Source organism: Lycium barbarum, chromosome 3 (assembly GCF_019175385.1).
Source record: "Lycium barbarum isolate Lr01 chromosome 3, ASM1917538v2, whole genome shotgun sequence".
Classification (NCBI taxonomy): Eukaryota; Viridiplantae; Streptophyta; class Magnoliopsida; order Solanales; family Solanaceae; genus Lycium; species Lycium barbarum.
This window is the reverse complement of record NC_083339.1, coordinates 91,399,260-91,471,348: the sequence shown is the minus strand read 5'-3', so window position 1 is coordinate 91,471,348 and position 72,089 is coordinate 91,399,260. Positions and strand designations below refer to the sequence as shown.

Here is a 72,089-nt window from a genome sequence, read left to right as displayed (position 1 = left end):
CAATATCAATAACGGGAGATTCATACCTTGTTCTTACTAGAATAGCAATATCTTCAATATTCACCTTGAATCCAAGCCAAGATCCACCGCAATATGATACTATAATCACAACTACATTCTATCTAAACCTAAATCCCAAGATTTCACTTGATTTGAGCTATAATTTTATAGGCGGAAGTTAGAAGAATGTTCCAGAGGGTTGGGAAGAGTTGTGAGGGCTGAATGGATGAAAATAAGGGGTAACCCCCCTTTTTATATTATTTTAGAGTCGGTTTACACAGACCTAATTTTTGCTCTTCGCGCTTGCGCCACCTTGGGCGCGTTCGTGAAGATTTTCCCAGTTGCTTCCTTGCGCGTTCGCGCCACCCCCAGGTGCATTCATGCAGGGTTAATCCCTGCTCTAGTAGTCCGTCTTAAAATGCTCATAACGTTTGATTCCGATGTCGGATCGACGCGCGATTTGTTGCGTTGGAAACTAGACTTCTTGTACTTTAATTTAGGATTTTGTTTTACTTCAAAACTCCTGATATACTAGGAGCTATTCCTTTCTCAAGTTGGACCAAAATTATCGTACGACACCTTGCCCATCCTTTCTCCAATATTCCAAACACTTAATTTCCTTAATTCACTTGTCCTCCAATCCTTCCATCACCTATTACATGAACTTAAACCCTCATAGCCATAAGATAGACGCATATAATATCATATACCATAGAAATAACTCCACTGTTTACAATTGAACAACTAACGCCTAACGAATCTCAACCTACAAAACTACGGGGTGTAACACTGCCCATGAAGGAACAAGTCAAGTAAGGAAGTTTAGGAAGGCCATGCTCTCCAATAATTATGAAAATTTTAGGATGAATCCAGGAGAGACAATTGCTGAGATCTTCACTCAATACATCTCCATCGTGAATGAGTTAACCTCACTTGGAAAGGTCATCTCCAATGAGGATTCAGTAGACAAAATCTTGCAAACCCTGCCAAAATCCTTCAAGATGAAAGTCACAGCCATCAGGGAAGAAAAAGACATGGAGGAGATGTCTATAGATGAACTAGTGGGATTTCTAAAGACCGATGAGATGGACATGGAGAATGCTAGAATATAAAAAGCAAGTTCAGAAAGATCTTTAGCGCTCAAAGACACAGATAAAGAGGATAAAGATGGCATGGCCCTGATTACAAGAAACTTCAAGAAGTTCCTAAAACGAAAAAAATCAATGGATAAAAGGTAATACTTTTGAGGGAACGAGATATATTGATAAAGCCCAAATAGGTGGATGTTTCAATGGTGAAAAAACTGATCACATAATCAAAGACAGTCCATTATGAGAAGTTGAATGGAAAATAGATAGGGCAAAAAAGGGGAAGAAAGAGCAGGCGGGCAAGAACAAGGAAACCTCAAAATTGATAGTAGCTTCCTAGGGTTCAGATGATGACTCTGATGGAGCGATTGATCACACTGCTCTCATAGCTGCTGATCGTTCAGAATCAGACACAAAGGAGGACATCAAGGTAATCACTTACGGAATCAAAGATAAGTTAGATCAAATCTCAAAAGAAGAACTGATAAGCACCCTAATTGATGAATAACAAGAGACGAGCACCAAAAGAGTTGAGCTACAGGGTAAATTTACAAGCTTACAGGATCAGCTATTGAATTGCGAAGTAATTGAAAGAGAGAATTCACTATTGAAAGAACAGGTTGTTCAACTTGGTTCATCAGTCCTGGCTCTTCAATCCGAAGTTATTAAGCTGACCATAAAACCAAGAGAGTGGGTTGAGTATTAAGCCACGAGAGGTTGAGGTTGAATTGCAAAGAGTAAAAAAGGAACTACATCTGGAGAAGGAAATATCAAGAGACCTCAGAGCAAAGTTGCTTAGACCTGAGCATGATCTTGAATAGGCAGACCATTGGACTCAAGCTTCTTAATTGCTCTTAAGTCTCACTAGTCAAACGCATAAATATAACTACTGGACTAGGATTTGACAGAACTGCCAAACAAGAATTGTCAGAAGAAGAATTGTGCACTCTGTGTGGGAAGTTGGGACATTACAAGATTAAGTGTCTAGTGAACATAAGCTACAAGGAGAGGAATCTGAAGATTGCAACTATAAGCCCCAAGCCAATCAAGAATGGTGCAACTGGTGTTGGAAACAGGTTCACTTGGGCTCTTCCTGAATGGACAAAGAAAGAGATGATCCATCTGATGGTCAAAAGAAAAGGATCTAAGCTTGCCTGGGTACCTAAAACTAACCCCTGAATGTTTTATAAGTTAGAGGACATAAGAGCAAGCTATAATGACCTATGAATAGTGTTTGTTCAAGTCGAAAATGGAAACATAAAATTAATTATGCTCACTCTAAGAATAAGGAAAAGAAGGATGTTGCAAAAGAAATTTCATTCAGTCCACTTACACAAGAAGGCTATCAGACTGGGGGAACCTTGGATGAAATAAGAAGATGAACCCTGTTCACCACTGAAAAACCGACAAAATATTCTAAAAAGGACTTCAAGTGAAAATCATGAAGAAAACACCTTCTATGAAGAAAGAATACTGCTCAAAGTTAGGGGGAACATCTTATGTAAGCCAATATGGAACCAACAAGGAACAAGCTTCCAATGATGAGATTATGTGAAAAAGCAAAAGTTGTAATAAGGGAGAAAGAAATTTTTCATAAGAGAAGAATGGAGGATCAACAAATTGCTATTACCCATGTGTCCATCAAAAAGGTTCATGAACCTGTTCCTCAAAATAAAGGAAATGCTCAGCTAGAACAAGCCTTGTCCCCTCCTGAGATTAAGGGCTAAAATTCAGGATCACAAAGGAAGCAAAACCAGAGGGCATATTCTTGGTAAAGGCAAAAACATGTGGTCAGGTTTTGTACCATGCTTAGCATTTATTACAACCAAAAACTAAGGATTCTAGCATGTTCATTCCTTGGGAAATAGAAATAAATGTCAATACTACTAGATTTTCAGCTTAGCAGGTAGATTAATCCCAGTGGCTGACTAAATTAAAGAGGTCTTCCTAAATGGCTTATACAAGAAAGAATTATGTTGATGTTGAGAATGATTAAAGTTGCACATAGGTTCCTCAAAATTTGGCTTGGAAGGTTGTCTCAGGCTATGTGATTCTTCAACTAATCAAAATATTTTACTCAGTCTTGAAAATTTGGTTGTATGTCCTATACCATAATAGGTTCATGATCTTTTTAAAGTTTAACATTATGACTGTCATAGAAGCATACCTAAAACCAAAGATTGCATATGGTTAGCAAATGATTCAGGTATGTATTATTTCTCTACTGTCAATTATATGCTCAGATCATGAAACAACAACCTGTTCTCCATATCCTAGTCTAGTCTAGTCGTCATTAAGAGTGTATTGAGAAGAGAAAAGGTGATTCATGATGATAATCTTGAAAAGACACCACAATCAAATCATTATCTTCCCAAAAAGACTTCAGCTACCCTCTTCATCACTACATAAACCGGTTAGAACTCCTCTAAGTCTCATTTAGTACACTCTCTCACTAAAGAACCAAATTGAAAAAAAATGTATGATTCCTCTTGAGCATCTGATCAACCTCCTTCTTTCAAACACTCCCTTGATTTGTCAAAACCAGATTATACTCTTCACTTCACTCTTATTAACCCACTTCCCCTATCATACGGATATATACACAAACTGGAAAGGCGAAAGGAGAACGAAAATACGTTGGAGCTCATAGGAAGAGGGAATACACTAACAACCCCTAAATAAGGGAAAATATGGGGAAGATAAATAGTACAACAACTCCTAGAGAAAATAAGTTGTTTGACACTGCTAGCTCAAATCAAAAACATACAATCGGGCAATTAAAAAAAAGAGCTATGGAGAAATTCATGGAGAAGTATGAAAGGTTGATGCAGAGAAGAACCCTCCACCGTCTATCAAAGAAGAGCAGTCTGGATCTTGGTCCTCATCGGCAAAATCGATGAAAAAAATGGTGGGTTTTCTTGGGGGAAAAAGGTGGATAAAGACAGAGATTCATCCAAGAGAAGGGACTAATTCAAATGACGATTACGGGGAACTAGATTAAGAGATATCCTCCCCTTCCAACCAAAGTCATTCTGCAGCTCCCAGCTAGATTCCCCTAAGACTTAGATTGTAACCTCCACATTGGTCACATTCACTCTCAAGTGACTAGGTTCTCTATAATTTTATTCATGTATAAATCCTAGAGTCTAGTTCTAATGATCTGTTGTGTATGGTTGTACCCAGATGACTTCTACTTGTTGAATTTAATGGGGAAAAAAACTATTACATGTCATACAAATTCATGTTTTATTTATGTGACATGAATGTTTTTTTACTTAAATAAGTAAATGTTCTTTTCTTGTGTATATGTGATAGCCTCGGTGGCCATGAGTTCAATATTGATTAAAGTTTACTAGCAAAAATGTGAGTTAACTTTTTGATGATGCCAAAAGGGGGAAGATGATCACAATGTGCTTACTTGCTTTATGACTCATATGCTAACATGGGTTAATCTTAATGTAAAAACTAGGCTATGAGATGTTTGGAACAGGTTGTACATGGCGTAAAGAGCACAGAGTTTGTCATCATCAAAAAGGGAAATTTGTTGGCACAAAGCAATGTGTGAAGTTTTGATGATTGACAAAATGAACCTACAATGCAAAGAAATTAGGTCTAGATACATGTGATAATTGAAAAGGTAATTGAACAAGGCTAGACAGTTGGTTGAGATGAAGCAAAGGTTCCAGACAATGTAAAAGGCCTGAAAAAATAAGCAGCGCGGGATGGATAGAACAGGTCCATAGACAGGTTCCATTGCAAAGATGCTACCAAAGTCAGTATACACATGTCTTATATTTCAAACATGTGTGTTAATATAAAGACAAGTGCAATGACTGGATCAGAGAAAGAGCGAACCAATACATGATCTATTACAAAGACAGATACATAGCAAAGGAGATGAAGATGACTCGGTCCCAGAGTAGTTCATTGAAGAATAGAACAAGTACGTAAACATGTTCTATCATAAATGAGTCATGGGGTTTCCAAAGATCATCAGGAAGAAAGGTGAAGGTGACTAAGATGACTCAGAAGTATTTTGCTCAAGTAAAGAGAGTTGCAGACAAAGCATATGAACCAGGTTTGTAAATATGTTCCAACACTGAGCAAGAACATAATCAGAGTCACAGAGTGAGACAAGGCTGAAGACATGATTTATTCAAGCAATGAATAAATCTGAATAAAGAAGAAGAAGACAGAAACAGAGCAACACATGATCAATGAAACATGTCTTTCAACATGTTCGATCATCCAAAAGTAGGCGCAAGATAGAGTCGTGGAATGAACAAGAAGGGGATGATGAAACAGGTTTGTGAACATGTTCTATCTTAGGCAGTGAAGAGATTCAGAGGCAGGCTAACTAGGTGGATGAAATAGGTTCGTAACATGTTCCAGCGTAAGTCCTACATCAACTAGGATTTGCAGATTTATGGTAAAGACTTGGCGGTCAAGTATGCATATTTCCTTTCTATATTTGTTGGGATTAGTAAAACTTCTACATGTACAAGAAATGGACTCAACAAGGCAAGAATCCAAATACAACACAAACCCTATTACATCTCATGGGCCTACTCGAAGGGGATTTTGTGTTTGCCAACGTGTTGTGTACTCAATATTATAAATATCCAAGTCTTACCAAGAAGAAGGTTTGCACACCCATAAAGAGAGAACTCAGAATATTGAACGATGACAGAAGACATCAAGAATATTCAGAATCTAGGCGTGTATCCCTAGTACGAGAAGAAGATTGAAGAAGCTGTCAAATAGAGTTTATGTTTTACAGTTCTTAAGTCTAGATAACTTGTATTAGGTTGGGTTATCGAGTTGTATCCTTATCCGCTTTATTAGAAGCATTACAGTTAGATACAAAATGTTGTAAATTCAACTTCAAGTTAGAGGACAACTTGAAGGTTGCTTGCTAGTCAGAGGTTGATTAGTGAGATGGGAATTAGATTTAGTTTCTACATTACAGAGTTTGTAAGTTGAATTTGCAGAGGCTCACTGTTGTAAGTAGAGTTTGGGGTAAATCCTACAGAGGTGTAGGTCGTGATTTTTATATCCCTTGTAAGCTGCGTGGTTTTCACGTAGAATTCACTATGTTCTTTACTTATTTGCAATTTATATTCTACAAGACGCTAGCATAGAACATGTAGAGTAATGTGTTCCATCCCGTAGGCAAAAATTGGAGACTGCATAGGATAGGAAGTAGGTCGTGCAACCTAACAACTTTGCATAGTTTTATCTTGGTGTTTCTGACTTGCAGAGATAGGTAGCGCGGCTCCTGAGGAAATCAGGCGAGTTTCTGATCAGATTTAGTGAATTGGAAGTTCTTAAGTTAGGAAATAAAGATGTTTGACCAAAGTCAACAGTGGGGGTAAATGGATCCATGTCGAAATTTCGTCGATTCCATTAGATGCGAATGTGACTTATGACTTCGTTGATCGTTGTTTCGAATCCCGAGGGGTTCGGTTGTGATTTGGGTCATTGGTTGAGAAACTAGTTAAGGATTTGGAGTTGACTGCGGCTACATCGGGTCAAGACGACCTCTTTTCAGTGTTTTGAGTGTGCGAGTAGGTTCATAGCGTATTTTATGATTGAAATTAATATTTGGTTTGCGTCCGGGGGGTCCCGGATGAGTTTTGGGTGTTGGATCGGAATTTGGGAGACACTACTTTTTTGATGCCTGGTGTTTGGTTTCCCTCTATGCGATCGCGTATAAGGTGCCGCGACTGTGATGAGTCAGCAGTCGGGTATCACGAACGCGGTTGGGCTGATCGCAACCGCAATGAAGGGAATGGGCCAGGTCTAGGTAGTGCTTCGTGATCACGATGGTGGGCCTCACGATCACGAAGAGTAAATGACTCCTGGGCAGAATTAAATTCCAACTTCGAATTCATTATTCATAAATCAATTTTTGGGAGCTCGAATTTGGGTGATTTCAAGGGCAATTTTCAAGTTTTTGGCTCGGGGTTAAGTTTCTAATCATAATGTAAGTATTTCTCCGTGATTCCATCCTTTACTTAGATATTTCATCCATTATTTTATCTTTGAAATTGGGTTTTTTCATGGAATTGAATTTTAAGGTAAATTATCAGATTGAAGGTCGATTTGTGATCGAATTTTAATGATTTTTGAGATTCTTAACCTTTCAGCTATGGGTAAGCTGAGTTTGCCATGAAATTATAGTTTTGACCTTTGGGGCTCAGCATTGGTTTTTAGGTTGACTTTTTGGACCCGAAAGTTTAGTATAGTAATATGGGTGTCTATGGACTCGTATGATTATGTAGATTCCATATTTGAACATATTGGGCTTGTTCAAAAGCTCAAAGAAAGGTCAAGACCATGGATTGATCGTTTGGGCTTTGTAATTAAGGCAAGTTGAGACTTACTAGACTCTTTATGAATTGTTTATGTTGGTTTAATGTAACTAAGGAGAATAATAGGGAATTGGGGGTCCTGTACTCGTGAGGTGACTAGAACTTGTACGGGTACTAGTTCCATGTTGTGTGTATATTAATGACAAGGAATAATTGTGTGAAGTAGAGAATGCCAAAGCATATGAGCATTAGCAGGTAGTTGTTAAATCTACTTGTTTGATGGTGACATGGGCTTATGATAGCCATACTTTTTTAATCTTTATGATATTGCATTCATCCCTCCGCTTCTCATCTAAACAATAAGAAGAAACTACCTTTTGGCATTGACTTGATATCATGAAGTTACATGTTGTACGCATATTCATTTATACTTCATATGATATCATTGTCATGTTTATTGATGAATCGTATGGGATGGTCATTGGTGGCCTGATTGGATATGGTACTAGATGGAGTGATGATGACAATATAGCCTATCGGTTGGATACCCAATGTGATCTGGAGGATCTGGAATTTCGGGTGAGTATATGGACCTCATGAGTCCCCCATGGATCACATTAAACCTACTACAGGATGGTGTGTATACTGGTGCATATTGGCCATTGCATTGCATACCATTCTTATTTGATTGCATTTTCATTACTTGACTTATATATGGGTTCTTGGGAAGAACTGGATTTTGGTGACTTACTTGATTTATGGACTTTCTACTCTTATTTGCTTAAGTGATTATAAATCTTTGAGGGTCGGTCAACGATGTTGTTGAATACACATGTTTCCCCGTACTCACTCTACACTTGTTGCACCTTTTAGTGTGCATGTTCTATTCCGAGTTCGAGTAGTGGATGGAGTCTTTAGGGTGAGCTGCTGGTTGTTCAGCGGCACTAGACTCCATTTCCATCTTACTTTCCTGTCTTTACTTTTCAGACAATATTTGTAGTATTCAGACTTGTACTCCATATTTAGTGGCTCCTTTAATTATGACTTTCAGGTTTTAGGGAGATGTATGGCTTAGATTTCCGTATTTTATGAGTTATGAGACCATGTTTATTTCCGCTTTTATGTTATGTTGAAAGACTTTGACTTTTACTTGAGCTCGCCTACGGGTTAGGGCAGGTGCCCACACGACTATTTTGGGATTTTGGGTCATGACAGCAAGCGTGATCTCAGTTTTGGCAATATGCTCTCCGCGCTTTTCATCTGTCAGCTATACTTTAGTAAACACATATAACTTCCCATAAGAAAGTCCAAATGACGAACGGTTTGCAACGTTGGAAACTATAATCGAAAGGCTTTAATTCTATATACAACTAATTCCTTGTGTACTGATGACAAAAATTACAAGTAACTAAAATGTGAAGTTATAATTTGGTAGATTATATTGTATAAAATATTTATTATTTTGTTTTATATTATATCAACAAACAATTAACTATGCCTATAAATTAGTATGATCAAGTCCAATATAATGTCCTTATATGCAAACTATAATGTCACTTGTCTTTATGTAAATTTATTGGAAAACAAAAATATATAGTTTTCACGGTTGACAAATAAAATCCTAATTTAACATACTAATTATAAACCAAATTAAAAGCTAAAGATAGTTTAGTGTGCAATTATATTAAATAATAGAAGAATTGTGTTACACCTTGGAAAATTCCCCGTTAATGTACAGTGAATAGGCTAGCGAGGAACACGAGGTGTACGATGATTTGTATAAGTAAGAAATAGCATTTGATGATCTTAATCGAGATTCAAAGACATTTGACTAAAAGGAAGAAGTTTGGCAAAGAAAGTAAAGGATATGTTATGTGTCGGGTAGGAATTATGAGTGACAAGTCAATGATGGCATAATGATGTCTTAGAGAAGGGTGATAACGTCCCTTAGATTGGTATTGAGGTGTTAAACAAGTGTCAAGAAGGTTCCATAAGGATCGGAGATCAAACGAGTCGACGAGAACGAAAACGGAACAACTGGGCACTATACGGCCAAACATACGGACCGTATAAATTATACTGGCCGTATGTGAGGCCGTATAATTATCCAAGAGGGACACCACTCTCTGGACCAAACATACGGACACACATACGGTCCGTATAAAATGTACGGACCGTATGTTGGTCCGTATAAGTTGGTCGGAACAACTTTCAATTTAATATAAGGGACCCTTTCTCATTTCATTTCCACTCTCTACACTTCAAGAAACCTCTAGAATATTCTCCATCATTCATCCATAAGAATTCAAGGGAAAACCAAGATTAACAACACCAAATCCATGAAAACAAGTGTATGAAACCTAGCCAAAGTTTATCTACACCAAGAAAACTCAAGGTGAGAGAAATAGGGTTTTGGTGCTAGAAGAGTATTTCCATTAAAGGCTTGCTCATCCATCATCTAAGGTAAGTTTCATGAACATACCATGTTGTTTAAGGTATTGGAAGGCTAAGACACTTGAATTGTAGAAAGACAGAAAATGGGTCTTAAATGAGTGAATAGTGTCATTGTTAAATAGTGGTTGGGGTGAATCACGAATGTTGGTATGTTGTGATTGTGAATATGTTATAAATGACATTTAAACCATGGAATAAGTATTATATATGAGAAAACGCGATAATGAGCTATAACCATAAATTGTGGGGAAATTGAAGAGAAATGGTGAATTGTGGTAAATGTAGATAAATGATGATCGTCGTGTGCAATATTGTGAATGTTGATATGAACATTTGGGAATTGATATAGAACATGAGAAAAGTAGTATAAACAAAGGAAGTGCTGCCCAATTTTCTCTAGCATTAGTAAGTCCGTTCTTATAATTGTTAGCTAATGTCGATATGAATTCTCTTGAAGGTAGAACGTGTGCATTAAAGGAGAACAAGCAAGCGATAGATTAGTTAAACGACAAAGGTATGTAAGGCTAATCCCTTCCTTCAAAGGCATGAATCTTCCAAGTTTTTCCATGATTCTCCTATATGATGGAGCTTATGAGTTCGTAAATATACCAAACTACATTCGAGCATGATAATGATGATGATGAGTTAAGGTATAGAGATTCGAGAGTTCATGGTATGATGATCCGATAACGTTAATGATGTCATTATTGTTAACACTCACCTTATACACTATTTCCTTAAAGGTGAGGCAGAATACTCATAAATGTTCATAATATAATCGGGGGTTCACGACCTTACGTCACCCCGACATAGCCATAGTCGCTTTCAAAGTCTAATGTATGCTCCTAATGATAAATGTGAAATGATGCTAAGTCATGGTATGTCTATAAGGTGATCAATAATGCTAGCCTGTAATATGCCTATGTTATGTATGAAAATGCCAAGCTTTGATAAGATTATGATATGTTCATGAGATGTGTAATAATGATGGGTTATGATTGACTATATGACGATATGATTCCACCGTGCCTAAATGGTCGGGCATGTCACCGCTAAGGCGGGCTGCGTATGATTCCACCGGGCCTAATGGGCCGGGCATGTCACCGCTAAGGCGGGCTGCTACGTTTACACTGAGCCTAGAGGGCCGGGCATGATCACCACTAGTGGGCGGCATATGATGGTTACCCGGACGCGGGTTAACGATTAGGATTATGATGTTATGATATAGGTGATGTGATGACATATGTACCATGATTATGTAAAATATGATATATGTACGAAATGTATTTGCCTATGAAACTCATACAGGTTATACCTTTCTCTTATGGCGCATGATCCTTCTATTATATTTATTTCATTCCTGTCTTACATACTCAGTATAATGTTCGTACTGACGTCCATTTTATTTGAACGCTGTGTTCATGCCCACAAGTATACAGGGAGGGGAGCTTGATCCAGACTCGTAGGAGCTGATAGCTGATTGAAAGCACTTCTTAGTTCCGGTGGTGCTTGATTATTCTTTTGTGTATATTTGTATATGTTGAGCACGACGGGGTCCTGTCCCGTCCTTATGTCTAGTACTCCAGTAGAGGCTCGTAGATGCGCTGTGTGGGTGATGTGGTCTCACGAGGTTGCTGCTATGTATATATATTATTTTGATGGCCGGAGGGCTTTAGTATATAAAAGTGTTTATGTTTTCAAATGAAAGATAATTTTCTTATAATTTGGGTATGAAATTGATAAAGGAGCGTTGAATGAGTATAATAAGTAATAGAACGAGCGGTGCTCGGTGGTTAGCCCCGGGTACCCGTCGCGTGTCACGACCCGACTTGGGGCCGCGACGAGCACCCGGTGCTAGCCCACCCGAGCACCCTCTTAGCTTACTCTTATACTTACATCTAGGTGAGCCACATAATTATACATACATTTCCATTCATTCGTCAACTAGTCCCAATTGGACAACAGTACATTTATATCACCATAGGCATCTATGCCACATCAATGTACGTGGCCAACGTGGCCGACAAAATGATATACAAAACATAGGCCGACAAGGCCGGACCTGTCTAACCATATACACATGACTACGAGCCTCTAGGAAGAGTATAACACATCACATGAGCGGGACAGGACCTCGCTATGCCCATAATTATATACACAAAAGAATAAGTACCCAAAAGCTATGGCTCCGAAGGAAATGGAGCTCCGCTATGCAATCTCTGAATAAGCAGCTATGGATCAAGTCTGTCTCCCTGTGCACCTGCGGGCATGACGCAGCGTCCACAAACAAAAGGACGTCAGTACGAAGAATGTACAGAGTATGTAAAGCATGATTAACATCAATGTAGAAGCATCATAGACAATATATGAAGTGGCATAGGAGGGAAGACAATAATATCATCATCATGGCACTTACCTGCCTTTCATAGGAACTTTCCATTTCTCATGCGTATTTCATAATAGGGCTCGTATTCGTATACATAGTCTTTTCACATTCATATTCATCTTTTACTTATCAAACCAACTTCTATTTATCAAATACACCCATATTCCAAACCATCTTCAAATCAGCTTGCTATTACTATCAATATACGGCTTCTACAAAGTATGGCTGACTTCATCAAGGATATCACTATTTCAAAAATGCAATGGAACCTGGTGGTTCGGGTTGTCCGTATATGGGAAATATCATATCGTTACAATGAAGGAACTACTTCATCCATTGAATTGGTACTACAAGATGAAAAGGTAATTCATTTTGCTGCTTTGTTTGTTAAGTTGCAAATCTACATTAGTTGTTCTATTCTTCGTACAATTTCTTAATTTCTATATGTATGTATTTAACAACTTTGTTATAACCTAAAACACCTCAGCCAAATTGGTAGAGAAGTTCTTAGTTTTATGTAATTTTTTTTTTATATTTATAGTCCACTGGAGAGTGATTACCAAGTATGATGGATTATATAAAATATTTCTACATCTAATAGATATGGAATAAAATTTACTTTTTGTAGCATTTCAGTTGCAAGGTGAATAATTTCTTTAGCATATGTTAATTATTTTGCTTCTTTACTCAAAATAGGCGATCATTCGCTTGGTGTTACTAAATTCTTGAATCTCTTTAAAAAAGAAGTTGTATGTAACATCTATTTTAACGAAATAGCTAACCACATTCCGTTATCCTAAATGCCTAATCTTCATTCAAAGATTTTCCCTGTGGTTCGATATGCTGTAAAAAATACTTTTAGATGGGGGTGTTTATCTATCGCTTCAGAATGGTATTGAAAAATTTTCAGTCTAAATAATGAATTAGCCCTTGAAAGTCTAAAGACAACTAATATCATGCAAAAGAAACATATTCAGAGTAAAACAGAGATATCAAATAAATAATAATTAGAACGGGAGAATATTGAAGACAAAGTTGGGCAAAGTAATGGCAAAATCAGCCAAACTTCAACCATGAAATACACAAATATGCAAACAATGGAAGAATAAAAGTACAAAATTTGAATAACGGCCTGCGTGAATGGTGACACCCAACCGAATAAGATGAAGATTACTGAAAAGAGTAGTCTGGAATGTCTGAAGAATGTAGTACGAAAACTGAATAGCTTCTAGAATTAACACCCAGTAGTAGATTAAATTGTTGGACCTGTAGAGATGAAACAAGAGCTTTTCTGGAATGAGAGATGAAAGATGCTTCTGAGTGAATATGTAAGAATTTTTATGATATCTAATAATAAAGTTATCATTTTACCTGCACTAACTGAGCTAAATTTTTAGTTTTGTCGTTGGTCCTCCTCTTCACACATCTATATATTGGAAATTAATGTGATTTCTTTGTGGGGGGATTGGATACACGCTACCATTGGGAAGTCAGTAGTGCATAATTTCAAAACAAAAATTAATGGGCTTGGATTATGTCACATGACAAACTTTATTGTTTATCCAAATAAGGAGAAGTTCAACACGACAAAACATAGTTGAGGCTGAATTTTACTCTACCAATAACAGTGGCTGAAACAACAGATCAACTTTTCCCAATGATAATCTTTGATCTGCGACCATACGATCAATTGATAGGAAAGGTTGATGTGAACGAGACTGAATTATTCGGTAAAAATAATTTCCGCTTGAATTTCTAACTATCATCTTTTCTGCTATTTATTTTAATATCTAATAATTCTTCAGATGTGATCGGAGAAATCGTCAGTTTTGGTGAGGTACAAATGCTCAAACGAGATGGAGTTTCAAGAAAGTTTATGAATCTCGAACTAGAAGATGATGAGTAAGAATAAACACCTGTCATCTGATTATGGATGCTTTTTGTAATTACATATGCTAAAAAACTATATCTATTCGTATTTGGCAGGGGGGAACAATTTCTGCAATTGTGGAAAGTACATATCCAGATTTTTTGAGCCACTGCAGTGACATAACATACCTACAATAAAGAGGAATTCTTGCTCCTACTCTTGACATGGTTGAATCAATCAATGAACACATGGTTTGATTAAACCATAGTCAAGCAAAAACATATTTGAGTTCTGATACAATCTGCATGTCGGACGATGCTTTTACAGGTTTGGAACACGTACATACACCTGAATTCCTAAACACTATTAAGTGCTCTGTAATTCCAAATCATGCGATCACTTTGAAAGTGGGTGTCCTGGTGATGTTATTGAGAAATACAGACCAAGCTTCCGGGCTATGTAATGGAACAAGAATAGTCATCACTAGACTTGGAAATAGGTTATCGAAGCAAAAGGTTTATCCGAAAATATGGCTGGATAAAAGGTGTTCATTCCGAGAATGTTGCTGACTCCATCTGATGCAAGAATACCTTTTAAGTTCCAGCGAAGGAAATTTCCAATTAGTTGTATCTTTTGCCATGACTATTAATAAAAGTCAAGGGCAATCATTATCTCATGTTGGGTTATATTTGAAGAAATCAGTGTTCACACATGGGCAACTTTATGTTGCCCTATCCCGCGTGACAACAAGAAGGGGATTAAAGATTCCGATGTATGATGATGATGGAGAAATTTCAAATGAAGCAACAAATGTAGTGTACAAAAAAGTTTTCAGCAATTTACTTGGAGAATGAAAGAAAATCTGATCTGAAGTTTCAGCACGACTGCTACTGATGCTCCCGTCTTTATTGAACCATCTTGGAAATAAGCTTTAGAAGCAATAGTTGAAAACTTTAATTGGTATGCAAATCAGTTATCTCATCAACATTAGCTTTTTCAATTATCATTTACTTTGAGCTAATAAATTCTCATGTCAATTTTAAATATACTAACAAACAACTTACAAACATGTCTAACCTTTCACAACAGAGTTCAGGCAAAGGATGTTGAGGTTTACAAGAAAAAATTGCTCTGTTGATGGAGGTGGAATAAGAGAAAACAAAGGACTTTCTGGTAAAATTGATATACAATCAACTTCCGCTTGATTTTGGTTTTGTCACACATTTAAATCTGATGATAGATTTGTGAATTGACACCTTATGACTTTTACTTATTCCTGCATTTCACATATGAATACAGGAGCAAGGTGTGGATCGGCAAAAGCAGTGGTCTGTAGGATTATGACAAGTTAAAGAAGCAGAAGTGGCATCTATTCGCTCAATTCTTCTCGCCCATCCTTCTGAAGGTTAATATTTGTTTGGTACTTCTCTACTGTTCGCAATATCCATTCAAAGGCGTCTAATTGTGATGCAGTTGAATGCCAAGTTACGTCTACTCTAAGTTGATTAGTATGCCAAAAATATGTGAGCCTATTGTTTTGTTATGCTATCTACATGTATCTTGGAGACTTATTAGGATATATTTTAATTCTGAAGTTCTGTTTAAACTTTAACAGCTTCTTATCATAGAATGATATTAGTTATTCTTTGTCAGTTCTCCATTTGTTTCTCTGTTTTTCTTATCCTTTCTTGTAGGGACATTTTCTAATGACAATTGTTTTTCAGGTTATTCTAAAAATCAAAGTAGAAGTTCAAATTTTTACCTGAATTAAGGCCCTTATAAAGAGGACTAACGAGATTAGACATCAGCTGGAGTGAAATGCTTTACTTTGATTCTGTTTGTGTCCCTCTTTGTAAGGTAAGTCATCTATATTCTAAAAAAATTCAATTTGCTTCCAAATAAAGGAAGAGATAATGGATTTATTTGTTGAGAATGAATAAATGAACAAAAATTCATTCTGTATACCTTTCTTGAAAGCATTACTAGGTACTCACAGCCTTATGTTGTAATGTATTGCTTCTAGATTTACAATTAGCGAGCAAAGCAATTATACCACATTGAGTGCATGCATCTCGTACTTTGAATTTATTGCTGTAATAAAGAAGAAGATACTAAGATTCAACAGTCACGTTAACATGAAAAGATGTGCAATGCGATTAATACTTATTTGAAGTTTAAATAGCCAGGTTGAGATATTCTGTAGGGCGATTGTGCTTGATTTTCTGGTGTTAACAACTGTTATATGGTTCAATCTATTCTGTTATGTTATCACAAGGCATCATCAATAGTAGTAGATGAAGACCTAAAACTAGCTACGCCCCTTTCAAAGAACAGTAATGGAATCTCTTTTCGTTGGTTGGATCCTTTGCACGACCATTGGTGGGTGGATCACTGCTGTGGAGACTTGTATATATGTCTAATGGACATGTTTAACTTTCTGATTAATCAAATCTTATTCTGTCATCTTAGGTTCTAATCTGATCGTTGAAGACTTATTCGAAGGGCATCCCATCAGTCAAGGAAAGCTAAAAAGAACTTCTTAGTCATACCCCATCGCAGGTTTTTACTGGGGCTTTGTTGGGTATTGTGGTTGCTTGGATGTATTGTCAGGGTTGTTTAATTGCAATATGATCAGCTTACATAGGTAAACTTTCCAATAACTAGGAGTCATTCATTATAACTGTACAAGAAGCACCATCTTTTTGTATGAACGATTGATGCTTATGTTCATTCCCAAGTAAAAGGCAAAAAAAAAAAAAAATTCAGCAGTCAATTCAATTTGTTATCTTTCTGAATTTGTACTCTGGCTTATGCTCAAGCTTTTCAGGATTTAGTGATCTGCTATGGCATTATCTTAAGTATTAGAATCACATATTTGAGAGATGTGCCATTTGAATGATAGACTTCGCATTTAACAGTAATTATTATAAGTGCATTGATATTTTATCAGTTTCAAGGAGTTAAGATTTAGAACTGAGTAACAACTTGAAGGACTTCATGTTATTTTGTCTAAATTGTTTCTCCGTGCAACGCGCGGGTACGTATACTAGTATATTTAAAAAGCAAAGTAAAAGTATGTAAAAGAAATATTTTAAGGAAACAAAAAACTTCCAGCCACTAAACACGCCAGTTGCCTTCCCCTCACGACCCACACCCCCCCCCCCCCCACACACACACCAAACTTTTCCATCCTCTTCCCAAAAACAAAAACCAGGCTCTCTTGTTAGCTTTAGTGAATTTAGACCTCACCCTTAGACTTTCTTCTCCATTTCTTTAGTACAAGATTTGATATTTAGAAATATCCACTTGTTGGGTATAATGCTTGATTTTACAGTATGCACATTGAAAAGATAAAAAATTTATTTGTATAATCATATCTTATTGGAGTTGATTTCTCAGAAGGTCACTTAATTATCGCAATTGTAACACAAAAGTCACTTAACTTAGTTCTGTAACTGGAAAGTCACTCAACTTTCTTCTTTGTAACACAAAAGTCACTTAACTTTGTTTTGTAACTGGAAAATCACTCAAGTTTAATATTTGTAAAACAAAAGTTATTCAACTCATTTTAGTCAACTTTTGCTGACATGACATTTTTGAAAAAGTTAAATCCTTATTTAATATAAACTCACCCATTTTTACCATTTAGTGACCCGCCTCAGTAACCTGACCCGCTATCCAATGAATTTAGTGTAGGATTTGATGAGGATGTCTGAGAACTGATCAGTAGTATAAATTTTGTAAAGCAGAGGATTAATATAGTACTAATTTTGAACAAAATCACTACTTTCTGGCTCCTGCATTAACTAAGTGAATTGAAATGTTGATTATCGATGAGCATTTACTTTCCCCGCAATCACTACCAACTTCTTATGGTATTCTTTGTAAAATTCAAGCTGCTTCCTCAAGGGAATTGTATTCTGAATACATCATAGATGAAAAGAAGAATAAAGGTACAACTAGACTCAGTCGATTTACGTAATATTTTGTGAATAGAATGTATAAATTAATTTCCTTGAAGAACTGTTACTACTTGTAAATAGCTTAGCAATAGTCATAGTAACTAGATGAACTTGAGGAAAAATTTTAACCCCTGAGTAGGGAGGAGAATCCAGTCACGTTACCAGTAAAAAATTACTAGTAAAATTTCAGTCCTTAGTGCTTTGTTATAAAAATTTGGATAGCGGGTCTGTTTAGTGGGGCGGATCACTAAATGGTAAAAATGGGTGGGCTTATATTAAATAAGGATTTAACTTTTTAAAAATTGCCACGTCATCAAATGTTGACTAAAATGAGTTGAATGACTTTTGTGTTATAAATATGAAAGTTGAGTGACTTTTAAGTTACAAAACAAAGTTAAGTGACTTTTGTGTTACAGAGATGAAAGTTGAGTGACTTTCCAGTTACAAAATAAAGTTGAGTGACTTTCCAGTTACAAAATAAAGTTGAGTGACTTTCCAGTTACAAAATAAAGTTAAGCGACTTTTGTGTTACAATTACAATAGTTGAGTGAACTTTTGAGAAATAAACTCTATCTTACTGGGTTTTCTTCTATAAAATTACAAGAAGAATCTGAAGATATCTGAAGGGGGAGTAAGCAGAAATAATGAGACCCACATGGAATAATTTTTTGAAATGTTAAAATTTAACTACATACGTGAAGAAACTTGAGTAAAAAGAAAAAGAAAGAAATCATAAGTTAAGCCCGACAAATTTTACTTAGTTAAAGTGTCTGTTTGGTCACTAATTAAATTTTGAAGTGTCTAAGTATAAGGGACTATCTAGATAATTTGGCCAAAAATATATGCAGCGGCTACAATAAATTTCCCTTTCACCCAATCGTATTGCTTCACTTTTAAGTTTTAACTGTAATGACAAGAATACCCCTAAGTAGGCATGTTGATCTGCTAATTGCCACTTATTTATCGTCCAATCATATTGCTTCATGTTACCTGTGACCCTGGTACCACCAAAAACTTAAGTAGGCATGTTGAGTGCTGCCTGCTTATTGACATTTATTTATTGCTTCATTATAATATATTGCTTCATTATAATATATTGCTTCATTATAACCGTAATGATTAGAATACACAAAAAAACAAGCGGACGTGTTAATTTGCTACGTGCTTATTGCCATTTATTAATATTAATTATATTATAATTATATACTCTCATTGTTTCAATTTATTAATCTGTACTAAAAAGAATATCACTATTCTATATTAAGAAATAATTTCATTTTATAAAATGATTTACAATTACACAAAGAATTATGTTTAATCTTAAATTTTAAAAGTTTACTTTATTTTTTAAATTCCGTATCTAATCAAAAGGTGCTTAGAATATAACATTTGACCAATTTTTTTTAACACAAGCATCTAAAAATTTCTGGAAGTGGTATGGGCACGTTGTTCATTCTTGGAAGCGCATAGGTCGTATTTGTAAAAATTCTTAAATCAGAGAGAAACTATATAAATAAAAAAGGCAATTTGAGTAAATGAGCGGAAGATTTTGAGTCTTTATTGGGTCTCCCCATTAATCAAACCTTCTCACCCTTTGGCTGCTATACCAGGTGAGTTCCGCCTTAATTCTTCCTTTTTATTTGCAAATTTTTTTATATAAAGATGTTTACAAAAATTTGCATATTTGTGACTATGATTCTCGAGTTTGTAAGACCAGTCACACCTCTGCTGTGTGCTTTCTTTCGACTGCAAGTTAATCGAGGACTTTATTTGTTTCTAGTTGTCACCCAATTTCTCAAATTAAAACCTTTGTTTCCTTATTAGCAGTGCTAGTAGGTGATTTGTGGTTATATATTTGATACTAATTGGCATCAAGTATGGCCCTTTATGATTCTTTTAAAGCTGAGTTATTCATGCATCATCTTGTGATTGCTTCACTTCACATTTCATTTTTTGTGTAATTTTCTTTAATGAAAAGGGGAATAGTGTGTGATTACGGGATTGCATAAATTCCTTAATTAAACTCTTGCGAAGATGATGAGGAAAATCGCAATTACCTATTACCATTACTATGTTGGGCACTCTCTTATGCAACTTCCAGTGCTGATTGCTTTTGGTCATAGATTGGTCTGTGATGCTTGAAAATTGAGACTGTCTCTTATATTACAGTATATACTCAACCCTGGAAGTAACTAATTTGTTTGATTTCTGTCTTTTCATTCCTAACGAATGAAAAGGATTCATGTACCGCTAACAGCACTCATTTGTCAGTTGTGCAGGAGCTTAATGATCAAGAACTTCGATAGAAATGAATCAACTCTCAAATGCCTTTTCATTGCTGAATTTGGATGTTGCAGATAACCAGGATGAGACCCAAATTGAGATTACTAATGGGGATACTGACAGAGTAAAAGGAAAAGGTTAGAAAGAAGCATGTTGTTGTATTCATATATATAAATAAATATGCGGCTAATCCTCAATGTTCTTTTTTGAAACCCTAACATATAGCTTCTGTTTGCAAGAAATGACGATTTGTGAACTATGCAGGTAAAGAGAATGGGACAGATGGCAGCCCAGGAGAGATGAAAGTGCTTGAACATGAAAAAGGGGATCAGAAGCTAGAATCAGTTGGTGGAGAGTGCAAATTGCCGCTTGTATGGATTGATCTTGAGATGACCGGTAATCATTAGGTCATGATGTTTTTGAAATGTGCTGGGTCCTTAAACCTTATGCATTGAACCACAATCATTCTTATTGCTTTTTCTCGCTATGTTATCCATCATAAAGTCATGTATATGCTGCTGTGGAATGATATGTGCTGTCTGTCCCTTTAAGGTTTTAGAGTGTCCTCGAATGGCATGTTGGCAGTCCAATTATATTGATTGACTTTTGCACCCAAGGGTGTGGCTTAGTGGTCAATAAAGTGAGTTAAGAGCCATGAGATCTTAGGTTCAATTTCTAGCGGAGGCAAAATCACTAGGTGATTTCTTTCCATTTGTCCAAGCCCTGGTGGACAGAGTCACCCAGTACCTATGCTGGTGGGAGGTAGCAGGTACCTCGTGGAATTAGCCGAGGTGCGCGCAAGCTGGCCCGCACACCATAGTTATAAAAAAAAAAATTATATTGATGGACTTTTCTCAATAGGCTGATGCCACCAGAGTCCTCTTATGATAGTGCTTTTAGGGTACTGTTGATTTTTATCCTTCCATGGGCTGTGTATCGTTATGCTACGAAGGCCTCCTCCACATACCTCATTAGCAAACCCATCTTCCCATTTATTGATTTAAATAAGTCTTTAAGCTTCTTTCTATCTTGTTTCTAGATGTTGTTTTAAATTCTGAGTGTCGAAAAACAGTCGAAAAACAACTATTTGATTCCTCATGCTGACAGTCAGAGATTCATCTTTCATCCCATCCTCCAGGTTTGTAATCATCCAGCTATTGCCTCCTTTCCCCGTTCTGCACTTTGGTGTCCAGCAGTACTTTACTGTGGTGGTTATCTGGAAACGTCTCTAGGTTTCTTCCTACTCTGACCAAAATCCTCATATTCTAGTACAAGTGACTTCCAAAAGAAATTTAGAAGGTCGAAGAACTAGATTGTGCTAACATACACATTTCCAGATATACCTTCCATTCTTTCTATATGCATGTTGAATTTCCCTTTATAATCAGTTCCTACTATTTAAGCCAAGATGTCTTGAATAAAAGTCCTCCATCAGTCATCTATGGTCATCCTTCCTTAACTAAAATGGCTATGAGCCAAAATCGCTATATGTACAAGCAGATAGTTTTGAAATTTCTTACTTTTATGTATAATGTTATGCTTAAAGGATAAGAACCATAGGTAGCTTATTGTCTATGTCTATATGTAATTAGTTTGATGTAGAGTGCCAAATTTCTGGGTTTATTTTGAAGTATAGAAAGTGGAAGTTCTGCTGGATTGATAACTCTATGGGGCTATTAGATTCTTTTAATCTATACACTGGCTTCACATTTCTTTAGGTGCTCTTGTTCAATCCCAAAATTTACTAGCTAAACTGACTAAATTTTAAATTCAAAAAGAAACTTCTGCTGTTCAAAAAAAAAAAAAAAAAAAAAAAAGAGGGAACTTCTGATGCTCACTTGATTCTCCCCCCTAATTCTAACTCACCGTTGAGGCTAGTACATCCCCTAGTCTTGCTTTGCACTATGTGTTACTCTGTTGCTCTTAACCAATTGTTATATATTCCTTTTTTTTGGGGGTGGGGTGGGTGAAGATTGTTAACTGTTATAGCGAAATCGTCCATAAAATTGTACCCACTGTTAGATGTTCCTTTTCATCATTTTCTTGGGAAAACGGATGTATAGACTGGAAAAGAGAAAGAAAAGAAAAAATCATTCCAACCAATCATAGTGTTTTTCCTAGAATAGACCGGGTCCTCCAACCATTTCCAAAGAGAAAGATAATCTCAACCACTAAATTATCATTATCCTTCTATCAGTGGATATTACAAGCTTACTTAACGCGAAGAGGCTGATAATAATTGCCTTAAAAGCAAGAACGTACTATAGGATGAGATGTCCACAGTTTCAGAGTAGCCAATAAAATTGATTGGGAGAAGCTGTGGGAAGGAAATAAGCTACAGAACTGTGTAATACACATATACTGCTCTAGAAAACTTTTGCATATGGTCTATCCGAATGCACCAAGGAAAACAATATTGAAATATCTCCATGAAAAGCATACCATGACTTTGTTTTGTTTCCACTGTAGGTTTGAATATTGAAGTTGATAGGATATTGGAGATTGCTTGTATAGTTACAAATGGAAATTTGACGAAATCAATTGAGGTATTGTTAGCCATCCCTTTTTATATTTTCATACATAGCTATTCCGACTTTTCTTGTATGTTATTAACGCCATTATTTTAAGTTTTTATTTCCCCCTTTCAAAGACAATGGTTTTCTTTGCGCTTATGGTTAATTGAGTAAAAAGAAAGTACTAGTCAAATGGTACATAATACAATATTGTTTTGTGCAAGTAACTTCAATAGATATATACAGTAGCACCCAAGGGTGTAGCCCCTTGGGTGGCCTAGTGAGTGGAGAACCATGAGGTCTCAGGTTCAATTACAGCGGAGGAAAAAATCACTAGGTGATTTCTTCTCATCAACCTAGGCCTTAGGGGTCAGGGTTACCCGGTACTTGTGCTAGTGGAGGTAGCAAGTACCCGGTGGAATAGTCGAGCTGGACGCAAGTTGGGCCAGACACTACCGTCTTAAAAAAAAAGATATGTATGGTACTTATCTTATAATCCAAATTGACTGCTGAAGAATTCCTAGTTCTTCGGTGCTCTTCTTCGGATGACACCGATCTGCTGGGAAATATGGAAAACTTTGTTGACCTTTTCTCACTGGACATTTTTTCATAAATCATATCTTGTGCATCTGTAAATCACTTCATATATCCTCCTGGTTCTAAGTAAGAAAGTATATTATTTTTCCAAAAATAGGGTCCTGATTTGGTTATACATCAAGCTAAGGAGTGTCTAGACAATATGGATGAATGGTGTCAAGAGCATCATGCAGCGAGTGGTAAGCCACTCACCTCTATCAGCATTGTTTTACATTTTAGGCAGCCATATTAGAATATAATTACATTTTCAGTATTACCAGATACATATTTAGTTCAAGATAAACTTAATTTGATTAGGTTTGACTGAGAAGGTGCTTAAGAGTACAGTCACTGAAGAAGAAGCTGAAAAACAGGTATATCTAGTATTTTATCTTAAATGTATAACAGTGAGATTCTATGCTAATATGTCAGGTTTAGTCACATAATATTTAGGGTGTCATTTACACATCTGATTCTACTTGTTTGTTTTCGAACTGGTTGCATATAGTAGTTCCAAAAGGTGAAAAAGAGGATAGTACAGGTATGGACCCATTTCTAGTTATCCCACCATAGTGCCAGTTCCCCCCCCCCCCCCCCCCCCCCCCCTCTCTTTTTTGGTGTACAACATGTCTCTGTCACCCACCCCTTCTTGGTCTATGTATTCAGGATATGGTCTAGGCCTGTGCACGAATCGGTTCGGTTCGGTTTTGGCCATCATCGAGTTGAAATTTCGAATTTCGACTTTCTAAAATTCTCAACCAAACTCGATCCATTCTAGGTTCAATTTGATTCGTTTTTTATTATTTCGGTTCGGTTACACAAATCGATTTGTTCGGTTTATTCGAAATTTAAACAAACAACTATTTCATTTCAGTTTTAGAGTAAACATAACAAAAAATAATGAGATCCTAAACTTGCAGCCTTATAACCAAGACATTAACCAAGAAAAACCCATAAACTTGCAAGCATAATAACATATAAATAGCAAAACAAGAGCTTGACAACTTGTGCAAGCATACAAATCCGCCAACACCACATTACATATACCAAATTAGTCATATTAATCACTAGTGGCATATAAATTCGGTTTGTTCGGATCGGTTCGGTTGATAATTGAAGCAAACCGTATCCGAACCGTTAAACCGTAATATTTTACAATTGCATTTGTAAATCGAAATCGAATTGTATTATCCAAATTAAATTATCCGAATTATTTTGAATCGGTTCGGAAATTCGAATTGAACCGATTTGTGCACAGGCCTAATATGGTCTATTTACTTCTGAAAGCCTGTGAATACCTGAGCTAGTGAATAGTCTTCCATTTGCTTCTCTTTGATGGAAGTTCGATTTTTCCTTAATGTATCCTAATTCTTGGCCTAATTACTCTTTTGATGTCTGATTCAGTTGCTGGTCAAAAAGATATAGGTGAAGAATTAGGCAAAAGTTAAGGTACTGGAAAGTGAAACTTTTATTAAAAAAAAAAAAAGGAATCAAATGAAAGGCTTTTTATATCCTTATAAGATGTTGAGGTTTACCGAGCAGACCAACCTTACATGCATTCATAATTGAGACAAATATGTAATTGCGCAAGAGAGCATTTCATAAAACATTTGATATTTCAAGAAACGTGAAACTATAATCCAAAATAATAGTATTCATAAAAGCTATGCGAGGGTACATTTGAAATGACAAAAATAAATCATGATGTGATTGTATACGGTGAAAACCGGATATGAGCCAGAACGGTGGTAAGGTAAATCGGTGATAGAAAAGGAGCGAGAACATACCGGATGCTATCCGGTCCTACCCGGGGAAGGCGTCTGTACCGGAGCTAAACGAGTCTGTCTTCTCCGTTATCGAAACGGCCAAGTCTGCTGATCCGAGCGTCTGTGGCCGTTGCCCCGAATAGCCGTTGGACCGAGTGGCCGTTGGTCCACATAACCGTCGCATGCGGACCCCGCACCAGTGGCGTGCTGCCATAGTCAACTACCTACCATGCGTGTGTCAGACGGCGCCGTCAGTCCAATCCCACCAAATCCGTGCAGGGCTGTCCTTGTCATGATTATTTTATTAGTCTTCATTTGTGTGAGATCCAGAGGGTGGCACTATAAATAGGGCATGTCCTCCTCCCTTAAAGGGGTTGGTTCCTACATTTCTCCAAGAACACTTGTAATAGAATAGCCCATATATACAATCTTTCCTTCAATTTCTGATCCGGCCACGACCGTTTTGTTCACGTTTTTAGCGTATTTAATCCATCAAGCATTCTACGCTGTTCATAAGCACTTGTGTTCGTAAACAAATCGCCATCACTAGCCATTTCATTAAAGAACTCTTGCATATATATTTTCTCTATCTCATATATATATTACGATCCAAGCACATATCCTATACCCGCTTACAAATTAAATTGATTATCCGATTTCGGGGTAAACAGTTTGGCGCCCACCGTGGGGCTAGGATAATAGTGGCTTTCGATCTTGACTTATATCACATTCATCAAAATCGAAAACGCCCCTGCCCGTATCTACGAAAACGGACTAAAAATGGCCGACGCTGAGCAATCCGGTCATGTCAACAATACCGAAATTGTGGCGGAAAACGCAGGCAGCGGATTACGGAGATTGCCAAACCCCGCTGACCCGAACCCCGTCGATTCAAGGGAGGGACTCGATCGGCAAAATACCGTGGATCAAGAGAATGCCGCCCTGCCGGCCACCGATCCTCTAAATACTCACAATTCCGCTACATTGTCTCGGACCCAGGGCCGAGGAAACCCGGATGCGCCAAATGACGGTATGAGCTTACGTTTAATTTTTGAAATGTTGCAGGAACAAAGAGCGGCGATTGCCGAGCAAGCAATAGCGATTGCCCGGTTACAGAGCGGGAAAGGTGAACCGGGGCCGGAAAAGGCAAAGGATACTGCTGAGATCGGAAGAAATGAGACACGAATGGTTGAGAGCGACGGTTCCGGAGCCGGCTCCTCTACCGAGGTTCTAAAGATGCTCGAAACTTTGGCAAAACGGGTAGATTCGACCGAAAAGAGGGTCGAGACATACAATTCTCGGGTGGACCAAATACCGGGGGCCCCACCTTTGTTGAAGGGGCCGAATTCGAAAAGGTACATTCAGAGACCTTTTCCGCCAAGTGCGGCCCCGAAACTGATCCCGAAGAGATTCAAAATGCCCGATGTACAGAAGTATGACGGCACAACGGACCCGCACGAGCATGTGACCTCATATACCTGTGCCATAAAGGGCAATGACATGGAGGAAGATGAGATCGAGTCGGTGTTGCTGAAAAAATTTGGCGAAACTCTGTCGAAGGGGGCGCTGACGTGGTATGACCACCTACCCGAGCATTCGATCACTTCCTTTGAAATGCTCGCCGATGCCTTCGTAAAGGCACATGCCGGTGCCATAAAGGTGCAGGCCCGTAAGGCCGATATCTTCCGAATAACCCAAAGGGACGACGAGCTACTGCGGGAGTTCGTTAACCGGTTTCAGAGGGAACGAATGGAACTCCCCCCGGTACCTGAAGAATGGGCCGCGCAAGCTTTCACAAAGGGGCTCAACATGCTAAGTTCAGCTGCTTCGGCCAAATTGAAGGAAAATTTGTTGGAATACGAGGCCGTCACATGGGCCGACGTCCACAATCGGTACGAGTCAAAGATTCGGGTGGAGGACGATCAACTCGAACTCTCTCCGGTAAAGTTAAAAGTGAATGGAAGCTTCGAGAAACCGAGGAAGGGTTATGAAGCGAAATCCGAATCATCTAAAGAAAGGTTTCGGCCATACTCACACTCAGAGAGATCAAATTTCAGGTCGGAGAAGCCAAGGGAAGGCCCGAGCCACTTCTCAGGTCGAGGTAGCAAGCAGGTCGAGCGCCCATCAAACAATCGGGGGCTCTCGTTCAGGAGCGATGCCGGAAGTTCTGCCAGCAATAAGGTTCCACCAAAGATCTCGGAGTACAACTTCAACGTCAGTACCTCGGATCTTGTCTCGGCCATCGGTCGCGTCCCGATGTGCGATGGCCGAAACCACTAAGGACAGATCCGGGACAACGGGATCCGAATATGGTGTGTGAATATCACGGAACCCACGGTCACAAAATTGAGGATTGCCGCCAGTTGAGAGAGGAGGTAGCCCGGTTATTGAAAAACGACCACCTCAGAGATCTATTGAGCGAGCGAGCCAAAAACCATTACAAGGAAAGGGAAGCTCAACGGAGGGTCGAACCGGTTGAACATCAGCATACAATCAACATGATAGTTGGGGTTATTGACATCCCCCGGGGTCCGGTAATGAAGCGGACAAAGATTTCCATTGTTCGGGAAAAACGCACCCGGGATCATTTACCCGGGGGTTCTATCTCCTTCGACGACGAGGACGCAGAGGGCGTCATTCAACCGCACAATGATGCGTTGGTAATTTCTATACTTATCTTTAAAACTAAGGTTAAACGTATCTTGATTGACCCAGGTAGCTCAGCCAACATCATTCGGTGGAGAGTGGTCGAACAGCTGGGGCTGCTTGATCAGATCGTACCAGCAACCCGGGTACTCAGCGGGTTCAACATGGCAAGCGAAACCACAAAAGGGGAGATCTCATTGCCCGTGAACGTTGAAGGCTCCATTCAACAAACTTTGTTCTACGTGATCGAAGGGGACATAAAGTACAATGCATTATTGGGCAGACCTTGGATACATAGCATGAGGGCAGTACCTTCAACGCTGCATCAGTTGCTGAATCCCCCACCCTAGAAGGGGTGAAAACCATCCGCGGTGAGCAACCCGCAGCAAAGGAAATGTTCGCTGTGGAGGAATCAACGCCCCGATCCAAGGAGCCGGCTCACGAAGAAAGGGGTGTAACCGGAGGGGAAGCCCCCCAATAGCAATCAAAGAATACCGGGTCAGATCCGGTATATGAAGAGGATGACTTCGGGGTACCCAGATCTTTTGTCATGCCGGATGACTCGGGCGCGACCAAATCAACCGTGGAGGAACTGGAGCAGATCATCCTGTTCGAGTTCTTACCAGACAGGAAGGTATACCTGGGCACGGGGCTCACCCCGGAGCTCAGGCGCAAATTAATTGAGTTTCTTCAAGCTAACGCCGATTGCTTTGCATGGTCGCATATAGATATGACAGGTATATCACCAGAAATAGCATCACATAAACTCAGCTTGGACGGGAAGTTTCCCCCGGTGAAGCAAAAAAGGAGGCCCATGGCGGAGCCAAAACACACCTTCGTCAAAGACGAGGTAACAAAACTTTTAAATATAGGTTCCATCCGGGAGGTAAAATATCCGGATTGGCTTGCTAACGTGGTGGTGGTGCCCAAAAAAGGTAATAAATTTTGAATGTGTGTCGATTATAAAGATTTAAACAAGGCATGCCCGAAGGACTCATTTCCGTTACCTCACATCGATAGAATGATCGATGCGAGGGCCGGACATGAAATGTTAAGTTTTCTCGACGCTTACTCCGGGTATAACCAGATCAGGATGCACCCGGAGGATCAAGAGAAAACGTCCTTCATTACCCGATATGGGACTTACTGCTATAGTGTCATGCCTTTCGGATTAAAAAATGCTGGTGCTACTTACCAACGCCTAGTTAATGAAATGTTCGAAGAACAAATAGGGAAAACGATGGAAGTTTATGTTGACGATATGGTTGTCAAGTCCCTGGAAACAGAGGACCATTTAAAGCATTTGCAGGAAACCTTCGATGTGCTCCGCAGATATGGCATGAAGCTCAACCCGGAGAAGTGTGCCTTCGGGGTAAGGTCCGGTAAATTTCTGGGTTTCATGGTGTCAAACCGGGGAATTGAAATCAATCCGAACAAGATCAAAGCCATCGAGGACATCGAAGTTGTGGACAACATAAAAGGGGTGCAAAGGCTCACCGGAAGAATAGCGGCGTTGAGTCGCTTCATATCAAGGTCCTCCGACAAAAGTCATCGTTTCTTCTCCTTGCTCAGGAAGAAGAACGACTTCGTTTGGACACCGGAGTGTCAAGAAGCTCTACGGGAGTTGAAAAGGTACTTGACTAGCCCTTCGTTGCTGCACACGCCGAAGGACGACGAGCCACTTTTCCTCTACCTAGCTGTCCCCAAAGTAGCGGTGAGTGGCGTTTTGGTCCGAGAAGAATCAGGTACGCAATTCCCTGTCTATTATGTGAGTAGAACTTTGGGGGATACGGAAACCCGGTACCCTCATCTGGAAAAACTGGCATTAGCATTGGTAAGCGCTTCCAGAAAACTCAGACCTTATTTTCAATGCCACCCTATATGTGTAGTGACCACTTACCCTTTGAAAAACGTCATGCACAAACCGGAGCTGTCCGGTAGGTTAACAAAATGGGCTGTAGAAATCAGCGGTTACGACATCGAATATAAACCACGAACGGCCATCAAATCTCAAATCTTGGCCGATTTCGTGGCAGACTTTGCCCCAGCTATGGTTCCCGAGGTTGAAAAAGAACTTTTGCTGACCTCGGGAAAAAGCACGGGCATCTGGACCCTGCACACGGACGGAGCCTCGAACCTTAAAGGTTCCGGGCTGGGAATCGTCCTTAGAAGTCCAGCCGGGGATGTCATTCGACAGTCCATTAGAACTGCTAAATTGACTAACAATGAAGCCGAGTATGAGGCTATGATTGCAGGTTTGGAGTTGGCTCGAAGTATGGGAGCCGAAGTCATCGAAGCTCAATGCGACTCGCTCTTGGTCGCAAACCAGGTAAACGGCGTTTTCGAGGTCAAGGATGAACGGATGCAGAGGTACCTCGAGAAGACCCAAGTGGTACTTCACCGATTCAGAGAATGGACCGTGCAGCACATACCGAGGGAACAAACAGCGAGGTCGATGCCTTGGCAAATTTAGGATCCTCGGTCTACGGGGAGGAAATCAACCCCGGGACAACGGTACACCTGTCGAACACGGCCATAGAAAACGGACACGCCGAGATAAACACAATGGGCCTAACTTGGGATTGGCGCAACAGGTACATCGACTACTTGTGTGATGGTAAGCTCCCAAACGACCCAAAGGAATCACGGTCATTAAGGACAAAGGCAGCCCGATTTTGCTTGGTAGACGGTCAATTGTATCGACGATCTTTTCTCGGCCCCCTGGCTAAATGTTTGGGCCCCGGCGAAACGGAATATGTTATGAGAGAGGTGCACGAACGAACCTGTGGCAACCACTCCGGTGCCGAAGCTCTTGTCCGAAAAATCATCCGGGCCGGTTATTATTGGAACCGGATGGACGAGGACTTTAAGAATTTCGTCCGAAAGTGTGACGGATGCCAGAAACACGCCCCGATGATTCACCAGCCCGGGGAGCTATTGCACTCGGTGGTCTCGCCCTGGCCTTTCATGAAGTGGGGAATGGACATTGTGGGCCCGTTACCACGGGCACCGGGTAGGGCCGGTTTTATTTTGTTTATGACTGACTATTTCTCTAAGTGGGTTGAAGCGCAGGCCTTTGAAAAAATCAGGGAAAAGGAAGTCATCAACTTCATATGGGATCACATCATCTGCCGAGATAACTTGTGATAATGGCCCTCAGTTCGTAGGCAGCAAGGTCAACGGTTTCCTCGAAGGCTTGAAGATCAAGAAAATCGTATCAACCCCGTATCACCCATGTGCGAACGGGCAGGCAGAGTCCACGAACAAAATAATAATCCAAAATCTGAGGAAGAGACTTGAAGCATCAAAGCACCATTGGAGGGACGTGTTGCCGGAAGTGCTGTGGGCTTACAAAACCACATCCAAATCGAGCACCGGGGAAACTCCATTCTCGTTGGTGTACGGGGCCGAAGCCCTTATCCCCGTAGAGGTCGGTGAACCGACCTTCTGTTTCAGGTATACCATCGGGGAGTCGAACGAGGAAGCCATGGCCGTGAAGCTCGATCTCACAGATGAACTACGTGAAAGCGCGTCTGTCCGCATAGCGGCCCAAAAACAGAGAATGGAAAGATACTACAACCGAAGAGCGAACTTTCGACATTTTCAAGTTGGGGACTTGGTGCTTCGAAAAGTTACCTTGCACACCAAGAACCCCAACGAAGGTAAGCTAGGTCCGAACTGGGAGGGCCCGTACAAGGTAACCGGTATAACGGGCAAAAGATCGTACCAATTGGAATCAATGGACGGGCAGCGTCTGCGCAACAACTGGAACGTGGCCCATCTAAAGAGGTACTACTGCTAAGCTATGGCCCGTACTCTCTCATTGACTTTTCTCTTTTGCAGGGGGTCGAGAACGGGAGAAAAATAGAATTTAGGTCTGAAAACACGTGTTGCACTCTTTTCCTTGGTGCGGTTTTGCCCCAAAAAGGGTTTTCCGACAAGGTTTTTAATGAGGCAACAAGTACAACGTGTTACTGAACAAATAAGAAGAACATAACAACACTCACCCGACCTAAAAAGCTCGGATCAGTGCTGGGGGAATACTATGCCCATACCGAAGATGACACCGATCAAAGTAGACGGGGAGACTCAACATTTGCTACGGCAAAACAAAGGCCCGGCCACCGGCCTTAGCCTTCAATGTAAGGACCAAACGATCATAACGAATCGTGTCCCATCCGTCATCCGATATTTGCTACGGCAAAACAAAGGCCCGGCCACCGGCCATAGCCTTCAATGTAAGGACCAAACGATCATAACGAATCGTGTCCTACCCGATATTTGCTACGGCGAAACAAAGGACCGGTCACCGGCCATAGCTTTCGATGTAAGGACCAAACGATCATAGTGAATCGTGTCCCATTTTTACACTTGCTACGGCAAAAGAAGAAAGAGTCAAAACTCTCATATGAACAAACGTTTTGCAAAATCAAAATTGTCAAAATTTACTAAAGTTAGCAGCTTTTACTAAGGCCGAAACTCGGCAAAGGCAACTGGCCAAAATTTGACAAAATCCCCAAACGGGGGCTGCCACATCAAAAACTTTGTTAGCCAAGGCTGAAAAGACACCGGTTCTAAAATACAGCCGAAGAAAAATATCGGCTCTAATAAGACGCTCCTCGAATATTCGGAGACGACGGAACTATTGAAACATCGGACAAGACCCAAACGGGACTGATGAATCAATGACTACGAGTCACCTCGTCCCAAAACGGACCAGCAATAAACAGCAAAAATAAGGACAAACAGTCAAAACGAGGAAGCAGAAAGATGCATTTTTCATTTATACAACGAATGATTCTTTACATCAAATGAAGAACAAAGCGCTATGAAAACAAAAATACCAAAGTACTGGTCCTATGCTACCCGGCACGACTAGAAGAGGATGAATGCTCGGACTCGGTTCGCTCGGAGTCGTCTGACTCGGACCCGAGGGCAAGGTTAGCCTCCTTCTCCATTCCTTTGGCTTCAAGTATCAGGGCCGGAAGATCCTCCAGGCCGTGCTCAGCTTGCTCGAGGGTAAGACGCCGAGACTTCCATTTCTCATATTCAGCGACAATAGCGGTATGAGCCTCGGCCGCCTCCACACTTTTTCAAGCTTCCTCCAAATCGGCCTCAGCCTTGGCCAGTTTGGTTTCCAAATGAGCTCGGTTCCTCTCAAGATCATCCCTCGTAAGATTGGCCACATCCAGCTCGGCCTTAAGGGTATCATTAGCGTTAATCGCCTCCTCAAGTTCAGTTTTAAGGCCCTCGCATATCCGAGCCCGCTCCTCGGCTTTCTCTTCGAGTACCCTGCTGCGCTCGTTAAACAAAGCAGCCTCGGACTCAAGCTGCCGGTTTCTCTCGGTCAAGCCCGTAGCATCAGCCTTCACCGAGTCAAGTTCTCCCTGAAGTTGGGAAACCGTGGTCTCGAGTTCATCTAACCGCAAAGAAAATTGGGTTTTATCCCGGCTAAGGCCGATCTTCTCGGCCTCGAGGCTCCGATTGTAATCAGTCATGGCGGCCAGATCACTCTTCAATCGACGGTTTTCGTCCTTAACCGCATCAAACTCGGGGTGAAGGTTGGCCAGCACGATTGCCCGGTTTAGTTCTTCTTCTTTCTCCCGAAGAAGGTGTTGGTATTTCTCTGTCTCTCGGCCCTGAGCATCGAGTTGGCCCCGAAGATCGTCTATCTCATGTCGGGCACGGATGAAGGCCTCATTGACCAGCACCACACTCTGCAAATGAAACAAACCAAAAGACATAGGCAAGGAAAGGATGACATTCTCAAAATGAAATGTATGAGGGGGGCTAAGAATCTTACCCGGTTGCCCGCATGCATACCCTCGTTAATAAGGCATTCCTAAGTAACCCCGGTCATTTTGCGTCTGTCCGAATCTGATACAAGGGGACGCAAATAGCTCGCTACGCCCACCGGACGTGATAGGAAGCTGCAGTCCTCGAGGACGGTGACTACTGCTGATCGGGTTCTCCTTGGCTCCACGCTCGGGGCTGGGAAAATGTTCACCAAGCTATCCCTGGCACCGGATTCGGAGGCCCGATAGGCCGGCCTTGTGGCTCGAGGGATAAGAAGGTGACTGAATCCCGCTGCTTCGCAGGACACGGGGGGAGTTCTCGAGAATATATCATCAAAGTCATCCACCCGCGTAGCCGGTAGATGAACTTGGAGCAGCCTTGATAAATTCGGCAAAGGCCGAGGGCTCCACAGTTGTAGCGGGCTCGTGCTCGGGAGGCGGACGCGCGCCTGTGGGGGCTTCGCTCTCCGGTACTGGTTCGGTCCTTTTTTCGGTTTCAACAGCAATCGCTTCCCCGGACCTCTTTCTTTGAAGGGGAGCATCTTCCGAAGAAGTTTCACCTGAAATGTCGACAAAGTCAATCGACCGAAGAGGAGCTGGTGAAAGTATTTCTTCCGCATCTGGATGTGGAGCAGGAACCAAGAGGCCTTTGCCAATGGAAGGAAGGGGCAGAACGGAGATCGCCTCTTCCGGTATTGAAGCCACGGTGGGAACGGAGCCGACTCTTCGAACAATGATGTAGGGCTCTGCCTCTTCCCTCGAAGGGCGGGCAACGCTCCTTGCCTTCTTTCCTTTCGGCGTTTGCTCCTTTTCGGAGGACCGCTTCCTTTTTGCGGCCTCGGAGAGGACGCGGGAAGAGCCTGCTGTGTCAAATTCGGGCGCCGATGCTGATGGGGCGGTCCCCGATTCCGACCTGGGGGCTACCGAGCCCTTAGGCAAACCTGAAAAGACAAAATGTTAGCAGAAACCAGAGGGCGAAACGAGTAAAAAAAGAATACGGTAGGATAAGAATAGAAGGCTACCGTGATTTTGGGCAATCCATCGGCCACGGGACAAGTGGGCCCATGTCCGGTCTTCATAGGGATGCTGGGCGAGAAGCACTGTGACCCAGTCGTTCAAATCCCGGATGACAGGAGGAACGTACCCATTGGCTAGCAAAAGTAAAGAATTTCAAGGAATAATCAAAATTTGACAAAGCAATACCAAAGCAATTATTCGGGGCTTGGGACTTACGCTTGTTATTCCATTTCTCCGGGAAAGGCATATGCTCGGCTAGAATTATGTCTTCGGTCTTGACCCGGACGAATCGCTCCAACCATTCCCGGTCTCTGTCTTCGTCCATTTTCGCAAAGAAAGGATTCCGGCTGCGCTTGGCCAGTTTCATTACGCCACCCCGGAACAGCCTCGGGGAGTATAGGCGTATCAGGTGAACTAGTGTGAACTCCTTCTCGGCATTGTTGGCCAATGACCGGAGACACGCTACGACCCTCCAAACATTTGGGCCAATCTGGGCCAGCGTAACGCCGTAGATGCGGCACATGTCGAGAATGACCAGATCCACCGGAGGGTTTAGTCTGAGAGTGAAGGGGTATGTGTAAACGTACAAAAACCCTTCACGGTGGTCGGTAACAGATTCATCAGGTCCGGGAGCGAAGACCCAAACAGGACGAGTGTCCCACCCGCAATCGGCCCGGACTATGTCAAGCTTCTCCTCGGTGATGGATGAGGGATACCGCCTCACGTCGTATCCCCTGTCTGAAACGGAGGAAGGCTTTTCGACCTCAAGGTCTTTGTTGAAATTAAATTTGGCCGGTATGATATCCGATGTCGTGGGCTCGAATTTAACCGGGGACGCAGGCTCGGCTCCCGAGGACGATACCAATGGGGCATCATGGGAAGTTGATTCGGACATCCTGAAAATGTGAAAGAAAGAAGGCCGAAGAGAGGAATTTAAGAAGAACGAAGGAACTGATGGTTCGATAAAAGGCAAAATTGAAACAGCAACGCTCGAACAAAGGATACTCGACAGCAGCGGTGACGAGGTTGACTCTTGTGCACACGATGTGAAGCAACAGATCAATAGGGAGGCCAGATTTGAAGCTGGTTGTGTGTTGAGCAAGAAGAAAAAAGAACACAGAATTGAAGTAGGGTTGAAGAGGAGGCAAAAACGTGAACATGGCAAAGTAAAGGGGTAGAAGGCCTTATATAGGCGTGTTAGGGGAGGAACGGCTCCCGAAGACGGCCAATCAGATGGCGCCACGTGCCTCATCATTAATTTGAAGCGACTCGAAACGACGTGAAAAAGGCGGTTGACAGAAGCGGGCCACCAGGGTTGAGACACGTGGCAGATAAAGGGCATGCATTACGCGCTCGTTCCCGCCAAAATATGAAGGTGAGGTCGGGATGAGAGAGCCACCGATTTAGGAACTTATCCACTCCCCGTTACTCCGATAGATCGGGGATTCGGGGAGTGTGGGGGCTATCTGTATACGGTGAAAACCGGATATGAGCCAGAACGGTGGTAAGGTAAATCGGTGATAGAAAAGGAGCGAGAACATACCGGATGTTATCCGGTCCTACCCGGGGAAGGCGTCTGTACCGGAGCTAAACGAGTATGTCTTCTCCGTTATCGAAATGGCCAAGTCTGCTGATCCGAGCGTCTGTGGCCGTTGGTCCGCATAACCGTCGCATGCGGACCCCGCACCAGTGGCGTGCTGCCATAGTCAACTACCTACCATGCGTGTGTCAGACGGCGCCGTCAGTCCAATCCCACCAAATCCGTGCAGGGCTGTCCTTGTCATGATTATTTTATTAGTCTTCATTTGTGTGAGATCCAGAGGGTGGCACTATAAATAGGGCATGTCCTCCTCCCTTAAAGGGGTTGGTTCCTACATTTCTCCAAGAACACTTGTAATAGAATAGCCCATATATACAATCTTTCCTTCAATTTCTGATCCGGCCACGACCGTTTTGTTCACGTTTTTAGCGTATTTAATCCATCAAGCATTCTACGCTGTTCATAAGCACTTGTGTTCGTAAACAAATCGCCATCACTAGCCATTTCATTAAAGAACTCTTGCATATATATTTTCTCTATCTCATATATATATTAAGATCCAAGCACATATCCTATACCCGCTTACAAATTAAATTGATTATCCGATTTCGGGGTAAACAGTGATGACTGTATATCTAAGGAGCTTGTATGACCTATGTTGCTCGGACTCTTCAAAAATGTCAACGGGTGCGTGTCAGATTCTCCAAAAGTAGTTTTTTTTTTTGAGAATCCGATAGGGGTGCGGCATCGAAAGTGAAGAGTCCGCGCAACTTAGACTATGACTATCACATAAATGAAATATCGAGACAAGGCTTCGGCTATACCTAAGAGAGTACGTGAGTCTGTATTATAAATAGTGCCCTGGACATAAGTGGGGCTCACCAAAAAAGAATGAGACGCGGAGTGCTTAGCGAGGATCCACGCCGCCTTGACTACAATAACTGCATCCACAATAAAGATATAGCGCCCTCGGCAAAAGAGACATGAGTACATATGAATTAGTACTCGCATCAAGAGAAATATCCGAACGTGGAAGAGAGGCAAAACGGTTTACATAAATCACGAGAAATAAAACATGAGGCTAAATAGGTTTCATTTCAACATAAAAATTTGAATCAAGTTTGAGCTTTAAACTGACATGGCTTTTCTTTTGTTTGAGTGCATTTCATTACCGACCTGATCGTTAAACCACCATGTGTACGACATGGAGTCTGATCTCGGGCCGATCGGTTAAGCCATCTCACCATAATACCTTGTGGATCGACATATACTTTTTCTAGCAATACATAAATCCCAACCAAGGGAATCATAAGAAATTGCCCGAACCGACGGAACGATCCTTGTCCTAGGTCGGTACACGTAGTTTCGTGCATTTGACACTTGGAGAAAATGGCCTCTCAGTTAACTCAATTATATTCTCAAAATCTTGGTGGACAGAGTTACCTGGTACTTGTTGCTGGTAGGAGGTGACAGATATTCCGTGGAATTAATCGAGGTGCGTGTAAGCTGGCCCGGACACCACGGTTATAAATTTAAAAAAAAAAAAAAATCTCAAAGCATTTATTACATTTGGCACCTTTGACCCATTTCCTTAATTCAAACATTTGGCTCATTAGGCCATACTAATCGTTACGTTTAACGTCGTTTAGCATCATCGGCGAAAAATCATAAGTTTCTTATTTGGAAAACTAGATATCATAATTTAATAAGAATGGAAACATAAGAAGTAAGAACGTTCATCAATCTTGAAATATGACACATTTGAGAATAGAGATTTAATGCAAAGGTTCGACTCAACATGCCTTTAGCTAATCGAGCTAACATAGCTCTTCGATTCCCAATCAACAAGCAGGAGGAAAACCTATATGACTTAACGGGTGCAAAACATTAATCCTTCGATTCCACCTTTTAAAACTCCATTCTCCCAATTTCAACCCCAAACCCTAGCTCATGGGGTTCAACCAAGAATGAATGACTTTCCTCGTTCAAACAATGATTCTCAGCCAAATCTACGCCCCAATCAACTACGTTAATTCATATTCAAAAGATGGGGAAGAAACATTACCTCTTCCATTTTGGAGCCCTAGGTTGGATATAGACATTCTTGAGGTTTGGATGGAATTCTACGGATTTGAATTCGTTAAAGTGTTAGTATTCACGGTGTTAATTGATAAAAAATCACAAAATCCACTATGAATACTCGTCCTGGTTGATGGGTAGTGAGGGTAAGCTCATGTGATATGTTACTTTGATATCCCGAACCTCAAACTGTTTAAACCCGTGTTTCTCATGTGCTTGTGTTTTGAAAATAATTGCCAGTTAGATGTTGAAAATTAGCATATACTTTGAGTGGCCACATCCTAGCATTGGAATTGGTCCTTGCAGTGAAAACTGTTTTCATTTTTTTTTTTTTTTTTGAAACTGGTAATTGTAATACTGTTTTAATTTTCCCCACACCCAAAAGGAAAAATGTATAGCTTCATGTTGTTGAAGAGCTGTAACCAACATCAATAGCTTTTATTTCCTCTGCCTTTCCTTTTCTTTCTATTGTAATTATTGCCTCATGTTGGTTTAATTTGGCAATTACTATTTCAGTCTAAGCTTTTCCCACAAAATGTTGAGGTACAGCTTGAAAGAAAATTTGAGAGGCAGGGCTTCATGAAACTGGTCTTTACGTTAACATATTTTTGCTCGCATCATGTAGGTTATTGAATTTGTCAAGAGAAATGTTGGCACATATACACCATTACTAGCAGGAAATTCAGTCTACGTGGATTTTCAATTTTTTAAGGTACTTTATGTTCGTATAAATCTATAGACATCATTTTGAGGTATCTCATCTACAAGTAAATGGCTTTGTGATAACATATATAGTTTTGCCGCGTTACCCCAGCGGAGGCAAAAACACTAAGTGATTTCTTTTCATATGTCTGAGCCACGTGGGTAGAGTTACTTGGTACCTAAGCTGGTGGGAGGTCGTAGGTACCCCGTGAATTAGTCGAGGTGCGCGTAAGCTGGCTCGACACCACTGTTTTAAAAAAAAAATGTATATATATATATATATTTCTTGTCGCGTGGCCACATAGTCGAATATTCTTCAGTGTTTATATGCAGTTTTACTCTATTCACCTTTAAATTTAGAGCTTGTTGGTAAATTGTTCTCTCTCTAATTTATATGTGCAGAAATACATGCCGAATCTGGCTAGTCTTTTTTCACATGTGCTTGTTGATGTTAGCAGTGTGAAGGCATTGTGTGTTCGTTGGTATCCAAGAGGTAAAACCAGTACAGGTTATTGAGGTTTATCAGGTCTACTTTAAAATATTCCTTGGTGGGTGGGGGCAGTTAAGTTACTTTATTTTTAATTATAAATTCAGCGCCAGCATATTGTATTCTGATACAGTAGACTAATATCCAACTTCTCTGACTGTTGCATGTTTTATTTTGCATATTTTCCATTTATTTAATAGTATTTTCCTGCTTTTTCATTAGATAAAAAAAAGGCTCCTAAAAAGGAAAGCAAGCACAGAGCTATGGATGACATCAAGGAGAGCATAGCAGAACTCAAATACTACAAGGAACACATATTCAAAGCATCCAAGTCCAATATGTGATGGTGAACAAAATTTCCCATTTCTTTGTTACGGGTTCTTTTATGTGAAGTATATAAGCAAATTTTGCTTAACAGAAAACATTTTGTTAGTATTTCAGCAAGTAACCAACTCAGTAAGCTAATATAATCTTTTGTGGCCTGTGGGAAAGTGGATGCGTGCTCGTATGTGAAAGAAATAATAGGATGATACTTCTTTCTTGCCTTTCCAATAAAAGATGAAATTAGACTTGGTTGCAATTTCAGATATACTGATAACCAATGGATTTTCGTGCTCAGTTGGTTACCGTGTAAAAAGAATATGGGAGTTGATTAAAACGTTCTTTCAAGTTTACTTGGCAAATGGTTATTTAAAATTTCTCCAGGAATTATGCTTTTTCCCCTTCCGGACCTTAAATCTACTTTCAAATCCAAGATGACGTTTAACTCTCTTTGCATGAACATGCAAATGGTGGTTTTATAACAAACCTCTACTTAATGGAAGAGAGCCTATAAATTCTCAAATTTTTCACTTTAAAGGAGTTCTTTTCATACGTGCAAGTACTTAAAAAGTTCATAGAAAGGTTCCATTATAATTCTTAAAAGTTCAATGTAACTAATCATTTCAGAGAGCAAAAAAGGACTCAGCCATGATCTCCAAGTTTTTATGCTATGATAGTACATCTTGTTGCACTCAGGTTGAACTTTGAGCACCCTTGCCGACAGTCTCGAACACAGCCGAAAAGTCGTGGTCTCCCAAGCCCAAGCTCCTCGCCTTCTTGAATGCCTGCAGGCAAAAGGGGCACTCTCAAGTATGCCAACTAGAAAATAGCATCAGGGCAAATTCCATCACTAATATCATATGTCTTACATGTTTGAAATATTAAAGAAAACAATCAGAATTTATGTCTAGTTTCAATCTCGTGTGCTTTCGTGCCAGCACTAAGCTTTTTAAGTTTCATTTTGACTTCCTCAGAATATTACAAAAGCAATTGTATAGGAAGGTAATTAGTTTGTGGGCTCTATCTGTTATATCTCAGAAGACGAGAAAAGGTTGACGCTACACTTCACTATAACATGTTTCATCTCTTTCCTATAGCCTAGGGGCAAGGGCACAGAGAGTTGCTTTATGGACTAGCTCTAACAGGCCAAGTGCACTAGTGAGACTTCCTTTGCTGGGACTCATTCCCCACTTGGTAAAAGTTAAGCAACAAACGTTTAGATTGAAAAAATGAGCAAATTGATTGGAACGAATGAGATATTTAGATCGAACATCATAAACGAGAAGATGGCCCGTACCTCATTTGCAGCAACTGCGACTGGCATTGGCACAGCATTCTCATCTCCGAGTGCAAGAGCCAACCTCATGTCCTTCTGCTGGTGTTTCAGAGGAAATGCGGGTGGGTAACTATTTTTTATCATGGCAGGCCCTTTCATTTTGAACATTGGGTTAGCAATGGCTCCAAGGTCCTGTGAGAAAGACAAATTCTGAATATTTACTCGGAAATTAACTAAATGTCTTAAGGGAAATAGCAATCTATGGCCTAGGCTTACCAACACATCAAGAAGGGTATGAGGGTCCAATCCACTTTTGTCAGCCAGTACAATTCCTTCCGAAAATGCATTCATCATGCTGCACATTAGGGAATATCAAAATTTATTCTCCTCATAATATACAAGACAGAATTCACTCAAGTTTTATGTTTTCCTGCCAAGGAAAGTTTTAACAAATTGGTAGACGGAATAGTCAAAAATAGATAAGTTTATGTTGTTACTTCAATAACTTCAATAATAGAAGCATGATGAATGCTAAAAGTCACGAGATACGTGAGTGACAGGCAAAAATTTGCAACAGTGCACTTCAGTGAGCTCAAGTAAGATTATATCACGATTCAAGATGACCCATAATAAAAGGTCATCCAATTAGAGATGAAGCAATTAAAAAGAAAAGAAAATAGCACCACTTGACTACTGTTGCAAGCATTTTCCAGAACAATTACCCCTCAAGTCCACACAAATTTGGAGACACAAAGCGAACATAAAAGTTAATTGAAATTACCTGCCCATTATCATATTAACAACAAGTTTCATTTTTGCTCCATTCCCAACCTGTCCCAGGAAAAAGGATTTCTTTCCCAAGACATCAAAAGCAGGTAGTACTTGATCGTACAGAGCCTACAAGGATTGAACAAAAAAATTAAATTGACACAAGAGCAACACAAGTTCATTTTGGAAGGTTGCTTAGTTGCAGATACTAAGATAACTTGTAGTTCATTTTCACATTAGAGGGGATCTCACTACGTGTAGTTCATTTTCACATTTACACATGCATATTTCAGTCTGCACTAGAGTTTGCTCATAGTTGCACACAATATTGGAGAATTGCTATTGAGATTATTATCAGAGAATTTTTTTGTGTTTTAAGAATATTGTTTAGTTTCAAGAAACAAAACAAGACAAAACATATTTGGACTATAAAACAGAACAACAGTTTTTTGAGAATAAAATTATTTGATTTGTGTAGTCTAAGGAGTGAGATATGTTCCACTTATATAGAGTATGCAGAGAGAGCCACTCACTTCTCTGTCTCCGGTCACAAAAGACGTTGGAAGCTAATTTTCATCAAAATTGGTGGGGGTGAGACAGTTTGAGATCTTAGGTTGGGAGCTATTTTTCATGAAAACCTTTGAAGGGTTTGACAATTCTAGACCTTAAAAATTGGGAGCATTTTTTTCTTCAACCAATTAAGGATTTTACAATTCGTAGCTTAGAGCTCCTGGCCTCAAAGTCAAAACTGCAAGTAACATTTGCCCTGAATGGACACACCATGGACACGTTAGATAAGTAACTCAGTCCATATGTTGCTATGTCAACTTGTATCTTCATTATAGTTTGAGGTAGCTAGTAAAAAAGATTGCCACAGCTCTATATGAATTGCTATGAGAAATAACGAGAAGATATAAGAATGCTTGAAGACAAATCTCATACACGTAAATCATTTTTTAAGCACACATTATAATGTACCTTGCTATATTTACTCAATGTGTGACTATCGCTTTTTACAAGTCCCATGTTGTGTTCAAACTTCAAATTCATGCAAAACCAGAGATAAATATGGAAGTAACTTAAGAGTTTGCTTCCATTAAACAGCTGAATAATTTTACCTTGTCCCCAGCTGCTAGGATTACCAGTTGGCCATCTTCAGCTGGCTTTTTGCTCCCTGAAACTGGAGCTTCAACAAAAGAACCACCCTTTGAAGTAATGGCCTGGAATCATTAAAGTATTGCAAATGTTAGTAATTTACTCTCAACTGTCACTAATCCCTTCCCTCACTCTATCAGCACTCACATTGAAACTATGGAGTAAGCTAAAGGTAAATAAAAGCATGAACTCTAAAGCGGATACATAAGGGTCCATTTGGATGGAGATATTTGGACTTAACAGTGATTCCAAATTATGAGGTTATAACATTTCATAATGACATGTTTTACAATGAATAGAAAGGACTGAAATGATACCAAATTTGAGCTTGTCTGTCCTAATAGGGAATCACAAGAGGCATGAGATACAGAAACTTAGTTGATTTCATGATTCTGAAAGACATCCCTCATATCTAACTCAGTTTTGTTGATTTTTATAACAGGAAATCTGGTGTATTGTCCCTATGTGGAAGGAACGAAGAAAACATAAAAAAAGTGATTCCTCTTTCCATCTCCTTCATTAGTTAACATGTAAAAATATACTCCACCAGCCCCTGCTCCCCCCAATATCAGCAGTCTCAGAGAGTATTTCTGAGGAGATATCAAACTAATATATTCAGTATTAATCATAAACTAGATTCTTCAAGAGAGAAAATTCAAGAAACAAGCCGAGTAACTGATAGTAAGCTACTTTAGCTCAAATGAAGAACATGTAACTTGACTTAGAGTTCCCAAATGAAAAGAAAAACCGAGGTAAGCATGAAATGCCAACCTCACTAATCTTTGAAGAAGTATCAGCATCAACGGTTGACATGTCAATATACCCCTTTCCACCACATATCTGCTCAAGAGCACCATCTTTGTCAAAAACCACCTAGGTGACCACAAAGAAACTCTCATTAGTACAAACTTCAATGATTTGAATTCAATTGACATGTATGTTTGTATAGTGTGATTAACTGAAAGAGCTGCAGCTGGATCAGACAACATTGCAATTGTATACTTGCATTTCTTGATTACTGCTGCAGGAGTTTCTCCAACAGAAGCTCCATGTTGCACTAGCTCATCACACTGCATTCATCACAAAAGTTCTTTGTTTATATTGCAGAATATACAAGGTTTGATAGCAGACTAACTATTGATGATAAGAATAGTATATTTGCACTAAGGGAAGGATTGCTATCGTTTCAATCATTATAAATGTAAAGGTAATAATCAACTCTATACAAGTCGAACCGATAATTATTAAAATTTTGAGATAGTCATAAAAATGTGAAATTATCATAAATAGTTCCCATATCCATTTCAGCTATTGGACTTTAAAAGGCCCTGATCTTGTACTGGAAACTAGCAAAACAGATGACTAAAAAACTACAAAACCTTAGGCCCAAGGAGTTTGGTCTAGTTGTAAGAGCGCAGCACCTGATGTGTAGGTTAGCACATGCCACTGGCCCGCACTGGGTTAGAATCTTACCATAACAAAAGCAAAAAAACCTGATATTCAAGTAGAAAAAAGTTAAGAGGGGCAACCTACTATTCACACCGAGTGTCAAACCGTACGGCTACCCTCAGGGATTTCTTGGTTAAAAATAGTTGTGTTCATAATTTCAGAGGCCAAGAGAAACATAACTTGGAAATAAAGCAGAAACGCAGAGGGAGCTTTATTTTTTATTTTTTGAAAAAAATAATGTATTCAAGATAGAACACACGAGGGATCCAGTTAATCAAATCCATCTCTATTCAAACAGTGCAGACAGAGTAGATGCAATTAAGGAATAGCATAGTTGCATAGCATAGGTCCCTTCCGGGACATCCGATAAAATTGGAACCATACAGAGAAGATTAGCATGGCCCTGCACAAGGATGACACGCACAAATCAATAAATGGTCCAAATTTTTAAGTTACTAGTTTCAAAAAAAAAAAAAAAGAGTAGCATAGGAAGATCCATTTTTTTTTTCAGGGAGTTCCATTCAAGTGCAGGAAAAGGCTTCACAATAATAATAAGTAGTCAGAAAAAAACAATCTAGCTGATAGCAAAGCAGGCTAGATATAAAGTTGTAGTGTCTGATAGAATATTTTTAAGCTTATATCAGCTACTGCTTATATCAACAGTCAGCCAATAACCATCGAAACATCAGACAAAAATACCATCTTTCTATCTCATTTTTTTCCAAAATCCCTCCTTTCATATATTTTCTTTTCTTATGCACCCTTGTCGGCATTACCCATTTGACTTGTTTCTTGTTTCATAAAAACTTTATGGATATGAAGATGAAGAAGTATACCCGGGAGAGAGTGCGATTCCAAACAGTAACCTTGAAACCATGGCGCAGCAAGTTCACGGCCATTGCTTTTCCCATAATACCAATCCCCAAAAACCCTATTTCCTCCATTTTTCCTCTCTTCTATCTTACTATCTCCGCTGATTATTACTCTTATTATTATAGCTGCTTGGTGCAAATATATTACTAAATATGACAATGCATACTAGATTTACACTGCACTAAAACATAAGTGCAGACAATTTAAATCAAATTTTCCTTTCTCTTTCTTTGGTGGAAAATCACTTTCCTTATTTAATACTAAAATATAATTTGATTCTGCTGATATCTGCTTGTTTTGTAGCTGATTGACCAGTTGATTAGTGCCACGTCGAGGAGATTCTCTTCCACTCGTTTACACTATTTGCTGATTCGTCCATTTGTTTTTTTTCCTGTTTTATGGGAGCAGAGATTGAGGTGTGATCCTCTGTGTGCCGGCTCTCATAAGCTTCCTCATTTTGGGCTGTATTCTTATCCCAAAGATTAGATAATTAGCCCAATACTTGGCCCCAAAAATACTGGGGCAATTTGCACGACTGTCCTTATTCGGGGATGGTCTTTAATTTTTGTCCCTTAAATTGGTGGTATTTAATTTTTTCCCCTTTGTAAAATCTTGTGGTTCCGGGTTCGAATCCCCACTCAGTCAAAAATAATTACAAAAAATCGCAAAGTAAAGTTTGAATTCGCAAGACAGAGTTTCTTGAGAGTTTGCAGTCAAACTCTCCCTGATCAGGCAGAGTTTGACTTAAATTCTGTCAGATCTGGTAGAGTTTGACTGCAAACTCTACTTAAGACAGAGTTTTGCCTTCAAGCATAAGCCAAAATCTATCATAAAGTAAAGTTTTTCTTTCAGGCATAAGGCAAAATTCTACCTTAAGGTAGAAGTTTGCATTAAGAATGTTTTTTTTACTCAATTAGAATTTTGCAAAATTGTGCCTTAAGGCCTAACTTTGCTACAAAACTCTGTCTTGCGATTTTTTTTTTTTTTTGGACTGAGTAGGGGTTTGAACCCCAAACCTCATGGTATTAAGCGAAAGACAAAAATTAAAGACCACCAATTTGAGGAGCAAAAATTAAAGACCAGTGTATTTGAAGAGCAATCCGCACAAGGACTATGGGCTTTTACGCAGTATCTTCAGAGCACAATTTTTACTAAAGACAGACAATATCTAACATATGTCACAGAATTAAGAATTTTGGACATCTTTTATTTCCCGCAAATCTTTGCTGTTGTTGTCTCCATTCCAACCACCTTTTGCCGAAGTTCAACCTTGCTTCACTGAAAAACTGCCGGAGTTTTGTTCGTTGTTGGAGCTTCCTCACTGGAGTTTTGTTATTGTTTGTTGTTGTTGCTTCTTCCCGGAGTTCTCTCTCATGGTTTTCTTAAACTGTTTCCCTCCATGTACACTTGTATGTCACTGTATATCATTGTATGTCACGTTCATGTCATGAATATAATACTGATACATGTGACATATATAGGACACATGTGATATACAAACCTACAATCCAAGGATTCCATCACTAAAAACCACCATAACCCTCACTTATTTCATCACATAATAATGCAAAAAACAGTTTCATACCCAACAAAAAATAAGCGGAAGAAGAATAAGGAGGTTTCATACTTGAATTTTGAGCTAGATATGGTTATTTTTTAATCAAAGTCCCTGATTGTTATCTCAGAGACTATTTTATTAATATAGAATAAAAAAATGAACCGTTTAGTAAAATCTTTACATCTACTACAGAATGTAAAAAAATAAGAACTAGCTACTATAAGAAAACGGAAGTGTAAAATTGCTTCCTATTGTCTGGATTTTAAACTTGAGTGTGAATTTTTGGAGGTGTTGACTTGGCTGTTTGTTCTTCTGTTATCTTCTTGTGTTGTCTTCATGTAGTGAAACTACTGCTACTGCTGTGTCAATTGTAGATGTCTGCATTGAAATCTCTTCTTCTTTTTTTGTTGTCCCATTCCTATCTTCATGATGTTATCTGCATTTCTCATTTGAGTTACTTCATTTTTGTATTGTCCTTGCTCCATACTATATTCTATTGGTTATTGTTCAATATAATGAGCACCCAAAGGTACTAATACTACACAGTAAACAATAGCCAATTCAATGCATTGTAAAAAGCTACAATCTTATCCAGTCTCTGGTAACCCCTACTTTAATGCTGGTATTTACTGTTTCTTTGTGTCTCTTCAGTCCCATTCAGCTTCGTTTTGTCTTGATGATGTTTCTATTGAAAATTCCTTCTTTTATGTGATGAGAATTTTGTATCTGAAACAAGTAACAAACTGTAAGTAAGAAAATCCTCACTGTTCTCCTTCCTTAGAATTTGAATATAAGGATTTTTTTCTTTCCCCATTTCTTTGTAACTTCAGTTTCTGCTATATTTCCGGACCCTTAAGTATGGCTTCTTTAATCTGTCACTGTTCATAATCCTTCTGCATTGGATTTCCATTTCCTGAAAAGTATTAGCCAGGATGTCTCCTCTATCCAGAGCTAAATTTTCTAAGTGATCAGTTAACTTATTTCCTTCAATGTATCTATAAGTTATCACCCCAGTTTTCCCATCCATGATCCTCCAAATTCCTCTATCATGGTGATGATTCATCAAAGGACTTCCCAAGTTTTCTATATGATGTTCTTCAGTAACAAGGAATCTATTTCTATCCTACTTTTATCCTTCTGATTACTCATCATGTACCTGAGAGTCCACCATATAGCCATGGTTTCTTCTTGTGTGTTGATGCTTAGAGGATCCTCCATTTCCTTGGCTTGTTCCTGCAGTACATCACCCTTCTCATATCTTACACAAAAGTCCCCTTCCAGGATTCCCCCGTGAAGCTTTATCAATATTCAGTTTTAGCCATCCAATATCAGGTGTTTTCCATGTCACTGAAGTCAGTTTCACAATTAGAGTGTATTTATTTAGAGCCTCAACTACTGCATTCTATTTATATGGAGCATATTTGAAATTTTCCTCCTCATCTTCATAAATAATATCAAAGTATGCATCACCTTATAAACCAGCTTTGTGTTTGACACCTTTCCTCCATGCCTTAGTGTGTTTATCCTTTTTCCAGAGCTCCTAAATTATAAATATAGGGATAACCTGCTATATGTATCTGATATGAGGATTAACAAGCATCTCCCACCTTTTGTTTATTATCTGAGTAATCTACAAGTTGTGAATGTTTATCCCTACTGGCCTGCAAAGATGTTCCAGATGAACTAGGCTGCTAGTGCATAGAAAGACATGAACTATGTCTTCAATTTCTGGTTTTCTGCAGCAGTAACATCTAGAAGGGAATTGATGTCCCTATCTCTTCAACTTATCATCCAGAAGCAATTTAAATGTCCATAATCTCCACATGAAGAAGGAGATTTGGTAGGTAATCCCTTAAACCAGATCTGCTTATGCAAATTTCTAGATTTTTTCCTCTGTCTCAGCATTTGAAAAGCTGATCCTACTATAAACTTTCCTCTTACATCTAACTTCCAATAAGCCTTTGTCTACTTTGTTCTGCTTAATTGGTGGATCAATATTCTCCATAATGTGACCTACCAGCACTTCAGGTAAGATTCTCATCAACGTGCCTTCATTCCACTGTCCTTCTTCTGCTGTTTCTTTTACTAGAAATACAGTTAAAACACAGACAAAATCTGATGGAGTAATATGATACATGGCTCCTAGTTGCTCGCACTCAATAAAGAGATTCAAGTGCTAACAAGTATCATACCATAAGCTTGCCCTTATTTTCATTCGCTACTAACTCAAGAGCATTCAGTTGGAGATCATAAAAGGACATTTTAAGCATGTAATATAGGATTAGGGACGGGTAGGATAATCATTTGAGATACAAGCGACTACGGCCTTCTTGAACACTACAAAACTGTTTTCATTTCAAACCCTTGTTCACTTCCTCTTTATTTCAACACATGGCTCCTTCCCTTGCATTATAGTTTCCCCACTTATTGCCAAGATTTTTGTTTTATGCTTTTCAAGCGATCGCAATTCTCTTTTTCTTTTCATTTTTTTTCCTTTTTGAATTTTTATTACACATTTAATCACAAAACCACAATGCAAATCTTCACCGCCTTTCAAGTGGCATTCCACCCCACTTCAAGGAGGAAAATGTTCAAAAGAGAGAATTATGAAGAGGGTTAAGGCTTGTAATGTGGCTACCAAAGTAAAGGTTTTAAGCTCAAATAGGGTCACTAGTGATAGTATTTGTGCAATGATAAGATAGAAAGGTATAAAGAGGCTTCATTCAAAAGCCACAAAGGTAGCCTAAGGCCATCTCTCCAACCAAACACAACTAAGACTAGCATTGAATAAATTAACCGGGCAAGTTCTAGATGACAAAAGTAAACATAAGAGTTATTTAACTAAGCTCACCACACATGGCACATGAACTAATCAAGATGGATCAATTATACTTCCTAAACAAGCACAAATAGAGTCATAGTTCAAAATCTTAAGTACAACCAACTAGTAGTCAAAAAGTCACAAAATGAGCCAAAAGGTTGTCAACCACATTATTCGTTCCATACAACTTGCCTTTTCAAATCACAAAAGTAGGGCCACACTTACTTCAACATTTCACATGCAAGAAACTAATTGTATTAGTACCAAACAAGCTACAATTTCACCTAGACTTACTTCTACACCTAACCTATAAAGCTTAATTCCCTTAAGAAAGTAGCTAGCTATCCATCATCAGGAAAATCCAACTCAAACTAACTAAAAATACCCTGTTCAAAAGAAATTAGCATCCTCGAGAAAAGAATGGCAGCATAAAGAAAAGCCAAGGGTATTGCTAAATAAAAGAACAAAAATATAAAATCAAAGAAGCTAGACATCATACTAATATAAAAGTGTCACATCAAAACAGCTACAAAACATCAACTATACCGATCCCATCCATGGCTATGCAGAGAGCCCACCCCCAATTGAAAACATTGCATTATCCCCATTGCATCAAATGAAAAATATGAGGTGAGAAACTCCCTGATAACACATCAAGCGTCCTCCTGAGCCGTTTTGAAAGAGCTAAACCAAGCTCAGTATGTGGAATGGGAGTCTGAACAGGTGGCATGACCGCTAAAGGGGCAACCACATTAGGAGTAATCTCAGTAGACACAACAGGAATAGATGGTGGAGGTGGCATGATAGATGAGCTAGCACTGTCTATCCATATTGGTAGAGCCTTAGAACTCCCCCCCCCCCCCCCCCCCCCGATTATTAATAATATCCATCAGCGAGTGCTCAGAAGCTGTTATATCCCGTATTTTTGAACGTCAGATTATTTGCTGAGGTGGGACCCACACATCGAGATTTTTTTTTGGGACATCTAAAAAAAATTCATATGAATCACATATGAGAAGTTAAACATGACTCAAGAAGGACCCTTGGGCCAAATCAAAGTGCAAGTCCTCCAAACGAATATTTTTAAGAAAACGTTTTCGGGTGATCTGACTTCAAGGGGCAAAACCGGTATTATAAGTTTGGAATTTCGAAAAGTACCAAGAAATAGACGTTGTAGATAATTGAATTAGCTTTCCAACCATAGGTCGTGGGTCCCCAAGTGACGTCGGTACAAGGATATATGAACGTTTTAAGGTCGAAAGGTCAGTGGGCTTGGCCCAACTCGGGACCAAACCGAGTTGGCCCAAAAAAAATCAAAAATAATAATAAGGCCCAAATTTGTGAGGCCCAACCGGCCATGGTTATGGCCCAAGCCAATATTAAATAAACTTTGGTCAATAAAGGGATGACTAAGTCATCCTTATCACAATAAGTTCTAGAGGTTTCAAGAAAAGAAGAACAAGAGAAAGAAGAGAGAAAAGCTTAAGGCCATTTCGGCCATAGAGAAAGTCCATGAGAAAAATTGATAAAAATTCTTCAAAAATCAATCCCTACCAAGTAAAGGGTGCTTAACAAGGTGGAGTTGTTGTTGGAACAAGAAAGATTCAAAATCATACAAGTTGCCAAGTTGTAGTCAAGTGAGAAGTTGAAGAAGAAAGGTGAGTTTTGATCTTTCTTTATGTGTTATGAATGGTTTATATGTGTTGTAGTATGTTAAAATGGATGAAATTCATGAAAGAGATAAAAATAGGGGTGTGGCTGTGAGGTATGGAACATGTATATGTGTGTAGAAATTGTGTTTTAATTAATTTATCTAGTGTTTGGTTGTTATTGTTGTGAATGATATGTGGAAAATGGAAGTTGAATAAATTTGGAGAGGTTGTAGTGTGTATGCTTGATGTTGGCCGTGTAGTTGTAGAGTAATATGGAAGAAAAGGAGTCAATTCTATTTAATGTTTTGGTTGTAGTTGAATTGTGGATGCTAGATTGCTAATGAATGCATAATAATCTTGTGAAGTTGAAGTAGGTGGAGGTTTGTTTTAGAAGTTATGTGAATTGAATGTAATGTTCTTGCATGCATGGAAGGTAATGTGGTTAGTATGATGTTGTTGGAATATAGATCATGAGGTTGTGATTGTTTTCATTAAAGTTAGAAAGTTTTTGGAAGAAGTAGTAAGTTGATTGAATATGGAAGTTGTTAGTATTGTTGTTGTTGGAATTGTGGTTGATATTTTGGCCGGGTTTGAATTCCCGGGATTGTTGTTGATTGAAATTAGCCAAGTTGAACTTGGTGGGATGGAGTATTTATAGGGGAAGTGCTGCCGAAATTTCGGTAGCCAAATGTTTCCTTAAGAATTCAACTCTAAGTATCCTAATAAGAGTTTTGGTAAACATGACCAATTTGCAGATTTTGACGAGATTGCAACGTGAATTCGGAATAGCAAAAGAAGCGGAAAGAGGTATGTAAGGTTTCACCCTTCTTTCTATGGCATGTCTTAGACGGAATAAGTTGGGTACGCGCCTCGGGGACAAGTCTCTTCCCCTGAATCCGCATCCAAAGTTTTCCACTTTTTGTTCAATAGAATTGAACTAGAAAGTGTGCAAATGATGGAAAGACCTCTTAAACCCCTAGAACTTGCATAAGTGGGACCCGATTACCCTAGGACCCTCACAAGTAATGACATGACACGTAATATATGTAAATCATATACGTCACCCCATCCGGCCCGAGGTGGGCCCGCTACTCTCGGATTTTTCCTTACAGTCTTGCTTGACTTACTTGAAGTGAATCCAAAGGGAACCTTTGATCCCGATTTCGTTACCAAATGATAAATACTATGACTCCTCTAACGAGGGCACTTCCATGACGATAATGATAACAATGATGTTAGATAAGAGAATATGCCTATGATACGTACTACCGGAACGACTCTATGACTAAGATGACTAAGCTAAGTATCTTATGTAAACATGAAAATGATAAACTAATTTTTGAATCTTATTTATATTTCCTAGCTATGACTTTATTTTCTAAAAGATTTCAAAGTCTATGAACTGTCATCTATGATGCCCCGATTTCATGCTACGTTTACTTTAATATTATTCCCCGTTGGTAGTCTCACCTTAAAATACTCGTTCCTTCAAGGTGAGAAAAAGCGATCACGAGTATTCTATAATATAATTGGAGGTCACCGACCTTACGTCACTCCGATGACTACATGATTCTTCTTTGGGCTTTCCTGCGTGCCTATGAGACATATGTATATAGGATACATAAATGCATATAAGACATGTAAATGTATGTAAGATATGTGTATATATTTTTAAAACATGCACATGACGAAAGAGCTAGAGCGCTATAGACGCTGATGTACCTACACGACACACGTATATGTATATGATAAAAGAGCTAGAGCGCTATAGACGCTGATATATGTACATGATATATGCATGTGTATACGGGGAAAATGGAGGTAAGGGCAGAGCGTTATGAACACATATCCACCTGATCAGTTGGCATTACATGATATGATATCGTCCCGAACGCGGGATGCCCGGGCGCGGGATGTGTATATTTATGGTTAAATGGATCGGCTGCCGACGCCTCGGCAATATGAGATGTCCTATTTTATATGTATATGTATATGAACAAGGAAAGATTCTTAAAGGAAAGCTAAGTACGCATAGCACCTGCCAAGGGTATATATATATACAGGTTATGTTTCTACCTCAGGACATGTGCTATTATTCTCTTATGTCGTTATTTCCGTTTTATACTTTCCGTATGCTACTATTCATGCCTTACATACTCGGTACACTATTCGTACTGACGTCCCTTCTTGTGGACGCTGCGTTTCATGCCACGCAGGTCAGCAGACAGGCGGATTTGATCCTTAGAAGCTCTACCAGCAGTGTTGACAGTGCTCCAGTTATTCCGGAGCCTCACTTCCTTGGTACTATTTTGTGTATATATATTCGGGCACGGCAGTACTCAACCCTTTCTATGTATAAACGTACTATGTCTAGAGGCTCGTAGACAGATATGTACAGTCAGTTAAGTATAGTTAGGTATATGGTGTTTTGGCATGCTAATGTTGATGTATAAGTGATAACGAAGTTTATTAGTCTATGTTCAGAATGACGCCGCTAATGTTAATGTTAAAAAAAAAATGGCTCTGTTTACATGGCTTGCTAAGAGGTAAAGGTAAAACGATAGACAAGGGGTGCTCGGTACAAATATCGGGTACTCGTCACGGCCCCTAGACGGGTCGTGACAGTAGCCTCTCTTATATCCCTCTCTCACTCATCGTCAGTACGACCACCAGTCTAACGAGAAGTCAATTTACCGATTTGAAGCTCCATATACTTCATCTCGTGTAGCTCCTCTTCATCTCCCATCACCTCATAAGCGTCATCCTCAGCACCAGATGACTTACCCTCATTCCCATCCTCTATATTAGCGAGAGGATCAGTCGTATCAGTAGTAGTGGCCTTCTGTCTCCTCTCATCAGTAGTGACAATAGTCTCGGTCTATCTACCCGCAGCATGCCCCACATCAACCACGGGACCAACCCCCTCAAATAGTGGAGTGCGGAGACTATATATGTCATTATGCACCTGAGCTATATCGTTCTTGACCTCTGTCAAATCTTCGCCCTCACCTTTCTCAATCGCCTCCACTCTGACCTTTAGATTCCTAGTAGCAGCCCGTATGTCCCTATTGGACTCCTTATCAGTTGCCTTAATCATATCCGGGATGGTTTTACTGAAATTTGTGACCTTCATATCCACGACAGGCAATAAAGTCCCCATCCTAAAAAAATCTGCAACTGAAGGGGCCTGAGGTATAGGAGAAGAAAATGGGGTACCTGACGGAATAGGAACTCTGGGACCTGTTCCAATAGAAGTACTAGTGGAAGAGGCAACTAAAGAAGCTTCGAGAGGCACCTGAATGTCAGTGGCGGTAGAAGCTTCGGTATGATTAGCAAACCTGTTACAATATTAATAGACTGATACTTGGCTTTCTTTTTCTTATTTTTTGGGTCCTTATCATCCTCCAGGAAAAGCATATCAATGACAAGCTTTGTCCTGGCCACCTTGTCAACCCAAATAAAGGCCGAAATCTTCTCCTTCAGACACAGCAATGATCAAGCATGGGAATCGCAAGGGCCGATTATTCTTCCAAGCAGTGTTAATGATATGATAGTACATTATTTTCCCCGCATTCAACAGTAGCCTGGACATAATAGATGCTAGAAGAATCGCCTTCGAATGGCCAACTAGTGTCTTATTTTGGGATGGCCATAGGCAGCAGCTGATGAAGGATAGCCAAAATTTGGCTTCTATTTTCAAAGTTGCCTTATAGATGGGAGAATTTATATGGATCTAAGTAAGAGTGCCACGGGGATGAGCTAAGATCTCAGCAAGCCACAACCACTGTCGTTCTTGGTTGTTATAAAGCATCTTTTCCTCATATACCCTATGTTCTGATTAGGGGTTGTAAAAGTAACATTTGTTGATCACTTCATGAGTAAGAAGGACTGACACACCTCGAACCATGACATGATTTAGGTATTCTTTGTCCCATTCCTCATACTCATGCTCCTCAGACTAAGCAGGTGCTTTTATTTTCTATCCCGAGGTTACAGGAAGGTTTGCTTACCCCCACCTTTTCCTATTTTCTTTTGTGTTCCCCTTGATATATGCTTTAGCTTTGTCATAGATGCAAAAGGGGTGCCAATGAGTTCCTCAAAAAATGACACTATTTTTGTTGTTTTCAATAAGGTAAAACAAGTACAGGACTAATAATACCAAAAGAATGCAGGAAACTGGCAAGAAAATTGCACAGGTGAGGCAGAAGAGTATGCAATGTTGCATTAGGAGAATGAGACACCACATCTGGTAAGATGAGATCGTATCAGCCAAAATCGGCATCGCGTATACGAGAAACGACACTGCATACTCGTCGCATAAGCCTGCATTTAAAAATAGTTTTTGTCTATATACTGAAAAACTAAATGCAGTTATGCCAACATATAGTTGATATAATTAAACCACCAGTTGGAAAAGGGAATGGATCATCCATGTTGGTTATTAGATACTAGGGGTGAGTTCACAGTTAAATCATCTTGGGAGTTTCTAAGACTGAGGAGCCAAATGATGGAGAGTTATAAGCATATGTGGATTAAGGGACTTCCATTCAAGATTTCATTTTTCATGTGGAGATGTTGGAAGTTTAAGATCCCTGTGGATGATGAGTTGAAGAGAATGGAGTTTAATTTGGCTTCTAGGTGCTAGTGCTGTTCAAATCCTGTGGAGGAGACAACACAACACATTTTTGCCACATCTTATGCTGCTAAGAGGACTTGATCCTATTTTTGTTCTTTTGTGTCACGACCCAACCCGCCATGACTGGCACCCAACTAAATCATAATAGCCGAACCAACACACAAAATATCTATTCATTCAAGTCCGACTTTATATTAACCAAGTCTATCAGTTATTACTCGTTCCAGCATCAAATAAACAAAATAAGTCATGCCATAAATACTGAAATAAGTGCGGAAGTTCTAACTATTACAAAATCCCCAAAATTTGCAAGTCATCGTACATGACTCTAAGCTAAAACATGTCTAAGGAATGAAATCTGACTAATATATATATATATATATATATATATATATATATATATATATATATATATATATACACACACATACACACATATCCATATCCATAATGTCCAGAATAGGAAAAAACATCATAAGAAGAAGATCTTCGGGTGGCCTGGCATGGGAAGAAGCTCACCCTAGATCTGTCAGCAAACGTCCTCAACGTTAGATGTGAGGGCGGTAGCAGTCTCTATGTCACAATCTGCACTCAAAAGAATGCAACAAGGTAGTATCAGTACAAACATTATACCGGTAGATATCATAGGCCGACTAAGATTAGTATCATGCATATTTCATAAAATTAATAGAATAAACACGCCAGCCAATAGACACGAATATCAATAAACCATAACAAGTCAACCAAGGATAATCACAATCAAATCACCAAGATATCAAGGATCACAATCAACGGAAGCCACAACGAAAGTAAATTTACCACAATAACCATACTCACTGTACACACATGCTAACTGATGTCATTGCTCAGTAGTCATAACCTGCAGGGGACCCATGGTGTCCATGTACCTCTCATTCCGAATTCACTCCTTGGATCCGAGCATAAACCTCCACTCCGGAACAAACCTCAGACGCGGGACATATCAACGTACCTCTTATTTTTGAAACTAACCTCAGACCACAAGCCCATAATCTAGGTCACTTGTGTGCCTTTCCATATCTTTTTACAAGACAATGTTTCTTACCTTCTCACTATCAATGCTCAAATCATTATTTCAAGTCACAATATCGTCGAGAAGATCATATTAGCTTCACATCACAACACATCCACTGCAGATTTAACACACAAGAATAGTGGCACGAAGCCTACACAATCACTCAATCACATTCACATAGGAGTTTAGCCACACAAATATCATGCATGAAAACTAGACATGATTTCTCCTAAAGAATTAACAAAACATACAATCAACTAACCAAAGTATAACTTAAGTAGACCGTAACCTACCTAAAACGTAGAGCTGGAACAACGCAAGTCACTCTGCTACAGCTTTTCCCTTCCTCAAAGCCTCGAAACGCTCAAAGTCTAGAAACAGAAGGCTCAATGAGTCACAATTACTCTAGTCACAATCATCAAATCAAGATTACCCTTCCCTTTACCCCCATTCCAATGGGTGAATGATTCCTTAGGTGTAAAGCAACCTAACAAGGGTCTTAGCAACCATTAATCAACAAATTGTAACAATAATATATCAACATTCCCACTACAAGCAGATTTTATGGTCAAGTTACCATTTTTATAGAGCCCTAGGCCTCAATTCACTTAGCATATGGTCCTAAGGACTCAATTCATGATTAGGAGGAGTTAATCCAAGCCATTAGAGGATAAATAAGTGATAACTACCATAACCCATCAAGTTTAGGAGGTTTATAAATTTTTAGGGTTTCTATTTCAATTTCACCATTAAAGACCCACAAAGGGGATGACTGTCACAACCCAGCCCCGTAGGCTGTGACTAGTGCCCGAGATGGACACTCGTACATATTTTCTAGCCAAAATCTACTTACGTTTAGCATATTAGGGACTTCCACACATACCAGGCAATATATCATTTAGATCGTTACTTATAGTATCGCATATAAACCGATCGGATTATCATAGTGTAGGGAAATGCCAGTCGTAAACCATATTAACATAACCGGAAAAAATGACCCATGACCCACATACATGTCTACAGGCCTCTAACAAAGACAACAGAATCATATGACGGGACAGGGCCCCGCCGTACCCCTAAATAGTCACATATACATAAATATATACAACGGATGGATCTGTACCAAAAGTATGGGCTCCAGATCAAGGGAGCACTTTAGACAGCAGAACGGATGTCCTAGGCTGACGGATCACCGTAACGAACGTCTGTACCTGCGGGCATGAAACGCAGCCCCCGAAGAAAGGGGGTCAGTACGGAATATGTACTGAGTATGTAAGGCATGAAATACAGAAAACAGAAACATAACCGAAACAACGGTACAAAAAGTAAGTACATTAGCCAGAATACCAAGGTGCTTATTTTCCAAACGTAAATCATGCATACCGATGTCATATGTCAGAAGAAGTACAGAAAATGAGTAAATCATCCAGAGTACCAAAATACTTACTTTCCAAACACAGATCATGCGTGCCGACATCATATGTCATCATATACATATACATATAACAGATCCCGGCCCTCTAGTGAGGGACGCGGTGGATGGAGTCCTCATGTATGTTGACATCATATATCATATACACATATAACAGATCCCGACCCTCTAGGGAGAGACGCGGTGAATAAGATCATCACATGATATCCTGGCCGCCATCCCCATATCATCATATCATCATATACATATATACATATAACAGATCCCGGCTCTCCAATGAGGGACGCGGTGAACAATGCAGAGGAGGCGCACGATAACAGAACCTAGCCCGGGGCGCAGTGAAGGACATACTGAGGCTTGCACGAGCAGAGTAGTACGAAACCATATGCACATAAATCAAGACTCGATAGATACGTACACTTACCGACATTTGAAGGATCATAAACATGTTTCAAGTCAATCCGGTTTAGTATGAGAAAGCTATGGACATTTTGGTACAGAAACCATTACAAACATTTCAAAGCAATCCGAGATCGTTTACAAAAGTTAGGGACATTAAAACTTACAGAACTCTTTTAGAAACAAAACTCTTTATGCTCATCTCATTATCCAATCATTTAATAAACTCGATCATATTGAGAATACTCATATCAAGAAGTGAATGAGAATCATAGGTAGACTCGGAAACATATCAAATAGAGCTTCGGAGATCATAGATACGTATCAAAACCATATGAAGTAGCTTGTGGAAATCAAGAATATTAGCCATCCTAGTGTCTCTAAGAATAGGAATTTTCTTTGAAATCATACATATACGTCATCTGCTTGTTTCATAAGGATCATGCCAAAAGAAAGAAAGGGTAAGCCTTACATACTTTGCCCGCTTCCTAAGCTAATCCGAACTTAAGTCCTTGACTTTGGAAGATCTACAACAATATTAGTGTATACCAAACATTAGCTATAGATACTTGGAAGTCCAATCCTCAACCCACACTTTATTTACAGAAATTTCGGCAGCATTTCCCCTGTAAATACAACTAACCCCGAGAATCCAACTCGGCCAAATCATCAACAACAAATCCGAGAATTCAACTCGGCCAAATTATCAACAACAATACCAACGGTCATTCTAACAATGTCAACAATTAATTCAAAACGCATTCCAACGTTAGCAACTTCTTTCTACAAACTTCGACGGCGTTTCATTTATGTTCAATTCATAATTGCTCACATATTCAAGTACTAATCCGAAACCATTCAAACAATATTCAAGAACGCTTCAAACAATCCGCACATTATTCAAAATAATCTAACCAATATGCCACTCCACCCGAAACCTTCCAAATGCAACAAGAACAATAACAACACCCAAAACACTAGATAAAATAATTGGTTCATCATTCCTACACAACACCTAGACATGCACGGCCACAACACAACATCCATATTTTCATAAATTCCATCCATTTCTACATACTACAACATACACAACCATCCATAACATATAAAAAAGATTAATTCTTACCTTTTTCCCTTAACTTCTCACTTGGCTAGGGTTATGAACTTGTAACAAAGAGTGGTCTACTTGCTCCAACAATTATCCCACGTTAAAGAGGACCTTCAAATTAGTAGGAATGCTAGAAGAAAGTAATTTTTTTGGATCAAAATGGAAGTCTTCAATTTTTGCCTCTTGGCCGAATGGCCTCTTATGTTTTGGTCTTTCTCCAAGTTTCTTGAATACTCTAAGGATGAAGATGAGAATATGACTATTAAGTCATATTTATACACATGCACAATTTATCTAGGTGGGCCAAAGCCCACCCCAACATGGCCGGCCACTTGACCCTTTAATTCAAGCCCACTCTTTTTTGTTTTGTTTTGTAATTCATGAAAATTTATTTTCCTAATTGCAAATTTTCCCTTAGCCTTCCTCAATATTTCCATAAGCCATCTTGCGAATTTCCCTTTTGCCCCTCAGCCTTTCTTAATATTTCCACATCAAAATTTTCATAAACAACTTATATATTAAACAAGATCAAAATATAGCCTTGCCCTTAACTTGTCGCAATTATCTTGAATTATCCAAATGTACAAAATGCGGGATATAACAACCTCCTCCCCTTTAGAACATTCGTCCTCAAATGTTGAACTGGCCTTATGGTGTATTATAATACTTCGGGGAGGTCTCCTTTATAGTTGTCACATACGATCATTTAACATATCCGTTTTAGAAGCTTAGGTTACCTGTAGGCGTAGGAAATAATTAGGGATATTTCCTCTTCATCTCTTCTTCCGGCTTCCCAGGTCGTCTCCTCTTTATTATTGTTTTGCCGCGATACCTTAATAGAGACTACGTCTTTGGTATATAACTTTCTCACCTGATCATCCGTTATGGACACAGACTATTCCTTATAGGGTAGCTTTCTTCTCTTGTTGTTTGTAGCATCGGCTCTGAAGTTCGTAAGATATTCTTTTATATGCGCGAATTTGTTCCATTCTTAAGTCACCCTCCAGAAGAGCTTTTCTATGTTCGAAGCAACCGTATCGATATGGCTACGCATTTATCCTCTTGTAATTATATCCTTCTATAATAGAGGATTTGGCCAAGTTTTCCTTTCCTTCATGCCCGTTCTTTATCTTTCCCTCTATTTTCTCGATAATCGAATTCCTCGGTCTTCACATGAATCCTCATTCCATGTCATAGGTTTTCTTATCAATTGAACCAACTCACCATCCTTGTCCTTTCCTTGGCAAGTAATCGGTTTGCTATTACCAACTTATTAAAGTATCCTTCGTACTCCCTATGCTCGCCCTATGTTCACCGTTAACCTTTCTCAGGTCTATCCCTTTTTGTCCCATACTATCACACTCTAATTCTTTTACAGACCTGTTCTTCGAATTTCTACTCAGATCGTTTCATGCTTTGCTTGTCGTTTCCTTTAAAGGCTTTACTCACTCATATTCCTTTCCTTTGACATTACCGACACTTCGGATCTCCTTACCCTCCACGTTCTCGCTTTCGTTCTGCTCCCGGATATTGTTGTATTAAGACTTTCCAACTTTAACCAGTGATGGAACCAATATGAGTTTACCTTATAATATCTGTACTACATCTTCCGTTTTGTTTCTTAAATTCCGTTCAGTTCATATCTTCCATACATCGCAACACTGGTTGTTGGGATTCACCTACCGATCGATACAGTCATACATGGGATATCATATGCATACATATATGTCCATCATCCTCTCGCTTACAAATATTTCCAAACGCGATTCAAATTCACCCTAATTCCAGAGCTATGACTTTCTTTCTCTGTGCCGGTCTAGTCCGCCTTAGCTTACCCGACTTCTTTAAGATTTCTAACCACTCCGCATATTTTAATTTCCTTTAGGTTACCCCAATTTCCCATTTGTCTTTCATATCTACATTTATGGAACTTTTAGTACACTTCCCAGGGGGTCACCCATCCTAAAATTTCTCTCGCCCTAGCACGCTTAACCTCGAAACTTTAATGCATTTCAGTGCGTTAATGCTGGTACAATTGCACCCACTTCCCCGCACGACCTTTATCACATAATCTAGGGCAAGTCGGGGTCTTAATAACTTCCAGAAGATTCTCGTAACGTGTCTCACTCCGATCTAAAGAGGGTCCCTTTTACTTTTCTGACTATACAATTACCGTGTTAACCTGTTAAATCCTCAATATTAACTTTTCATCTGTATGTATGACTACCTCAAACGGTCCTATAAATTCGGGTTTTATCCCAGTTCTACTAGCAATCGGGGGGAAATATATGATAAAATAGAGTCTGGATCTATCAATGCATATACATTTCAGAAGAAGATCAACAGTATACCTGTAACCACGTCTGGTGACGCCTCCTGGTCCTGTCGGCCGGCCAAGGCATATAAGCGGTTTGAAGGACCGCTAGAACCGGGAGCTCCGCCTTGACCTCTACCGCGGCCTGCCGGTGTCGGCATACCCTGCTCTGTAGGGCGCATAGCTACAGAAAGGGAAGATGAACCAGCAACCGACCCAGTGGGCTGGGCTGAACCACCAGGACCATTCTTAAACGGGCACTCCCTCAAAACATGTTCCTGACGGCCACAAAAGAAACAGGCACCCGTAGCACGATAACACTTCCCTGGGTGAGGCTTCCCACAGTAAGAACACCGAGGCATGGGTGGCTTTGACTGACTGAAACCTCTGCTCACCTGCGAACCTGAAGCCCTGGAACTTTGTCCAGCTCCTGAGTATCCGGTGCTATCAAATCTCCCACCAGTGGACTGTGGGGGTGAACTTCACGCTGGCTGAGAAGACTGTCTAGTATGCTGTTGAGGCTGCCCGCCTCGAAACTCCTCAGAATAACCAGCTGATCTGGCCCTCTTGGGCTGGCCCCGGTCATACTCTTTGTCGGGCTGACGCCCTCTACGTCTATCCTCCATTCCCTGAGCATATGCTTGCACCCGAGCAATATCCATCCCAAGCATTGATGCCACCGCCATACAGCTATCAATCAGGTAATCATCCAACCCCATCACATATCGGTGCATCCTGTCAGTCATATCAGCTACAATAGTGGGTGCATATCTAGCCAACGAGTCGAACTCTAAACTGTACTCCCGAACGCTTCTGCCCCTCTGTCTTAACTGTAGAAATCTGTCAACCCTAGCTCGCCGCGCCTCGGGAGGCAGAAAGTGGCTAAGAAAGGCCTCTGTAAACTCAGCCCACACTGCTGGGGGAGCATCCTCACCCCTAGACAGCTCCCAGGACTCATACCAATTAATAGCTACATCGCGCAACCGATACGAAGCCAGCTCGACAGACTCAGTCTCAGAAGCTCTGACTAACCTCAGCGTACGCTGCATCTGTCGAATAAAGTGCTGGGGATCCTCCTCGGGCTTTGACCCGTAGAACTCTGGGGGATTACAAGGCAAGAAGTCACGAACCCTCAAGCTGTCATGTCTATCCACATCATCACCCCCTAGCCCGCGTCTGCGAGCCTGCCCTGCTACTAATCTTGTCAACAACTGTACGACATCTCTCATTGCCCTGTCCTCTGCTCCTGGCTGAGGAGCTGGTGGCTCGGGCGCTGGAGCCTCTGGAGCTAATGGTGGAGCCGCCTCCTGATCCATAGTGGCAGCGGCTGCTGCTTTAGGCTCCTCTGATAATGGTGGCGTAGCAGAGCCCGCTGACTGGGGCATAACCTCGAGCATAGTCTGGGCACAGACACTGGTAACTCTCTGGGCCTGGCTAGTTTCTCCAACTGCTACTGACTTGCCCTTCTGGGCAGCTATCACTTTTCTCGGAGGCATCGCTGAAACATAACATTTCGTCAGAAAGGAACTATCCTAATAATACAGCTCTATCACACGATCTAAGATCGAAAGAAAAGGTAACACCCTAAATGTCCTGTAGCCTCCTCTTTATAGATGTGGTGCACCACATACCGATAAACAAGACTCTACTAGACACGGCCTGTAGACATTCCGAGGACAAACCGCTCTGATACCACTTTTGTCACGACCCTGCCCCGTAGGCCGTGACTAGTGCCCGAGATGGACACTCGTACATATTTTCTAGACAAAATCTACTTACGTTTAGCATATTAGGGACTTCCACACATACCAGACAATATATCATTTAGATCGTTACTTATAGTATCGCATATAAACTGATCGGATTATCATAGGGTAGGGAAATGCCAGACGTAAACCATATTAACATAACCGGACAAAACGACCCATGACCCACATACATGTCTACAGGCCTCTAACAAAGACAACAGAATCATATGACGGGACAGGGCCCCGCCGTACCCATAAATAGTCACATATACATAAATATACACAACGGATGGATCTGTACCAAAAGTATGGGCTCCGGATCAAGGGAGCACTTCAGACATCAGAACGGATGTCCTAGGCTGACGGATCACCGTAACGAACGTCTGTACCCGCGGGCATGAAATGCAGCCCCCGAAGAAAGGGGGTCAGTACGGAATATGTAAAGCATGAAATACAGAAAACAGAAACATAACCGGAACAACGGTACAAAAAGTAAGTACATTAGCCAGAATACCAAGGTGCTCATTTTCCGAACGTAAATCATGCATACCGATGTCATATGTCAGAAGAAGTACAGAAAATGAGTAAATCATCCAGAGTACCAAAATACTTACTTTCCAAACACAGATCATGCATGCCGACATCATATGTCATCATATACATATACATATAACAGATCCCGGCCCTCTAGTGAGGGACGCGGTGGATGGAGTCCTCATGTATGCTGACATCATATATCATATACACATATAACAGATCCCGGCCCTCTAGGGAGAGACGCGGTGAATAAGATCATCACATGCCATCCTGGCCGCCATCCCCATATCATCATATCATCATATACAGATATACATATAACAGATCCCGGCTCTCCAATGAGGGACGCGATGAACAATGCAGAGGAGGCGCACGATAACAGAACCTGGCCTGGGGCGCAGTGAAGGACATACTGAGGCTTGCACGAGCAGAGTAGTGCGAAACCTTATTCACATAAATCAAGACTCGATAGATACGTACACTTACCGACATTTGAAGGATCATAAACATGTTTCAAGTCAATCCGGTTTAGTTGAGAAAGCTATGGACATTTTGGTACAGAAACCATTACAAACATTTCAAAGCAATCCGAGATCGTTTACAAAAGTTAGGGACATTAAAACTTACAGAACTCTTTTAGAAACAAAACTCTTTATGCTCATCTCATTATCCAATCATTTAATAAACTCGATCATATTGAGAATACTCATATCAAGAAGTGAATGAGAATCATAGGTAGACTCGGAAACATATCAAATAGAGCTTCGGAGATCATAGATACGTATCAAAACCATATGAAGTAGCTTGTGGAAATCAAGAATATTAGCCATCCTAGTGTCTCTAAGAATAGGAATTTTCTTTGAAATCATACATATACGTCATCTGCTTGTTTCATAAGGATCATGCCAAAAGAAAGAAAGGGTAAGCCTTACATACCTTGCCCGCTTCCTAAGCTAATCCGAACTTAAGTCCTTGACTTTGCAAGATCTACAACAATATTAGTGTATACCAAACATTAGCTATAGATACTTGGAAGTCCAATCCTCAACCCACACTTTATTTACAGAAATTTCGGCAGCATTTCCCCTGTAAATACAACTAACCCCGAGAATCCAACTCGGCCAAATCATCAACAACAAATACGAGAATTCAACTCGTTATCAACAACAATACCAACAGTCATTCTAACAATGTCAACAATTAATTCAAAACGCATTCCAACGTTAGCAACTTCTTTCTACAAACTTCGACGGCGTTTCATTTATGTTCAATTCATAATTGCTCACATATTCAAGTACTAATCCGAAACCACTCAAACAATATTCAAGAACGCTTCAAACAATCCGCACATTATTCAAAATAATCTAACCGATATTCCACTCCACCCGAAACCTTCCAAATGCAACAAGAACAATAACAACACCCAAAACACTAGATAAAATAATTGGTTCATTATTCCTACACAACACCTAGACATGCACGGCCCCAACACAACATCCATATTTTCATAAATTTCATCCATTTCTACATACTACAACATACACAACCATCCATAACATATAAAAAAAGATTAATTCTTACCTTTTTCCCTTAACTTCTCACTTGGCTAGGGTTATGAACTTGCAACAAAGAGTGGTCTACTTGCTCCAACAATTATCCCACGTTAAAGAGGACCTTCAAATTAGTAGGAATGCTAGAAGAAAGTAATTTTTTTAGATCAAAATGGAAGTCTTCAATTTTTGCCTCTTGGCTGAATGGCCTCTTATGTTTTGGTCTTTCTCCAAGTTTCTTGAATACTCTAAGGATGAAGATGAGAATATGACTATTAAGTCATATTTATACACATGCACAATTTATCTAGGTGGGCCAAAGCCCACCCCAACATGGCCGGCCACTTGACCCTTTAATTCAAGCCCACTCTTTTTTGTTTTGTTTTGTAATTCATGAAAATTTATTTTCCTAATTGCAAATTTTCCCTTAGCCTTCCTCAATATTTCCATAAGCCATCTTGCGAATTTCCCTTTTGCCCCTCAGCCTTTCTTAATATTTCCACATCAAAATTTTCATAAACAACTTATATATTAAACAAGATCAAAATATAGCCTTGCCCTTAACTTGTCGCAATTATCTTGAATTATCCAAATGTACAAAATGCGGGATATAACAATGACAATCATGAAGGAGAAACGAAATGATAAAAAGGAATAGATGAGACTTACCTCTCAAGAGTTTCTTGCCCTAGTTTGGAATTTCACCCTAGGTGCTTGTTGGGAACTGTGTTGGTGTTTTATGAATAAAGAATGTGAGACTAAGTGTTATAAAATCGGGCTATTGTTTTTGTCGACCGCTACAGCGGTCGTTTCACTGCTGCAGCGGTCCCGCTATAGTGGTCAAGTGACCGCTATAGTGGACCAAGGGAATCCGCATCACCGCTATTGCGGTCCATCCACCGTTATGGCGGTATCGCCGTAGCGGCCAATCCCCCGCCATAGCGACCACTGAGAAAATAGATGGCCGCTGGCAGCGGTCCACCCACAGCTATAACGGTATCGCCGCTGCGGTACTCCCACTTCCACATCGGTCCCACTTGGGCAGTGAGCTCGACTTTTTGTCCAGTTTCCCCCTATCACCTAACATTTCATTCAAGGCCTCAAAAACACAAACAAAACATGCATATATACATAAAGACGTCATACGAATCCACTCGTGGCCTCGGAATTCCCAACGGAGTTCTAATTCTCTACGTTACCCCCCCAACAAACTCAATAAAATTCAAACAACAACCATAACCAAGTCAAGTCCCAGCTCTTAAGCTTACACAATCGAGTTTCTACTGGCTCGTTCTACCCTTAAAAAGGTTCTATTTGGTGGGGTGACCCTACATTTCCCATAACGAACGGAAGGGTCATTATATTTTGAAAGTTTGAACATAGCAGGAATGCAGTTACAACAAAGAATAATAACATGGTGGCAGGCTCCAGTAACAGACAAGCTTAAACCAATCTATCAAGTTGTACCAGCCATCATCATTTGGGAACTATGGACAAGAAGAAATGCAATCAAGCTTGGAGAGAAGAGGTCAATTGAGAGAGTTATCTACCAAGTATATACTACTATTCAGAGATTAGTACAAATTATAAACCCTTCTATCAGGGAAAGTCCACATAAATGGGCTGACTTGATTACTATGATGGAAGAGGGAAGGGAAACACTTAAGGTCACTAAGGTGGTGTGGAATTTTCCACCAGCAGGGTGGCTTTTGTGCAACACTGATGGAGCATCTAGGGGTAATCCTGGAATAGGGGCTTATGGTTTTTGTATAAGTGATGAAATAGGTGACTTGGTATATGCACAGGTTGAAGAATTGGGACATGTATCAAATAATGAAGCAGACATTTATGTAATTGTTCAAGCTATGTGATACTGTAATAGTAAACAAGTGGATAAAATCATCATTCAAACAATTTTACAGCTCGTACAAAGGATTTTAGAAGAGGGGTGGAAACCACTTTGGAATATTGCAGTTTAGGTGGATGAAATCAGAGAGTTAGCTGAAAATAAGCAGATAATCTACACTCATATACTCAAAGAAGGTAAAAAATTGGCAGATGCATTAGTAAATCAAGCAATTAGCGTTAGTAATGTATCTTGTCAAACTTTTTAGGGACTTGGGAAGGGATTGTAGAAGAATACTTAATAGTGACTCAAACTCCTTATTTGAGAATTAGAGTGCAGAAATGACAACAATGATGAACATAAGTCAATGTAGCTCAGAAATTAGATTCAAAAGAGGAGGGTACATACAACAGGCATACAAACAAGACTCCATCAAGCAGCAAAACAAACACAAAAAAGTAGGAAGAGGAAATGGGCAAGTGGTAACAAGTAGTACTAGAAAAAGAAATCAAATGGAAAGGAATGCTTACCATGAAGATACAATCTACTTTTCTTTGATTAGTGCAGGTATACATAAAAAACCCAACAAGAGAAGGGATAGCTTCAACAGCATAGTAGGTACCAGATCTCCAAGAGCGATGTATGAGCCATACAGGGGCAAAAAGATACGATTCAACACACGCAAGATAGAGAACCAACAAATATCAATCAATCTTGTGAAAACATAGTGGAAAGATGAAGAGCCGATGAACATGAAACATTACCTGGAGGTCTCAGCACGAAGCAATGGCGGCAAGATATGGTGGTGCAAATCATATATATACTAGCACGATGGAGATTTTGGCAACAGAATCTGGTTGTCTCATCATTTTTACACCAACGGACACCGGAAATCAGAGAGAGAAGCACCGATGAAGAGAGAGAAAGACATCCGTCATTTTAGGGCAATAGGAAATAATCAGCACAATCTCTATTTTTATATATTTCCTTTTTGCTTTCTTTTTCTTTTGTTGCTTTATTTGGAAAATTTTGAACCTTTTCTTTTGTTGAATTAATAAAATGCCCTTTTTGGGAGAAATTTAATTAAAAAAATGTTGGAGATATGACGTAGATACGATCGCAACTCAGACTATGCGATGTTGCATCTGGTCGCATATTCCCGCATTATCAGAATCATCCTACCTCATCTTTTGTGTGAGATGTGACGCAGATGCGATCGCAACTTGGACTATGTGACGTCGCATCTGGGCCGCGTCCCCATTTTCAACACACTTCACAAAAGTTTGCAAGATGTCAGCCCAAACACCTTACCCCACTAGATGTTTCCCATATTTTAGCAATTAATCATGCTTGAAACACTAGCAAGGACTTTAAGCACAATATAAAGTCAAAATAAACTTGACCTAGATATGGGAATTTCAAACAACCTAGGGCACACTAAGCTTGTTAAATATGGTGATTTTCATGACGAAATTTGTGCATGAGACACGAGATATACACACGAAACACATCAATCACACCCATAATGCTTTGACTTTCACATCTAGTAGTCCAACTTACCAAATTTTCAATGTGTAAAAGCAATGGTTTACCCTTACCTCTTGATCGACCAAAAACACTAGAACTTAAGAGAATCCCCTTTTAGTTCTTGAAATTAGTGTGAGTGACAGAGTAATTGTGAGAGTGGTACATCAATTAAGCCTTTTAAATGCCAGAAATGGCATGATTTCTGGTGAAAACTATCGAGGGAGATAGCAAGGTAACGATCGTAGAGAGAAAAAAGGGGAAATGAATTCAAGTTTTGCCCATTTATACCTATTGACTGATGCGATGTCAATGTTGTCTCATCCGGTAATATGCGACGTTGCATACTCACCAAACGCGAGCCTTACCTGAGCTGGTAGAGATTGTGGGATATGGTCACATTGAGCTTCCCATACAATGAGATGCGATCTCATACAAGTCGCTTACTCTGTACTTTTGGGCACCCACTGGTTGGTAGTAGGATGTATTGCAATTGCAGAAAAGGCCACATTTGGCCAGTTGTAATCACATACTTTGCATTTTGGGCACCCCCATTGGTTTTTGTAATTTGACCTAGTTGTGATCGCAACACAAGCCGCATCAGGGACATGCGACGTCGTAAAGTAGTTGGCTTTCTATTTTTCTTAGCTTCATCCCTCTTTATCATATTTTCCTGCATTATTTTCTCATAAAGAAATAAAATAGAAACTTGGGTTGCCTTCTAAGAACACTTGTTTTAACGTCGTGGCACGACAAATTTACCTCTTTTGCAAGGGTCGTTGAGGTAATTCTCCTCAAGTTTCTTCACTTCATTAGGTAATCCCAAGTAATGCTTAACCCTTTGCCCATTCACTTTGATTCTTATGCCATTTGTTCACTCAATCTCGATTGCACCATGCGAAAACACTTGGATGACTTTGAAAGGCCTGAACCATTTGGATTTCAACTTACCAATAAACTACTTGGGTCTCAGGTTGAAAAACAAGACCCAATCCCTAGGGATAAATTCTCTCTTCAAAGTCTTCTCATCATAGAAATACTTCATGGGGGCCTTATAGAGTGAAGAGCTCTCAAAAGCTTGTACTTAGAACTCGTCCAACTTATTCAATTGCTCCATCCTCAAGTGTGAGGTAGCACCTTAGTCAGATTTAGTTTCTTCACGACCCACATCGTTTTGGGCTCAAGTTCCACTGGGAGATGACAAGCTTTACCAAACACCAAATGGTAAGGAGACATGCCAATTGGTCTTTAATAAGTAGTACGATATGTCCAAAGTGCATCATCCAACTTTCGAAACCAATCGGTCCTATTAGCATTGATCGACTTAGACAAGATGTTCTTGATCTTCCTATTTGACACTTCAACTTGTTCACTTGTTTGGGGATAATAGGGTGTTGTTACCTTATGTTGGCTCCATTTTTTTCAAGAAGCTCACCGAACAATCGATTGCAAAAATGAGGGGCCCGTATTGATGTGCCGTGAAATTATGGCGCATTCGATATATTTTTATGAGAAGTTTTACTTGTTTTAAAGTAATTCAATGTATTTTTGATATGTTTTGTTGTATTTCAGCTAAATCGAGGAGTTAAAGGACAGAAAGCACAGAACTTACAAGGTTTTGCACTGATACGAAGTTATACGGGCCGTATATTGTTATTCGGATCGTAATCCTCACTGTGAAATATGGAGAAGAGAAGCATAATGTTGAAGTTGGAGGATGCTGTTATACGGGCAACTTTCACGGACCGTATAACGTTATACAGGCCGTGTAGTTGGTCGTATTTAGTGGAATTATTGAGACAAAATGCTGAGTTTGAAGATGAAGTTGTACGACTCGAGTTTCACGGATCGTATAAGGCGATCATATTCTTAGCTAAAGACTTGAAGAAATCCTAGTCGTATAACCTGATACGGTCCATATTCTATTATACGAACTGTACAATATGCCGTCAGGGACTTAAGTGCAAATTTGTAATTTTATGTTTTTGGAACCTAAAGAGTTCCTTGTAGGGTTTTATTTATTATCGACTTTCATTTTTAAACTATTATTCCTTAGCATTGAATACTCATAGTTTTTGGAGCTTTTTTAGAGAACAAACAATTGCAATTACTTTATTTCAATTCCAATCAATCAAAAGCAAGCATTATGATTTCTCTGTTCTCTTATTGTTCTTCTTCCACTATGAGTAGCTAATTTCTATACTAAGGTTTTGAACCCTACGATGGGTGTTTTGTGATTGGGGATTGGGATTGATATACGCATAATGGATTGTTAGGGTTTATTTATTCTTTGTTCTTAATTCATAATTGATGGTTACAAACATTGATTAAAGCCATAAACTTTGCTTAACTGGGGAAAGTGAGTAGGGTTTGGTAGGAATAAATAACAAGAACTCTAGGCGTTAACCCCAGTTTAATAAATTCACTTAGGAATAAGAATAGTTTACTTGGGAATTAACCGTTCTTCATCTACACTCTTTTATATTTGGAAAAATCATAAAGAGAAATAATCTTTAATTGGTAGGAAACAATAGGGATTCAATAAGAGGTTGGTCGGAAACAGTAGGGATTCAATAAGAGGTTAAGGGCA

General features: G+C 39.7%; 2 protein-coding genes, 1 long non-coding RNA gene and 1 other non-coding gene across 6 annotated transcripts; 3 read left to right on the top strand and 1 right to left on the bottom strand.

Moving 5' to 3' along the window:
- Positions 1–13,707: 13,707 nt before the first annotated feature.
- LOC132633944 (uncharacterized) lies at positions 13,708–16,867 on the top strand. Its single transcript, XR_009579955.1, has 6 exons — positions 13,708–14,144; positions 14,229–15,072; positions 15,202–15,285; positions 15,412–15,517; positions 15,837–15,969; positions 16,582–16,867. It is a non-coding gene; the product is annotated as an uncharacterized LOC132633944 (long non-coding RNA).
- Positions 16,868–19,499: 2,632 nt separating this feature from the next.
- On the top strand, positions 19,500–39,988 carry LOC132631610 (oligoribonuclease-like). Of its 3 annotated transcripts, none has more exons than XM_060347236.1 (9): positions 19,500–19,684; positions 20,354–20,494; positions 20,622–20,753; positions 22,827–22,903; positions 23,565–23,646; positions 23,765–23,820; positions 38,915–39,001; positions 39,394–39,484; positions 39,701–39,988. In XM_060347236.1, the coding sequence occupies exons 2-9, from the start codon at positions 20,383–20,385 to the stop codon at positions 39,820–39,822; spliced, it is 759 nt and encodes a 252-aa protein (XP_060203219.1). In that variant the 5' UTR covers positions 19,500–19,684; positions 20,354–20,382; the 3' UTR covers positions 39,823–39,988. The 3 variants fall into 3 exon arrangements, with proteins under 3 accessions (XP_060203219.1, XP_060203220.1, XP_060203218.1); XM_060347235.1 differs by having other exon boundaries at positions 19,501–19,684; positions 20,346–20,494; XM_060347237.1 differs by lacking the exon at positions 39,394–39,484 and having other exon boundaries at positions 20,346–20,494.
- Positions 39,989–40,322: 334 nt separating this feature from the next.
- On the bottom strand, positions 40,323–45,577 carry LOC132631609 (glyoxylate/succinic semialdehyde reductase 1). The gene is made up of 8 exons (XM_060347234.1): positions 45,284–45,577; positions 43,958–44,068; positions 43,770–43,871; positions 42,962–43,063; positions 41,857–41,972; positions 41,352–41,430; positions 41,097–41,267; positions 40,323–40,584 (listed from the first exon to the last, which is right to left on the bottom strand). Exons 1-8 carry the CDS (start codon positions 45,389–45,391, stop codon positions 40,492–40,494), a joined length of 882 nt encoding a protein of 293 aa, XP_060203217.1. The 5' UTR covers positions 45,392–45,577; the 3' UTR covers positions 40,323–40,491.
- Positions 44,795–44,896, top strand: LOC132634587 (U6 spliceosomal RNA). Its single transcript, XR_009580287.1, has one exon. It is a non-coding gene; the product is annotated as a U6 spliceosomal RNA (small nuclear RNA).
- Positions 45,578–72,089: the final 26,512 nt, after the last annotated feature.

Coding starts and splice junctions, on each gene's coding strand:
- LOC132631610 (XM_060347236.1), top strand. CDS start 20,383: ATGAATCAACTCTCAAATGCCTTTTCATTGCTGAATTTGGATGTTGCA. Junction 20,754..22,826: donor GATTGATCTTGAGATGACCG/GTAATCATTAGG, acceptor TTTCCACTGTAG/GTTTGAATATTGAAGTTGAT. Junction 23,647..23,764: donor AGAGCATCATGCAGCGAGTG/GTAAGCCACTCA, acceptor TAATTTGATTAG/GTTTGACTGAGAAGGTGCTT.
- LOC132631609 (XM_060347234.1), bottom strand. CDS start 45,391: ATGGAGGAAATAGGGTTTTTGGGGATTGGTATTATGGGAAAAGCAATG. Junction 43,064..43,769: donor CTTCTTCAAAGATTAGTGAG/GTTGGCATTTCA, acceptor TAATGATTCCAG/GCCATTACTTCAAAGGGTGG. Junction 41,973..42,961: donor TCCTAGCAGCTGGGGACAAG/GTAAAATTATTC, acceptor CAATCCTTGTAG/GCTCTGTACGATCAAGTACT.